The sequence below is a fragment of the Pantherophis guttatus genome, chromosome 8 (genome assembly GCF_059756535.1).
Source record: "Pantherophis guttatus breed Tessera chromosome 8, ASM5975653v1, whole genome shotgun sequence".
NCBI lineage: Eukaryota > Metazoa > Chordata > Lepidosauria > Squamata > Colubridae > Pantherophis > Pantherophis guttatus.
The window spans coordinates 64946058-65018146 of record NC_142070.1 but is presented as its reverse complement, the minus strand read 5'-3'; positions in this window follow the sequence as shown (position 1 = coordinate 65018146).

Sequence of the window (72089 nt, the reverse complement as noted above, 5' to 3'; positions counted from 1 at the left end):
TCTAAAGCTCACAAATTGAGCTATTGCATTAGACATTCTTTGTGCACACATGGTGTCCTTTATTTGGTTTTCCATGTTAAGAAGGATTAAAAAGCATCTTCTACCTTATTCTCCCGCTCATTGATACTTATCTTTCCATTATGCACGCTTTTTGCTTTTTGGTGATATCTACCACTTCAGTCTTGGCATAATTTATGACTAACTTTTCATTGGTACAATATGCTGTAATACTTGCTGATTCCACCTTAGGTGCACCTGGGATATAAAGATAGGATGGCTGAATAGTCAGCATACAAAGGATAGCTGTACAATTATTCACTAACACAAGAATATGGAAGTCTTTTGTTATTGTTAAAGTTTATGTAAAAATTAATTTAAAATTCATTAATTGATGACAAACATATATCTCTGTCTGACTTTTGTTTGGTCTGCTATGGCACCAGAGAAGTAATTAGAAGAAATACACCTGGCCTATATGTAAGCATGTTATTGTCGCACAATGATTAATCATTGTAATTTACACCATTTTTATTATAGAAGATACTAATGTTGTTCATAGTCAGGCCAGTAGTATAGAATAAACATAGCTTTCAAATCAATGAGGAGGGTGGCATAAAACCATCTTTTTTATTGAAAAGGTTTTCAAATACAAATTTTTCCCCCTTTTTCCCCCCCCTCCCCACCCTCCCTAACCCCCCCTCCCCACCCTTCCCCCCCTGTGACTTCTTCGTAACAAAAAAAACCCCTAATTCATAACAGATTACTTACTCCCTCCTCAAAATACTGACCTTTACTTACTAAAAGTATTATAAATCCCCCTTTATCCATACATTTCAGAAAAGAAGAAGAGAAAAAAACAAAAAAAAAAACAAACACATTATACTATAACTATTATAAAATAACTTCTAATTTAGCATAATAGTGTTTTATATCTATACATTATTGCAACAATTCAAAACCACCTTCCACTTTAAAACTATACGATAAGTCCTACTTTAATAACATTTCAAAGCGGGCTCCCCATAAAATCTAATTTAACATTTATTCCACTCTATCCATTACCTCCACTCCCCTAAATGTATCACTTAAAAATCCCTTTTCTTAAACTAATCAGTCTGTAGCTAGCTTATTCACCCACTGTCTTACAAATTTACCATACACAACAGTTCTTGATATCTTTAATTCACTGCCCACACTACTTAAAAATATATATATATATATATTCCATTATATCTAAATAAAAAAAGAAAAGACAATAACTTTAAATTTATAGTCCATATAATATCTTCTTGAAGTCTTTCCACTGGATTGTTAAAACCAACATCCATAATAGGGTAACATAGCTTGCTGATGCAACAGTTTATTCAAGATCTCCAATCATATCTGCCCCCATCAGTAGTAAACATCTTCTTATATATATAAAAGTAAAAACAACCACCCGAGTGACATTATAATTATATTCCATATAATAATAATTGTGGGTTTCATCAGGATTATTAATTTCCATCATCGTATTGGGTAACAACCCGATCTTCTGCATGTCCCAATGTGGTTCTCTTGCCTTATAATTCAAGATAATTGTAATATATTTATCAACACAAAAAGAAGTTTCAAAGTAGATAATTCAAAACCATCAATTTGAGGCTCTTTCCATGTCCCAAAATTACGGCAATGCAGAGATCTGCCACTATCCTCAGGATGATATTGACCAATATGTCGCCTCCTCTATGTTTTCACATAATCATTCATATTTTAAAATCACTGGCTTCACTGTTGCTTGGGTTAGAAATTTCTATTTTTGTACAACCTATTTCTTTTTTTGTTTTCTTTTTGTGGGTTTGACTTCCATCCTAATTTTTTGTGTCTCGCGTTTCTTTTTTATCCCTTGTATATCCTCTAATTGGTTTCCATGCTTGTCCTTGCCTTGATAAGTCATCACATTAAAATCAGATGGCACTTCTCTCAAATTTGTAGATAATCCAGCTGGGGTATCCGATAAATCCAAAGGCAATTTATCTGGTACAGTCTCTGTCTTTAGTTCCAGCTCCTTGTGCTTATCCTGTATTATATCTGAAGACGTTAAATTCATTTTCAACCTATTTTGATAAAATTCTTCCGCTCTTTCAACAGTATTTAGCTGGTATCTTTCTCCTTGATATCTCAATATAATACCAACTGGGACGTCCCACCGGAATTGAATATTTCTCCTTTTTAACTCAGACACCAGAAAGCCAAATTTCTTCCTTTCCATTAATATCTTAGGTGGGAGTTCCTTGTAAATCCAAATCTTTCTTCCATACAATTGCAAATTAGAATTGAAGGAATTTTGCACAATTTTATTCCTAATTTCTTTATCTGAAAAATAGATTACCACATCTCTAGGCAATTGCCTTTGCTTGGCAGTCCAGGAGTTTATTCGATAAGCTCTGTCAATCCTACAAAACACTTCCTCAGGTTGAATCTTTAAAATCCCAGCTAGAAATTCAGAAGATATTTTCCTTAAGTCATCTCTGTTATTTTCCTGCAAACCTCTAAGTCTTATTGCATATTCTGTGAAATTATATTGTATCTTTAGAACCTCTTTTTCAATCCTCTGTTGCAGATTTTCTACATTACCAGACTTTTGGTCAGCATCCATTTTAAATTTTTCTTCTGAACTATAATCCTGAATATTTAACAAATCATTTTCAATTTTTTGAATTCTATTGTCCAATTTATCTTGAATTTCATCCATTTTTGACTCTAGTAAATTAGTATTTGTATCCAACCGAATCATGAATTCTGACACTTTTAAAATTTTTTGCTGCAAAAAGTCAAACTTGGATTTCACCAATTCCTTAGTTTCCTGCTTAAATTTTTCAAGTTGCTGATTCACAATCTCATCCCTTCTTTCAATCTCCTCTAAGAGAAATTCTATTATATTAAAATCAGGTTTCTGGGACTGAAGAGTTAAAACTTGTTCCTTTAAATTCTTAGTGGGGGAATCCCCCCCACCTATTTGTTTGTCTGACTTCACAAGCCTCAGTGCCATGTTTCCGCCTAAGCAGGCTTTGTTAGAAGAAAAAAAAAAAAAAAAGACTTCCAGAAGACAAAAGACTTCCAGCCAGCAACAATCAGGCCTCCAGGGGAAAAAGAGAAAAACAAAAACAGGAGCGGAGTTTTGTCTACAAATGTAGCCAGTGGTATTTATTCCGCTACATTGTAATAATAAAAAACGGAAGAACTTTCCCTCACAAACTCTTCTCCAGCCGCGGCAGACGCCATTTTAAAAAAAAACTTTTTTCCTCTTTCTCTTCCTCTATTCTCTTAAGTAATTTTTAAAAGATAAGTAAAATACTTGCGCTTCAGTATTACAGGTCCAGCTCACATTTTCTTTGAGTAATCTGTCAAATTCGCAGGCTTGCTTTTGACGCCTGGCTCTGCATTAGCAGAGGTCTCCCAAAGCCCGGAGCAGCGGCATCTCATCCGCTCCATCCCAAAAGTAAAAGAAAAACTTTTGGGACTCTGCAGAGAGTTCTACCCACCCCTGCCGGCTCTATCTCCGTTTCCTCATGGGAACGGAGTTTTTTCGAGCCGCCGTTCCGTTGTGAAGGCGGCTCTGACAGGCAGTGGAAGCTGACGATCCCAAAGGAACGTCTGGCGGCGGCCAGCAGCAAACAGGAAGTCATTCACCATCTTGAAGATAGCTTGACAGTTTGTTGGATTTTACAGATCTAAAGAGTCCTGATCAGTGGTGAAATCTAAAATTTGTTACTACCAGTTCTGTGGGCGTGGCTTGGTGGGAGGAAATGTGACTGGGTGGGCGTGGCCAATTTTTAAAAAAACTTTTAAAACCATTTTTTCTACAACCTCTTCGGCGAAGAGGTTGTAAAAAAATGCTTTCAAAAGGCTCTGACAATCCCAGCGGAGTTGCCTGATGATTGCGCGGCTCAGCTGGGCATGGGGGGGAACAGGAATTTTTGCTACCAGTTCTCTGAATCACCCACCTCTATCACTACCAGATCAGGTGATCCGGTCCGAACCAGGAGCATTTTACACCTGGTCCTGATGGCACAGTGTTTAGAATGCAGTATTGCAGGCTAACTCCACCCACAGTCTGTAGTTCAATCCTGATGGGCTCAAGATTGATTCACCTTTTATCCTTTTGAAGTTGGTAAAATGAAGACCCAAATTATTGACAACAATATGGTGACACTGTAAACTGCCCAGTGAAGCACTATGGAGTGGTACATAAGTTTAAGTGCTATTGCTATTCAATAGTTGTAATGGAATGTGGGAACGACTTTGGGCGACAAAGCTGCCTAAAACACAATAAGAGAAGAAATCATGAATTAACAGTCAGAGGAAGAAACTTAGGAAGGATCTGCTCTAATTGATCAGGTGGTTAAAAGTGGTGGCAGGAAGCTTGTACATTCAAATTTACATGATAATGTTAATGTAGCCTTACAATAAAATAGAATTAGTTTACCTAGTTGTGTTTCATGTCTGATTTACCTGAGAGAGCTGACATCAGTCTTTCAAATTTAGCATTCTTCAGTTGCTTAGTGAGCTTAAGTTTTTTTTTTAGAAATACACACACGAAACTATTACCACACATGAGGTAAATATTTAGCCCTAGAGAGCCAAGTGCTTGGATGACACGAAGTCACCATAATAGAAATTGAAAGTGGGCCAACCATGTCTCCCCTATAATTAGCTTCCCTGCTTCAGAAGGTTCTTTAGTTCTAAGACAATATTCCATGAACAAGGTCAAGTGTTATTTCGGAAGGTTTTATTGGCTTCAATTAATTTCACCTTTACACCTGCACAGTTACAACTGAATCAGGACTTAGATTTAAATTTGGTTCTACTATCCCTATTTGACATTTCACTTTCTATATATTCTTGGTTACTTGTTGATAGGAGTGCATTAGTGTTAGAGGTTAGTTCTGTTTTACTAGATCCTAACTCAGTGATGGCTAACCTTTTCTGTACCAAGTGCCCAGAGCACGTGTATGTGTGCACAAATGTGGTGTGTGTGCCCGAACCCAAAGTGCAATGTGCTTGTCCCCCCCGCATGTGCCCCATGCCCCGTGCATGTGTGTGGCCCCTGCATACGCGCATGGGCCCACCACACATGCCCCCCACGCATGCACAAGCATCCCCCCTGCACACACCCTGTCCCCCGGACATGCGTGGCAGAGACCCAAAGATCAGCTGACTGGTGGGAGGCATGCACGCATGCGTGGTGGGGCTGAAGTGGGGCAACGGCTCGCATGCCCACAGAGAGGGCACTGCATGCCACCTCTGGCACGTGTGCCATAGGTTCGCCATCACGGTCCTAACTCTTCAAAAAGAACAAGGAAACATTAGCTTTTAAACTTCTTAAACCATGAAGCATAAATTGCGGTCCGGGTAAGACAGACTACTCTAGACTTCTATTTATCTACCCCATGACCCACTTTTGATCCCTACTATTAGTAGAGGGATGTCAAGAATGTAGACCAAATTAGTCAATGATGGGAAACATTTTACAAGTTAGATCAATAGGAGCTGCAAGAATAGAAGCAGTCAGAATTTCCACACTTCACAAATTATCAGAGCAAGTTATCCAAAGACAAGTGCATGACTTAAGTTTCTAATCAGAATGTCAAGAATGAAGATCAGCTATCAGACCTGGGCACAACAGATCAATCTCTGCATGCTTCAGATGGATTACCTAACGCTTTTTTCCTCAGTTTTAAGGGATGGCAACAGTGATTAAAATTGATTGAATGACCACCAAGCTTTTAACAGGTGAATCCCTGATTTCCTGAAACATAGCAGGATGATGTTCTAAAAAGAACTACCGGTCTTTCATATCCCACCTCAGCAGCCTTCAGCCTTTAGTGAAGTTCCAGAGTTGTATTTTACAATGTAATAACTCTCTGAAGTACCTGGGAATAACACTGGACAGATCACTAACCTTCCGACAACACCTGGAAAAAACAGCTGCAAAATTGAAAAGCCTCAATAATTTACTGAACAGACTGGTTGGAACAACCTGGGGTACTGATGTTAAAACCCTATGAATTACAATCTTGGCTTGGTTTACTACATAGCTTAATATGTACCAAGTAATATGTACCAAGAGCCTTGGTACTACAGTGGTTTAAAGCACCCTGTTATTAACACAGCTGCCTGCAATTTACTGCTGGTTCGAATCTCTCCAAGGCTCAAGGTTGACTCAGCCTTCCATCCTTTCTAAGGTAGGTTAAATGAGGACCCAGTTTGTGGGGGCAATAAGATGACTTTGTATAAATATACAAAAGTATGAAGGCTATTGCTTAACGCACTGTAAGCCGCCCTGAGTCTCCGGAGAAGGGCGGCATATAAATCAAATTTAAAAAAAAAAAATATTGTGCCAGTGTGTGCCCACATCCAAAGGGTTGATATACAACTCTGCCAGACAATGTGTATCATCTGTGCAATGTGTATCATTGCATCCCACTCCTGTGCACTGGTTACCAGTACTTAACAATATCATACTGCCCCAGTTAAAAGACAACAAACTTTTGTTTGGCTATGGTCAAGGTGTGAAGTTTCCGAAAGGTGCCATAATTAAATCATGAACCTCGAGCCAAGTTTCAAAAGAAATCCAGTCATTTATTAGGAGCACCATTCTGGCAATTACTCAAATGGAATCAGCTCTAACCCCCCACGTGATTTGCAGGCCCCTATGATCCTGTTCCTCCCTTCCTCCCTGGGCATGTCATAAATCACGTTCTCTAATGGACCACGTTGGCAGGCTGAAAAACCCCACCCCTCCTGCTGACCCCAGTAACCTAGGATACAATCTTTGAAAAGGCATGTGTGGAATGTATTTTTCGTTGGGGCAGCCAAGCAGCTTCATCAGTTCTCTCCCTCCTGCTTATGGCAACTTGAAAGCTGGTCTGGAAAGCTTTGCAAGTTGACACAAGGATGCTGAACAACAAAGCCGTCCTGTACCAGGAGACACCAGGGTTGAAGAAAAAGAACTGGAAAAAAATCATGAAATGTCATAACCTGGCCATCGAAACTACACGGCTATGGATGAAACATGTAACAGTGATACCCATTGTCATCAGGGTATTTGGTATCATGTCCAAGAACTTTACAAAACACATCAAGAAATTGCAGCTTCCTGCAATAACACCAGTGGAACTGCAAAAAACTATTCGGAACATCATATATTTTAAGAAGATACTTGGTTGATACCTATGACGCTGGCAGCAACCCGTATCAACCATTAGCACCAGTCAATGGTATTTGTGATGCATTTTTGAATGTTCAGTTGACTGAGTTTCATGTTTAATGAATAAAGTAAATAATAATAATAATAATAATAATAATAATAATAATAATAATAATAATAATAATAATAATAATAATTTAATTTAATTTAATTTAATTTAATTTAATTTAATTTAATTTAATTTAATTTAATTTAATTTAATTTAATTTAATTTGATTTGATTTAATTTATCGCATTTCTATGCCGCCCGACTCCCAAGGGACTCTGGGCGGCTTACAGCAAAAATAATGCGAACAATGAACATAGAAAAAATATTAAAAACATTTTAAAAACATTAAAAGCCTATGCACATCATTTATGGCCGGATCTCGCAAGATTGCAACATGAGATCAACGGCCCCAAGCCTGCCAGAAAAGCCAGGTCTTCACCGCTTTCCGGAAGCCAATAGGGTGGGGGTAGTCCGGATCTCAGGAGGTAACTTGTTCCAGAGAGCTGGGGCAGCCACAGAGAAGGCCCTCCTCCGCGGGCCCACCAGCCGGCATTGTTTAGCTGACGGGACCCAGTGGAGACCAACTCTGTGGGATCTTACCGGTCACTGGGAGCTATGCGGTAGAAGGCGGTATTGAAGACAGCTTGGCCCTGAGCCATGTAGGGCTTTAAAGGTAATAACCAACACCTTGAATTGTGCCCGGAGACCAATAGGGAGCCAGAGCCAATTCGCGGAGAATTGGTGTAATGTGGGTGTATCTAGGTGCACCCATGACAGCTCGCGCAGCTGCATTCTGGACCAACTGTAGTCTCCAAACACTCTTCAGGGGTAGCCCCATGTAGAGCGCATTGCAATAATCTAACCATGAGGTGACAAGGGCATGAGTGACTGTGAGGAGAGCCTCCTGATCCAAGTAGGGTCGCAATTGGTGTAAATGTCTTTAGTAAGGTAAGAGACCTGGAAGTATGAATAGTTAAAATTTGATATTTATAGTTCATGAGCATTGCCAGCTATCCCTATTAACATGGGTAGCAGGACTCAACATCTTTGCATCTTAATTCTTCCAGCCTTAGCTATTAACCTGGACTTAGGATATTGAAACATTTTACAAATCATTGTTTATTTCCCATCTTATCTGTTATTAAAGCTATTCAATACCACATGGGGTATATTCAAGGATTATAGTTGGGCTTGGTTTAAGATATGATACTTAAATATAATCTAGCTGTGTGCCAAAGAAGCCAACACAGTCCTAACTTGCATTAAGAGAGGGATAGGATCAAGATCACTTGAAGTATTAGTACTTCTTTATAAAACCTTAGTAAGGCCACACTTAGAATACTGCATCCAATTTTGGTCATCATATTATAAAAAGGTGTAGAGCAGAGATGAAATGCTACCGGTTCGCTCAAGTTCAGGCGAACCAGTAGCGATAAAAACTACTGGTTCACTTGAACCAGTAGTTTAAAAAAAGGCTATCAGTTTGGTCAAACTGTTAGTTAAAAAAGCTACGATCTGACGATCACCTGTGCCACACAGTTTAGCTTTGCTAGAAAGTAGGATTTCCTGCTTTCTAGCGAAGCTAAACCACGCGGCACAGCTGATTTCCCCCCCTCGCTGTTCTACTTACCTTCCCAAGCCTCCTTTTGGTGTGTACTGCACATGCGTGCCCAAAATGGGCCACGTGGGGACTCCTGGGAGGGGAGGGGTGGGGTGGCCAGCCAGGACTGGGGGTTCTCCAAACTGCACAGAATCTTAGCTAGAGGTTCTCCCAAATCCCTGTGAACCTCCAGCAGCCCACCCCTGTCTGTGGTTGCTAAGAGTCAACACTAATTTGACAATACATAATCAGCCAATCAAATCTTGAAGAAATTGGGAATTTTCCCACTATCCTTCCTTATAAAAAAGGCCATATTGATATTATTAGTTTCCTCTAGTTCCTCTAGTTTTAAGTAACTGCATTTTGAAATAATATAATTTTGTCTGAAAGTTATTGCAATTTTCCATTCTTTGAAGTTGATAATTACATCGCACAGAATGAAAACTGAAATAATGGTGAATATCACTGTATTAGAGTGGCTATATCTTTTTACCATATCATTAATTGCATGACACCATAAAATTGCATACCTTTCACCCTTCACTGAGTAGTTTGAGGAAAAGTCATTATATTTTCATATTGCAGTGGTATCAAGGTTAAGACTATTTTAAAGTTAAAAAGAAAGTTGTTCAAAAACATAGTAAAAGGGAATTGAACAATATTATCCTTGTCTAGTTTAAATGAAAATATGTATGCCTAAATGAATAATGGCTCAAAATCCCTAATCAAAATTCAAATTTCTTTCATTACATTTTGTATCATATTATTCAGTAAAAAAATGGAGATTAACCCAGGCATCTCATTGATTTGGTGCCCTATCAAGACTTTTATGGGATTTTATATTGATACTTTACAACATCAAAGTACAATTATCGATTCATCTAATTCAGTAACAAGGCAGAATAAAAGTTTAGTAAGCTGTAGAAAATATCTACTTTTGCCTCCAAAGCTTGATGGTTTCTCTCTTTTATTCTGAGATGTATGTTTCAGCAATAGTTCAGAAATATTTAAACTATATATTTTAGTGCAGACATTCTATACTTTCCTGGTAGCAAAAGATTAACTTTTAGCTCAGGAGAGAAAACATTTAAAAAATGCATACACAAATCACTTCACAAGTTCTGGCATAAAACACACTGGGATTGGAACATTAAAAATGCATAGAAACACTCAAGCTCACTCACAGATATAAAGACGAAGCTGGCTCCAGACATTTGCTGCCTGAGATAAGAAAACGCTTTCCCTTCAAGTTCTTCATTAGATGGAGGTGGGCTAGTTATTCCTTCTCAGTCTTCCTGGGTTGTCATAAAAAATAAAACCAGTTATAAAGGGAAGACTTTCAGTTCCATGAGAAAGAACACGTTATTATTTGAATAAAATAAAGTATTTACAAATTAGACAGACGTGCTTATGAAAACTGAGTTATATTACACTATATTATTAGCAATTTAAAATCAGTCTCATAAAATACCTAGCTGTGTTCTTCATGGCTGATTCATCCTGTGCTCGCTTGAAGCTAAATAGTGACTGGAAACAACACTAACACTGAAGAATAGCATCTCCAACCCATGCTATATTTTTTTACAGGCTTCCTTGTTTGTCATTTGCTTTGTCAACTTTTGCACCTGGGCACAAACAATGACATGTAACAAGAATCTGGGTTATAAAGTACTCAGACCTGGAGCTGCTGGAAGGACACGACTTCACTGCTTTTCCACAGATCTGTAAGGTTGGGGGTGTCCTTCCACCCATCCGCTGGTCCGGCAGCATCACCCCAGTCAACATCTCCTGGAGTGGTGCAACTCCCATGGCTTCGCCCCACAGAGTAAGAGCCGGCTCCTCTTACTCTGGAGATAGAAATTCTGGAAGGAATGCAATTCCACAGGAGAAGTGCAGCCACAGGGGAGGCCTTCTCCAGAAACCCACATTATTTTCTATTCACGCAATCCTAGTAGATGATCATTTGAATATGAGCCAGCAATGTGCAGCCACCACCAAAAAATGCTAATACAATCCTGGGTTGTATAAACATAGAATCAAGATCATGTGAAGTATTAGTGCCGCTTTACAAAAACCTCGTAAGACCACACCTGGAATACCGCAACCAATTTTGGTCATCATACTACAAAAAAGTTGTTGAGACTTTGGAAAAAGTTCAGAGAAGAGCCACTAAGATGATCAAAGACCTGGAGACTAAACCACATGCAAAATGGCTGCAGGTTTGGGGTCTGGCTAGTCTAAAGAAAAGAAGACTTAGGGGTGACATCATAGCAGTAGTTCAGTATTTTAGGGGCTGCCACAAAGAAGAGGGAGTCAAATTATTTTCCAAAGCACCTGAGGGCAGGACAAGAAACAATGGTTGGAAACTGATCAAAGAGAGAAGCAACTTGGAATTAAGGAGAAACTTCCAAACAGTAAGGACAATTAACCAGTGCAACAGCTTGCCTTCAGAAAACATGGGTGCTCCCATCACGGGAGGTTTTTATGAAGACACTGGACAGTCACTTGTCTGAGATTATATAGGTTCTCCTGCTTGAGCCGGGGCTAGACTAGAAGACTTCCATGGTTGCTTCCAGCTTCTATTCTATTCTATTCTATTCTATTCTATTCTATTCTATTCTATTCTATTCTATTCTATTCTATTCTATTCTATTCTATTCAGTGGTGGGATTCAAGTAATTTAACAACCAGTTCTCTGCCCTAATGATTTCTTCCAACAACCAGTTTTCCAAACTGCTCAGGAAGTTAACAACCGGTTCTCCCGAAGTGGTGCGAACTGGCTGAATCCCACCACTGATTCTATTCTATTGACTTATTAATTGCTCTCGGACTGAAAACCAAATATTGTGTTAAATGTGAACTACAAAGTTTATTTTGAAGAGAAGCAGTCTCTGTTCATTTTCCCTTATGGTCAGCACCATGAGAAACCGACAATTATGTCTGCAACTACTCCCACTTTCATCTTCTTTCCTTCTATTTATTTTTCATCCTGTAATATCTGATCATACAATTGTTATGGATGCTAAAAAGGCCTGCAATTCCGTGTTAAACTTCTTTGGATTCTTGAACCTACCTGCTGTGATGGAGGAAGTATTGCAGGTGGGTTTTGAAGCAAAAGGATCAATTCAGTGGTGGGTTGCTACCAGTTTGCCCCGGATTGGGCAAACTGGTAGCAGCAGTGGTGGGAAGCTCTGCCCATCCACCCAGAGTCTTTGTGCATGGCAGAAGCATCGCATGTGAGCGTGAGCACGAACGCATGTCCACAAGCGAACCGGTAGTGGCTGAAATTGCAACTCACTACTGGATCAGATGTATATTGAAGGTTTGATTTTTTTTTTCCTCCTTTCCTTTTCCACAACATAACAGATCTGACCACAGAGTTCCTAATGATTTCCTCCCACCCAACTCAGCACATATGAGTTTTTCACACTTGTACAGAAATACAATATCGAATATTCTGTTTAATAAGTAGATAGATTTTGGCTAGGTATAAAAAGAATACTTTTTATAAAATTGGAAGATTATAGAGTTTAATAACACTATTCTTTAAAAAAAATGTCAATTTTTAATTTAACATTGCTATTTTTTTCAGATGCTTCCTTTGACTATTACAGTATCTAGAGAGTTTGAGTAAAACAGATGCACCATGCATACTTATAGTATGTGGAACACTTTTCCTAAAGGAATATTGCTTTATTTTGGTATATTAATTATTTCTTGGTAATTGTTTCGTATAATGGAAAGGCCTGCAGCTGTAAAACATTTCTGAAACTGAAATGCCATCAGCAGCCACCATGGTCACATTTTGGCTACTATTTGCACATATTTCAAAGTCATTAATACATCTACAAGCTATTTCATGTTATGTAACATTAACTAATCTGAAGAAAAACAAGATGCTTAAATTATATCAGAATAAAAATCAAATCAAAAGTCATATACTTTTGGTTAACATTTTGTCATGTGGAATCTGTAGCAGTGCAATTGACTTATAAATTTAATAAATCCAATTAGAATTAGGGTACTATTAGGTATCTGAAGTAGTTTCAGTGTAGGAGTAGGGGACCTATGCCTTTTCAAATGCTGTTTGACTACAGTTCCCACTGTACTGTCATTAGCTATTGTTGCTTAAGTAGAGAGAGGTGGATGGGACTGCATGCATGCAGATTCTTCACCTATGTTTTTTTTAAAAAAGTTGTTATTCAATAGTGTCCAGATATGGATGCAACAGCTTTTTAGGTGATTGCATAACAGGAACTATAATTCTCTGCTGTAATGTTAGGATATTTTAAAGTCTGTATTCTGCACCATGAATAAACAAATTCACTAAGGGATATGCCAGCCTATAAGATTTGGGCCTTTTGAATTGTCACATTCTGTCAATTCAAATTGACTCACTTCATATTTTTGCAATAATGAAATCATTTTTTGCAAAAGTTTAGTTTAGTTTTGACTGTCTAAGTAAATAGGAAGATGACACTTTTTAATGTACTAAAGCTGATAATGCTAGAAACCAAACATTTATCCATGAAATGTCAGTATCTTCCATTATATTTATTATTTACTTACAATGCTCATATACTCCCCAGCTCATGATTTGGATAATTTACAATGGTAATAAAAAGAACTGAGATACCAGCAACTTGTAGTGCCTACTCAGTAATATGTCCACAATAAGTCAACAATAGCAATGACAACAATCACCAAACATTCAGTTCAAAAATAGTCTTCGTTGACTTGTGAAATATCAGCAGGAAACATATAAGGAATCGCATTGATGAAGCTGTTGTTTGTCATCAGAAAGTAATTAACAACATAGACCAGCTCTCAATAATGTAATCTATTTGTGTTGCATAAGGACATCTAAAATCTTCCCAAAGAAGAACTATCATTTTCTATTTATGAGCAATTTCACTATCTTAAAGACATTCTGCTTTCTAAAAGGGAATGGTCCTAGCTTAGCTTATTTTTCTTTCTGATACACTTTTTTTTAACCTGCCAGGAGTTATTTTCTGAATGGTGAGAACATTTAAACATACAACATATACCAAGAATTCCATAATCTTCCATGTACTGTAGTTCTCCAGACTTACTTAATCTCTAGATTCATAAACCAAGCTAGTTTTCATTCATTTAATAAATCCATCAGACTCAATTGCACCAAATGAGAGGGAGGGAGGAAATCTGGCTTAGTGATTGATAATAATTTTCAGTGCTTCCATTATGTTGTTGCTTGGGGAATATGACAGGAAGCTAGCTACAATTTCTGTCTTCTGAAGAAAGCACATGCATGAATCACAGTTGGTTGTCTTATTTATGTTGTGTTGTTGTGTTTATCTCTAGGAACCAGCACACCTTAAAACTTTCTTTCTTCATTTGTTTATTAGGCTCTACCTGGAAGACACATAATACAATTTTAGTAAAAACATAATATACTAATTGTACACTATATTTTTTATTTAAAAAATGGGTCTGAAGAAATAACATTTTTGTTAGCTTCTTTGTTTCTTCTTAGTGAGCTTTAGAAGGGACCCTAACATTACTCTGGTTGTAAGAAAAATCATTGTGCATACCTGTAGACACTTTATCATCTATTTAAAATTGTTCAATTTGAGAGGCTCTGCTCAAAATAAGACTGTGAATCTCATAACTGCCTTTTGTTAGTATAGATAATTTTTAAAAAATATATTATATTATAAAACTACAGAAACATCTTAAAGAGAGTGATAGTGGCTAACAATTGCAGGCATAATTGAACTGTATTCCCTTTAGTATACAGTTTCAAAGAACTTTAAATATCATGAACATAAGAAGTTACCTTAAATTAGAAAGAGGCATAAACACTGTGTACAGCATGCTTCATATTGAAAATCCCAGTTGCATTCAACAATTCCAGTGAAGTCTTAAAAATGTTTCTCTTTGAAAATATTCTATGGATATAGAATGCTAAGGCAGGTAGGCCAATGATCTAACTCAGTATAAGTCATTTATCTCTTCTCTAATTCTACTCTGCTTTGTAAAAATAATGTTGAAAGGCAAACCAAGTTCAATGCAACTATAATGGGTGGTTGAATCAGGGGGATCCTATTTTAATTTTCTATAATGCCAATCAAAAAAAGGACTAGGACCACTCTAGAAAATAAAATTTTTGCATCTCATACTGATTCAAAAAAGCACTGCTGCCTACTAGTTCTGCCCCAAAAATCTCATTCTCTAAGGTAGTGGTTCTCACCCTTTGGTGGCCCAGCTGGGGGGGAGAGGGGAACAGGGCCACATGAGCCGTGGGTAGGTGCACACGCACTTGTATGCATAGCTTGACTTACGTAAATTGAGCTGCATGTACCTGCCATTTATCGTGGCCCAGTTCCAAATAGACCACGGCCCAGTAGTGGGCCACAACCTTTTAAGGGATGAGACATATCACAGGACACTTTCTTAGTGGCATCTCTGATACAAAACCAGATACTGGTTATGGATGCGGACAAAGATGAAATTAAATCAAAGACTCGAATAAAAACCAAAGGCTTTTGAGAATAAATTTGAAGAATCAGAGATAATAAGTGTAAGTAATGCATAGATAAATAAATAAATAAACAGTGCTAGTAAATATGCAAGCATGCAAGGACTAGTAACTCCCAATACCCAGATTGTTCACCAATCCCCTTGATTGCCTTTGTTGGGAAAGTGGCATACTGGTGGCCTGTTCTCTTGCTGCAGTGACTGGGAAAAAGTCCTGGACGATTAGCAGGCTTACAAACTATGTTAGGTATACATTTTGAACATTTTATTTGTACTTTCATTCATTACTCATATTTTATATCATGTCTTTCTAATCTAATACATCAAGTAAATACAACTAACGAGGCCTACTAGCTGACAAAAAGTAGTCAAGTTAACAGAAAATTAAATAATGAATGAGTAAGCAACAGAATAAGGCTGCAATAACTTTGGCTTCCATAGCAATTGGGCTACTTGCCTTTCTTTTAGGTACCTTTATATACCACATTAAAATGCACACAGAGAGAAATCTTCGCTGAACTTAGTTGCCTGAAGTTTTGCAGGCTTCTTTACAAAGAGCTACTACATCTGCCATTTACATCAAGCAAAGAAGCATTTATTATTATTATTATTTTTGCTTGTGCTCAGTGGAGATGACAGGTTCAAAAGCAGCCTTGAATTGACTTTAGCCTTACTTCTTGGTAATCTTGGCCACTGAATCAATATAACCGTTCTTGCTGTTGTAAACCACCCAGAATCACTTAGGTAACACGGGCAGTGTAGAAATTTAATAAGTACATAGACTGAATTTATGCTTACAGAGGCATTGATGATCATTGTTCTTGAGATAATGCTGAAAATAATGATAATGTTGTAAGGTTGCTGAGCACATTGTAAGCTGCCCTGAGTCTTCGGAGAAGGGCGGCATATAAATCAAATTAAAAAAAAAAAAAAAAAAGGTAACAACAATAACAACAACAGCCTACAGTAAGTCATAAATTTCCCAAGCAAAGGCCTGCTTGAAGGTCTAGGTCTTTATAAACTTTGTGAAGGACAACAGGGAACTTCCCAAGAAGCACGCAATCATTACAAAGAATTTTAACCCACACGGATTATACTTCAAACTTTAGAATGTTATCTTCTAAGGCTTTCATGTACATGTTGCAGATTATCACAGGAAATGGTTTACAATTTTCTAGAATACTAAAGATCAATTGCCCAGGTTTTCAGCAGTATTCTCTTAGCACCACCTTCAAACCACATGCAAGGACCAGAATCACCAGAAAACCTTGTTCTCAAGGCCCAACCTTGCCAGATAGCTAGAAAGGAAACTGTGATTATAACAGTAATAGCCACTAAGAGGTCTAAAAAACACTCTGTTCAGATGTTTCTCTATGCATGGACAATCTATAATCTCCCAAGAGAAAAGTGGGATGACTTACTGTCTGCTTTTTTATGCATGTATTCTACTCCACCCCCCCTCTGCTATCCGTAGTGGCATTTTGAAACCCAAACATTTTCAGTGGGGAATGCTTTATAGTCCAGAGGATCCTTTCTGCCCATTATGATCTTGATATTCTGGGCTATATTTCACATGGATATCCTAACCATAAATGACTCAACCCTGGTTATAATATACTGGAGGACGGAGATTGCAAGTTACAGCATTGAGCCGTGGTGGCGCAGTGGTTAGAATGCAGTACTGCAGGCTACTTCTGCTGATCACCGGCTGCCAGCACTTTGGCAGATCGAATCTCACCAGCCTCAAGGTTGACTCAGCCTTCCATCCTTCTGAGGTTGGTAAAATGAGGTCCCAGATTGTGGGGGGCAATATGCTGATTCTGTAAACCACTTAGAGAGGACTGTAAAGCACTATGAAGTGGCATATAAGTCTAAGTGCTATTGCTATTGCTATAATCAAAAGCTTCCAAGACTTGTTTCCAAAACTTAGGTCTATTAAATCCAGGATCAGATTACTAATCTTTTTCTCTTCAAGGAATCACCATAATTAAATGCATAAAACTAAGGAAGACTCATGGCCTTGGGGACTTTCAATTTCATTGGGTTAGCCTTTTAGCGGTATATAAGTCTAAGTGCTATTGCTATTGAAGACCTGAATGCTTGGTGGCAACAAGCCACCAAGCTATACCCTTCTCTTCAAACCTGAAATTACATATTTGATGTGAAATGATGCCTCAATTAGATATCTAAGAATCAAGCCTGTTTTAGGATAGAAATTAAACATGCTGAGTTTCTACCAATTTGCGTTTTCCAGCATTTGACATGAAGGATTTCTTTTTAAAAATAATCACATGCAAGAAAGATGTTCATAGTTTCTTTTTAAAAGAAAATGGAGAGATTCCTTTTTCTTACTGTCAAACTGTCATCCTGCACTGCTGGTGATTAAAACAACAGATCATGGCTCATAAAAGTATGATAATATGTTCTACTATTAAAAGTTGTTAACACAGTTGAAATATGCTGTAATATACTATTTCCCCTCACTTTTCTGGGTGGATTAGCTGAATTTAGCATAATACTGACGAGTATAGACTATATAACTGTCATATCTCCAAAACAGTGATATTTGTTGAGCACTTAGCACAGGAAAATTCTACTGAGTTTAATTGAGACTTTGTTGAATTGTTGAAATAATTTACTCTAAAATTAGGAGCAATACATATTAAATATACTCTGTGTGTGTGTGTGTGTGTGTGTGTGTGTGTGTGTGTGTGTATTCAAATATGTGGGAAAAGGGAATATTTAAAATGAACTTCCATGGCATGGCTCCCGAGATGTTTTGAAAGGACTAGTAAATACATTTGGAATTTTGAGCTCAACAAAATGGGAAAATAGTCAACAATATACCCTTTTCTTAGCAGAAGGCAGATTGGTGAGCTTTCTCTTCCCTAATCCCCTTTCTCTTCTAAGACCCTTTCTACCACCTTTGCATAACTTTTTCCTGGGTTGTTGCCACCCACAACATTATTTTCTAAGACAAATTATGGAATTTACAGTTTAAAGGTAAAGCCTGTTTTAAATCAAGCTCAGTTCCTAATGATTTCATGAATCTTCCTTGTAGTTTACTTGGAAACAATGTGGAAATGGATTGTAACTGGATCATTCTGGATTGTTTTGCTCCTTTCTGCTCTGCTGTAGTTTGTAAGTGAACAAGTATACTTTGTGATGATGAGGTAAAAGGTAAAGGTAAAGGTTCCCCTCACACATATGTGCTAGTTGTTCCCAACTCTAGGGGGTGGTGCTCATTTCCGTTTCAAAGCCGAAGAGCCAGCGCTGTCCGAAGACATTTCTGTTGTCATGTGGCCAGCATGACTAAACGCCAAAGGCGCACTGAATGCTGTTACCTTCCCACCAAAGGTGGTCCCTATTTTTCCACTTCCATTTTTTTACGTGCTTTCGAACGGCTAGGTTGGCAGAAGCTGGGACAAGTAATGGGAGCTCACCCCATTATGCGGCACTAGAGATTCAAACCTCTGAAGTGCCAACCTTTCGATCGACAAGCTCAGCGTCTTACCCACTGAGCCACTGATGATGATGAGGAGGAGGAGGAGGAGGAGGAGGAGGAGAAGAAACTAAATCTCTTCAGCTGTCTGAAGAGTCCTGGGCTACCTACTGCTACCTGCCCTGAAAGCTCTTTGGAACAGTAGAGTTTTTATAGCATTTGAAAGCAGAGTGAGGATTTTCTGCCCTATTCTCATCTTCATAATAAAACAAATATAGTGGGTCACAACAAAACAAAACCTCTTAAAAGCAGCTGGAGGAGGAGTCAAAGGTAAATAACTTGAAATTCACCAAGCTAACAAACAACAAAGATATTAGATTTTGCTACTATAAAATCCCCAAAAGAGATTATGATGATCCAATCAGTCAAACAGATTTTTCTCTTAGACTGTTAAATTTATACCACAAAAGATAATTGCTGTGTTAAAAATAGATATTTATAAAGTGCTAAAATATTTCTACTTAGAATATGGATTTGATAATACATCCTCAGTTAATGCATTAAAAAGAAATCTGAGTATGAACTGAATACAAAAGCAAACAGAAAGTCTGAGAGCAGTTTGACCCCCTTAACTGAGATGCTTAGTGCTGTCATTTATAACTAATGCTCTAGGATTCTCATTAGTTTAAAGCAAAAACAACAAACTTAGCCCATCTCTTTGAGAAAGAAAAAATTGAGTACAACTCATCCCCGTATTCTTGAGAAATAACACTAGAAATAAAGTGATAATAGAAGCTGTGCTGTAATGTGCACCCCATTAAAACTGTTTTTTTCCCTTTTGATACAAACTCTTGAAACATTTTCTTTCCTGTTGGAAGAAAAAGGTTTCTAGTTAGTTTATCACTGAGTTGCAGGCACAAGAAAGTGAGAATCCAAGGTTATTATCACTATAATGATGTAAACTGAGATAATTTATCCTCATTTGAACGGAAGAAATTGTACTGCAGAAATAATTACAAAAAATGCACTTTCACCATTACATTTTCGGTGACATTATGTAAGAATCTCTCATTTTAGTGTTTATTATTTTTGGCTAGAAGATTTTTCTGTTAAATTGTGTGTTCTTAAAGGACTATTGTTTATAGCATGATATAATCTTATTTTTCTTTATAATGCATATAGCCTTATCTCTTTCTCAGTACAAAACGTCAAAGATGACCTTGGAGAAGGTTTCAGCAAAACATGAACTTGCTCTGGATAAACAAGATAGCTTGAGAAACATCAAGTATGTTTCTCACCTTTGGTTATCTTTAAGAGGAAGGGACAGGTTTTAACTCCCAAGTTTTAAGATTTGTGATAGTCAATCAATGGAATAGAGTTCCACCATTTTTTGTGGAATCTATGTCTTGATCTGACCTATCTCAAATGAGTGACATAAGTATTGAAAACCTGATGGTGTTTCTCCTTTCCTCCCTCTTACAGTATATAAAAAAATATTCATGGCGGGGCAACTTTTTATGCTAGTTTGTTTTCCCAGGCTGAATTTGTATTTTGCTAGTGGTCTTTGCATATCTTCTCCAAGACCATCCATGTAGGTCTCCACATTCTCTCACTGAAATGTCATTTTCAATTTTAGATTTGGCAATGAGTTCCTTACAATGTGTGAAATGAAATGTCTTGAATAAGAGTTCATAGTTTCAGTGACAGCATAAAGAGATAATGCAAATTAAAAATATAAGAAAGGTTATACAGGTAGTCCTAGACTAATGACCACAATTGAGCCCAACATTTCTGTTGCCCCATTTTACAACCTTTTTTGCCATAGTTGTCATAGTAAGTGAATCACTGTGTTGTTAAATTAGTCAAATTTAAGCAAATTTGGCTTCCCCATTGACTTTGCTTATCAGAAAGTCACAAAAGGGAATCACGTGACACTGGGACACTGCAACTGTCATAAATACGAGTCAATTGCCAAGTGTCTGAATTTTGATTACATGACCATGGGGATACTACAACAATCCTACATGCACACAACCCAGAGCCATTCCATAATACCCAATCACTTCATCGTAGTTCATTATCATATATGTTGACTATCCCAGGATGTATTTTTTCACTATGCTAATTATAAACTTTGTCCATCTCTGGATCCTTGTCCATATGCCCTTAGCCACTGCTTAAGCTAAATATGTCACTTTCCTTAAATCCAGTTACAGGTTTATTTTCCTTAGCTGAGGGTCAAAGCCACATCCTGTCATCTACTCTATCTAGAAGACACTTGTGGTTAGCTCCATGAAGTGCTTGTAGTTCAACCTCTCTAGTTTTTGCTGGCAGGTGTTAAAGCAATGTAACCTTTAATAGGCAAAAGCACAGCTAATAATTCTGGTTAAAGTTAATTCATGGTTTAGAAAAGCCTCTAATTATTTATTAATAAGCTAATAAAAACTAGGCAAAATTCCACTCATCCTACAAAATAAATGAAAAGAAGAAAAGCAGTCATCTGGAATATTTTTATTTTAAACCTTCATATAGGCTGAAGAAAATTCAGAAATAGTCTAGCTGCATGTTGGACTATTAAACAACAAGAGACTCATTTGAATGTTACAAAATTCCACAATGTGTTGTTTAACTTCAGAAGCCTGAAATATAGTGTTCCAATAGCAAAGACTGGGAACATTTACTAATGCAGGACCCTGTAAAAGAAGCAAAGAACATTTTAGTTACTTTATATATTTGTATATAACAGCCATTAAGGAGTCTTTGAATAATTTCAAAGTTGCTGAATTTCAACTCCCAGCTGGTAAAGATGATATACTTCTTTTTAACTATGTAATTTTAGGGACAAATTTCCAATCCAGCAAATATATTATTATTATCCTCTTTTATTCAATAATAATAATAATAATAATAATAATAATAATAATAATAATAACAACAACAACAACAACAACAACAACAACAACAACAACAACAAATGATTAAGGAAGTAAATAAAGGAGGCCTTTTAAAGACAACTAAAACAAAAGCAGAATATAAGAAAGAAGTAATTGAGCAGTGAGCTGAAAATTGGAAAAGTAAAGCTCTGCATGGCCAATACTTGAAAAGTATTGAAGGCAAAGCTGACCAGAAACTAACTTGGAACTGGTTAAGATAAGGAGTACTGAAAAAAGAAACAGAAAGGTTTATTTTGGCAGCTCAAGAACAAGCCATAGCCACAAACTGCATGAAGGCAAAAATTCAACATGTTACCACCAACAGCAAATGCCGCCTCTGCAATGAGAAAGATGAGACAGTCAACCACCTGATCAGTGGATACAGCAAAATTTCACAAACTGACTACCTACAACGCCATGACCGTGTTGCTAAGATCATTCACTGGAAATTGTGCCAGAAGTTTGGATTTGAGTACAGCAAAAACTACTGGGAACATCAGGTTGAGAAAGTTTTAGAGAATGAGAAACTCAAGATCTTGTGGGACTTCAGGATTCAGACTGACAAGCACTTGGCACACAACACACCTGACATAACAATAATTGAAAAGAAAAAAGTATGGTTCATTGACATTGCAATACCTGATGATGCACGGATTGAAGATAAGCAGCAAGAAAAAATCACAAAGTACCAGGACTTGCAAATTGAAGTTGAGCGACTGTGGAAAAAGAAATCGTGTGTTGTCCCGATTGTAATTGGAGCCCTTGGAGCAATACCCAAAGGGCTACCCCGCTATTTAGAAATTCTAAATTTGCCGGACTTGAACATTTTGACTCTACAAAAAACCACCTTACTCGGAACAGCTTACATCCTCCGATGTTCCTAGGTCCTTGGTTAGGACTCGAGCTGCTGAGCTATTAACCAGCCTCAAAGGCTGTGAATCTCACTAAAGATTAACTCATCATCATCATCATCATCATCATCATCATCATCATCATCATCATCATCATTTACTTTATTCATTAAACATGAAAGTCAGTCAACTGAACATTCAAAAATGCATCACAAATACCATTGACTGGTGCTAATGGTTGATAGGGTTGCTGCCAGCATCCTGGGTAACAACCAAGTATCTTCTTAAAATATACAATGTTCCAAGTAGTGCAGTTTTTTGCAGTTCCACTGGTTTTATTGCAGGAATCTGCAATTTGTCGCTATATCTTATAAAATTCTTGGACATGGTACCAAGTGTTTAGTGGCCCGATGACAATGAAGTATCACTGTTACATGTTTCATCCATAGTCGTGTAGTTTCAATGGCCAGGTCGCAATATTTCATGTTTTTTTCCAGTTCTTTTTCTATGACTCTGGCATCTCTTGGTACCGCAATGTCAATAAATTGTATGTTTTGGTTTTCGACAGCTGTGATATCTGGCATGTTGTGTTCCAAGTGACGATCTGTCTGTATTCGAAAGTCCCACAAGATCTTCACCTTCTCATTTTATATAACTTTTTCCACTTTATGTTCCCATGACGTTTTGGATACAGGTAAGTCGTATTTTTTACATAATGACCAGTGTCTAGCTTTGTAATCAGTTTGTGTGATTTTGCTGCATTCACATATTAAATGTGAAACAGTTTCAACTTTGTTGTTGGAAAGTCGGCAGTTTGGATTATTAGTGGATTTTTGTATCTTTGCTTTCATGGGATTAGTTTGTAGTTCTTGTTCTTGAGCAGCGAGTATTAAACTTTTGGTTTCTTTCTTGATGGTTCCCATTTTAAGCCATGCTCATGTAAAGGAGTCATCACATTTTCTTCAATATTTTTCAAGTGCTGTCCATGCAAAGCTTTGATTTTCCATCTGTCATCCAGCTGTTTTTCCTTATATTCAGCCTTTGTTTCTGTTGTTTTATAATGTTCTCTGTTTTCACAGCCTGGAGCAATTTTTCTGTACTTTGGTTCACATAATCATTTAAACTTCATTTTTCTTCTACAGTTTGATGGATTTGCAAAAGTCCTCTGCCCACTATTTTTCTTGGCAGGTACAACCTGCCGATGTCACTTTGTGGATGTAAAGGGTGGTACATATTTAAAAGTTTGCGCGTTTTTCAGTCCAGGTTTTCCAGTTCAGCCAAAGTCCAGTTGATGATTCCAGCTGAGTAGCGTATCACTGGAACTGCCCATGTATTAATGCCTCTAATTATGTTTCTAGCATTCAGCTTTGATTTTTATATTTTGTGGACCCTCCTGATGTATTCCTTTTGCGTTGACTCTTTGACTTTTCCCTTCAAGATGTTATCTGCTTCCAAAATGCCTAGGTATTTGTAACCAATACCTAGGCAAGTATTGAAAGTGACAGTGAGTTCCCCTGGAAAATTTCTAGTCTGATGTTGACTTCACCAATGTTCTCCCCATTTGCTGTTAGAACTGTTTCCCATTTTTGCATATTTGCTTTCAAAAATGTACAAATATTTTTGCTGATTCCAAAGTTTTCCAGACAGGTGTTAATCCAGCTGTGGGGTAATGAGTCAAATGCCTTCGTGTAATCAATCCATCCCATATTTAAATTCATTTTTCTTTGTTTTGCATTTTTTAGTACCATTTTGTCAATGAGCAGCTGATCTTTTGTTCCTCTTGATTTTTTATAATTTTCATTCTACTGGATACAAACTGTTTTCCATCAGATGATTGAATACTGAATTTGCCAGTATTCTTGTAAAAAGTTTGAATACACAGCTTGGCTCTGTGCCCTTTTCTGGATCTTTCATAATCAAGTATGTTCAACCAGCTGTTAACCATTCTTCGCTTGTTGCTTGTTGTTGTTGTTGTTGTTGTTGTTGTTGTTGTTGTTGTTATTATTATTATTATTATTACTTTATTCATTAAACATGAAACTAAGTCAACTGAACTGCAGTTCTGCAGTTTTTGCAATTATTGCAGGAAGCTGCAATTTCTTGATGTACTTTGTAAAATTCTTGGACATGATGCCAAGTGCCCCGATGACAATGGGTATCTCTGTCACAGGTGTCATCCATAATTGCGTAGTTTCGATGGCCAGGTCGCTATATTTCATGATTCTTTCCTGTTCTTTTTCTTGCAAGTCCAGGAACATCCACACCCATGGCAGATTTCTTCTTTCTGGTATAAGATGAAACACTATGCCAACTTTCTTCTCTCTAAGGAATTCTCTGGAAGGGAAAAACCTGTTTTCCCCCTAAAACAATTCTGGGCAGAATTCCTATATATATTTTTTAATCTGGCAACACCTATTCCTGAAAGCTACTAGGAGTTGTAATTTAGCAATATTTTAAAGTTCACCTCTAATTTAAGGCCCAACAACTTTTTTTTGGTGCTTTATAGTTTTTACTGCTATTTCCACTAGTATTAGAATTGTTGTAGAAGAAGCCAAGTAATGTTCCTATTTACTGAAGAATGGACATACAGATGAAACACTAATATGTCATCATGTAATATAATTCCCAGGACATTTCAAATGGGAAAATTGTTTGGAAAGGAAGGATAATCCCAGATATTCCCTTTCCTTGTTACCAGTTTGCTTTTGGGTCCAATTCAAGATGCTGGGTTTGACTTTTAAAGCCCTTCATAGCATGGAGGCAGGTTATTTGAGGGTCCACATGTTCCTGATTACATCTGCCCATGAGATCTAGAAGTAGTATGTTGCAGGTCCTGTCTGTTAAGGAACTACGCATGGTGGGATCCAGAAGATGACCCTTTTCTCCTGTGGCCTGCCTTACGGAAGACTATCCAGATCCACCATCATTCCCAAGGTGAGGTGGTATGCATCCTTGTTAATTTTCCTTGTTTATCAAAACTTGATTATTGTCATCCTTGGGGTCCCAAGAAACTGTGAGTTGGCTCGATTGCAGAGGTGGTATTCAGCAGGTTCTGACCAGTTCAGGAGAACCGGTAGCGGAAATTTTGAGTAGTTTAGAGAACTGGTAAATACCACCTCTGCCTCCTGAGTCCCAGTTGATCAGGAGGAAATGGGGATTTTGCAGTAACCTTCCCCTGGAATGGGGTGGGAATGGAGATTTTACAGTATCCTTCCCCTGCAATGCCCACCAAGCTACGCCCACCAAGCAATGCCACACCCACCAAGCCATGGCCACAGAACCGGTAGTAAAAAAATTTGAATCTCACCACTGCTTGATTGCTATTAACATCTATTGTACTCTCCTCACCTTTTAATCATAAATTTTATAAATATTTTTACTTGTTAGTTTTTTGTATATCAGAATCTCACATTTTGTGAGATAGGTGGTTATATAAATATGATGGACAAAGAAACAAACTTGTGTTTACTATAGTTATCTACTGACGCTATAATGCAAAATCACTCCCAGACACAACGTATGATTTGTTGTATAGAAAAAAAATACAGCTGTTTCTTCTAGCCACTGCTGGTCAAGAATCTGGAAAGAATTCCAGAAGCCATTTTCTGCATGACTCCTCCAGCTCACTGAAGCTGTGGCTTATATTTGAACTGCACAAAAGAAGCTGCACAGTTAAACTAACAACTCTCATTCAATATATGGTATGCATGAGAAAGTAAAAATAATAAAATTTCCTGAACTTGAACATATCTTCTGAAGGGAATAATATCAATTGTGGTATTAGCCTTGTAGCAATACCATTTTTCCGAAGGAAGAAATATAGAAAGAAATATATAGCACTAATTTAATGTAAGAATAATCCATATTCCTTTAGATGAAGTCTACAAAGCTATGTACACAAACAAAGGAGATGATTGTCTTAAAGAATAATTGTTCATATTACAATTCAGCATATGCAGAAGCCAACATTACTGTTTTTCTATCATCTTCAGACCCTCTGAATACTTCAGTGATGATATTTGAATCATATATTTTCTTGCTTTTTTGGACATTAGATCTCTGGCAATAGTGCAAAGGGATCAGGCACAGAGGAAAATTGCACGCATGGAGGCATTTCAGTTTAGCTCTGATTGGATGAACCATTTGTTGCTGCTATTTTTAAACAAACGTTTTCTAATGTCTAGGTATGAACCAAGACTGTATTTTTAAAATATTACAGTTGGCTGGATTCTTTAATAATCAGCTTGATAAGATCATACAGATTTTGACTTAAATAATTGGCTTTTAAATAAAATTTTATTTTATTTAAAGCAGAAGGGGATAACAATTTTATGAAGTAATGGCCTATTATTAGGAATGCTTTAATAAATACTATTTTCTCAGCTGCATAACATGTATCCTCCTTTTATGGAATTAAAAATGCCTTCAAATTCTTTCTGGAACTAACATGGAAAATTTAATTAAAGCTTGTAGGAGCCCAAAAATCAAAATTTACTTTCTTGTAGATATATGTCACTCAATTTTAAAAAAAAATAGTTGTCAGGAACAATAAATGATCGAAAGAGGCATTTAAGTGTTTACAAAGTTGGGCTTTCTGAAAACATGAGACAATTTAGTTATATCTACAACTTTTAGCATATGGAGGTAGAAACCAGGGGTGAAATTGAGCAGGTTTTGACAGGTTCTAGAGAACCGGTAGCGAAATTTTGAGTAGTTCCGAGAACCAGCAAATACCACCTCTGGCTGGCTCTAGGAGTGGGGAGGGGGGAATGGAGATTTTGCAGTATCTTTCCCCTGGAGTGGGGTGGGAATGGAGATTTTATTATTTATTTATTTATTTATTAATGGAACTTGTATGCCGCCCTATCTCCAATGGACTCAGGGCGGCTCACAACAATTAAAACAAAGCAAACAAACCATTAAAACAAAAATCCAAGTTAAAATTAACAAAAATTCAATAAAATCCAGTTAAAATTCTATTAAAACCCCCATCAGTCCAGGGTGGCTAGGTAAAATAGCCACATTTTCAGACCACGGCGGAAAGAGCGAAGGTCGGGGACCACCCGGAGCTCCAGAGGGAGTTGATTCCAAAGGGTGGGTGAGCCCACAGAGAAAGCTCTCTCCCTGGGGGTAGACAGCTGACACTGTCTGGCCGATGGCACCCTGAATAGGCCCTCCCTGTGGGAACGCACAGGGCGATGAGAAGCTGTTGCTGGCTGCAGATGGTCTGCCAAATATCCCGGGCCTAAGCCATGAAGGGCTTTATAGGTAATCACCAGCACCTTGAATCTCACCCGTAGGGCAACCGGCAACCAATGCAAGTCATGCAGGAGGGGTGTAACGTGGGAGTGTTGGGACACTCCCATCACTACCCGCACAGCCACATTCTGCACCAGCTGAAGCCTCCGAGTGGTCTTCGAGGGCAGCCCCATGCATTGCAGAGTCAATACGGGAGGTGACAAGTGCATGAGTGACTGTGCGTAGGGCATCACGGTCCAAGTAGGGGTGCAACTGGCGCACCAGGTGAACCTGGGCAAATGCCCCCCCTGGTCACAGTCATTATATGATCTTCCAGATTTAATCATGAATCCAGGAAGACGCCTAAGTTGTGCGCCCTATCTACAGGGGGCAACACTTCACCCCCTATAACTCCCTATAACCAAAGATGGAATATCTTGTTCAAGCCGAGATGCCAGTACCCACAGCCACTCGGTCTTGGCAGTATTTTGCAGTATCTTTCCCCTGCCACGCCCACCAAGCCACGCCCACCAAGCCACACCCACCAAGCCACACTACACCCACCAAGCCACGCCTATAGAAGTGGTAGTAAAAAAAATTGGATTTCACCCCTGGTAGAAACCTAAAACTACTACAGTGAGGATTTAAATCAGAGACTCAAGCAAGCACTTAAATCAACTTTAAAAACTGAAGATGATGTGGACGGCAAAAGAAATCACCTCCTTTACATTTGGAGAGTACATTTTGGAAGCCATTGATTTGCCATTATTTTTCCTCCCCTAAATAAACTATTACCCTGTTTTCCCCCACAATAAGACATCTCCTGATAATAAGCTCAATCAGGCTTTTGAGTGCATGGCAATAAGACCAAGCGCTTATTTCAGGGTTCAAAAAAATATAAGACAGGGTCTTATTTTCAGGAAAACATAATATCAGAATTATTAAAAGGGCTAAGATGCCTAGAGTGCCACTGGAGGAAAATGAGTGATGAATCCAACAGGACATGACTTATAGTTGCTTTAAGGCCCACTATCACTTATTAAAGGTGATAAGAATGGTGAAACACCATTATTTTTCTGCGATTATTGTGACTGCAGAAAGAGCTTAGGTCTAGAGGCTCTGTTCAAGATCACCCAGTCCTTTCTGGAAGGGTAGGGATTGGGTGATCAGCTTTAGGGCTATGCAGAACAATTTGTGGAATATCAGATGGACACGTCATTCAAATTTGTTCTCAGTTGGAATCCATGCATGGTGCAGGTCCATTAGAGCTTCCTAGGGAAAGGCTTGCCTGGTTAACTGGAAACTGTTCAATCCTGTTGGACCTGAGAAAGTGTACAGAATCCTCAGTGTAACTACCTGTCAATTAGATCCCTGTCCCTCCTGGCTGATGAAAGTCTCCACCATTTGCCACCACAAGGTGAGGTTCCATCAGTATGCTGATGAAAGTTAATTTTACATCCCCATCCCCAATAACCCAAGTGATGCTGTCACTGTCCTCTCATGGTGCCTGGAGGCTATTGAAGTCTAGATGATGGACAACATGTTTGGTTGAACCTTGGTAAGAGTGGTTTTGGGTACATGAAGTTTTGGGATCTGGGACTATAATATCTTTAGTTCTGGATGGGATTGCACTGCACCAGGCAGACCCAGTGTGCAACATGGGAGTTTTCCTGGGCTTGCAATTCTTGCTCTAAAAGGAGGCTTTGTGTGTGTGTGTAACTTCATCTTATGCCCTTGTGTCCTTTCCTGGATTGAAAGTCCCTGCACCCAATCACTCAAGTCTTGGTCATCTCTTACTTGGACTACTGCAATGCATTCTACATGGGGCTACCCTTGAAGGGTATTTGGAAGCTACAGTTGGAGCAGAACACAGTCACAAGGACAGTTCCTGAGGCCCCTAGGATGCCCTGTTTCACAGTGCTGTATTGTGAACAACACTGATTTCTCATTTGTTCAAGGTCCAATTCAAGGTGTTGTTTATCATCTTTCAGGCCCCTCATGGTATGGGTCCAGGTTACCTGACAGGATGTCTCACCACAATGCATGCTCCACCTACAGCCTGGAGAGGAGACTTTTCTGCCATGGCTGCTGCCCTTTGAAACATTATGCTCCCCAAAGTAAGATCCATACTCTCCCTTTTGATCTTCCTAAAGGGCCTGAAGACCTGGCTCTGCCAACTGGGTGGGAGCCCCAGTGGGGGTGCATCATTCTGGAGGTAGTTAATGGACTAAGCTACAAAACCCCACCTCTCCCCGTGTGTATCTTGCTTCTTTCCTCCTTTTCTTTGTCAATTTTAACTAATCTGTTACTATTTATAATTGTAATGTTAAATTTTGTATAGGTTTTTAATGATTGCAAGATACCTAGAGTCACCTCAGGCAAGATGGGGAGTGTTAGATCAGGCGCAGGAGAAAGAAGATGTGACCAGCGAGTTCCATTCAATACTTTATTAAGAATAAGAACAGACTGCTGCTGCGCTGCCGGAGCTCTCCTTTTAAGCACTCCGGCAGCCGCACCGCCCAGCAGACAGCGGTTTGAATTTTCCCACCGGTGGATTAGCCAATCCCCGGTGGATGTCCTTATAAGGACATAACACTCCTCCCCTCCTAGTTAGCAAAATGTCAATCACAGTCAATGAAAGTCATGTAATTGCGCAGGTACGTGGGAGGCCTCGATGATCTGTTTGACCTGCGCAGTCTCACTTGTTCGTCGGCGCTGACTGGGACGGACGGGGCTCCTGTGTCTCCCGGTTCCCTCCCCGGAACCGGACTCAGTTCGGCTGTCGAGTGTGTGGGGTCCACCCCAACGCCTCCGGCCGAACCACAGACCACGGACTGCTGGTTCTGTTGGTCTTCCTCCTGGCCTGTGCATCGGTCGTCTTGCTGCGGTCGCTCGGCGCAGCCCGGGGAAGAGCGTCTGAGTCTCGGTACGTGTCTGGTTGTCACTTGCTCCTCCCCGGTCCCCTTGGTTCCGTGGTTCTGTTGTGGTTCTGGTTCCTGTTGGGGGGGTGCCTCGGATCAGTGCCCTCAGGTCCCGGACCTCGGTGGTTGGTGTTGTTGTTGTTGCTTGCCTTGTCCGACCTCTCTGGGCTGGTGTAGGCCTCCCAGGTCGGGGGGTGGAGGCCTTCCCGGCCGGGCTGGCATTGACCTACTCCGCCGGGGTGGTGGTGGTGGTCGGCCTCGTCAGGTTGTCGTTGTTGGTCGACCTCGCCGGGCGGGTGCAGGCCTCCCCAGTCTGGGTGGCGGAGGCCTCCCCAGCCGGGCTGGCATTGACCTACTCCGCCGGGGTGGTGGTGGTCGCCCTTGTCGGGTTGTCGTTGGTCGACCTCGCCGGGCTGGTGCAGGCCTCCCTGGTCTGGGTGGCGGAGGCCTCCCCGGGCGGGCTGGTGTTGGCCTACCTCATCGGGGTGGCGGTGGTCGTTCCTGTCATGCTGTTGTTGTTGGGTTGCCCTCCTGGATGGGTGGAGGTCCCCCTCGCCGGGAAGTGGTGTGCCATCCTCACCCGCGTGCTGCGGCGTGCCCTCGCCGAATGATCCCCGGTCTATTGCTGCCCTTGGTTGGCAATCCTCCGTGCTCCGGGCCCGCCTGCTGTCCCTGCCGGGTGGCTGGGGTTCGCTCTGGTTGGGAAGTCTCCAGTCTACTTCCCTGGAACAACGCTGCCCTGGCTGGTCGGGTCGTGGTCTCTCTCCCTCGCAGGGGTGTTGTCGGCCAGCCTCGGTGGTGTCTGGTAGGCCGACCTTGGCTGGGTGTTGTTGGCCCCCCTCAGTGGGGTCTACCTCGCCGGTCTACTTCGATGGGGTGCTGCAGGCCTACCTCGTCGGGGTGTTGTAGGTCTACCTCAACGGGGTGTTGTAGGTCTACCTCGACGGGGTGTTGCAGGCCTACCTCGTCGGGGTGTTGCAAGACTGCCTCGCCGGGTTGGTTTTGTCCTACTTCCCTCCACCTTTTCCGGAGCTGGTCGATGTGACGTCTACAGACCTGTCCATCTTCCAGCTCCACTCTATAGGACTTCGGGCCGGTTGTGCTTTCTATCTTCCCCTTCAGCCACTTCGGAGAGCCGTTGAAGTTCAATGCAAAAACCGCATCTCCTATGCTGAAGGCGCAAAGCGGGCGGCTGGCAGTTGCGGTCACTTCTGGGCTGTATTGTGGGTGCAGCCGGTCCAAGGGTGAACTTAGCCTTCTGCCCATTAACAGTTCAGCTGGGCTCTTGTGGGTGGTGGCATGCGGCGTGATGTATTGGGTGAGGAGGAAGGAGTCAATTCTTTCCTGCCAGTCGCCCATGCCCATCTTGGTGAGTGCTTCCTTGAGTCTCACCATCCGTTCAGCCTGTCCATTCCCAGCTGGCCTGTACGGTGCTGACAGGGCATGGCGGATGCCCCTTCCGGCTAGGAATTCCTCCATCGTCTTGGACGTTAACTGGGGCCCGTTGTCGGAAACTAGGACATCCGGAAGCCCGTGTGTTGCAAATAGGCGCTGGAGTGCCCTGATGGTGGCTTCGGACGTGGTAGATGTTACGGGGACGACCTCCAGCCACTTGGAATAGGCGTCTACTACTATCAGGAGGTGTTGCCCCTGAATCGGGCCCGCGAAGTCAATATGTACCCATGCCCAGGGGCTGCTGGGTGTCTCCCACTCCGAGGTTGGGGCTTGCGGGGGGCGGGGCGTACCTCTTGGCATGGGTCACATCTGGCGACCCACTCCTCTATGTCTTTGTCCATGGAGGGCCACCAGACGTAACTCCGTGCCAGTCCTTTCATCCGTACGATGCCAGGGTGCCCGCTGTGGAGGGTTTCCAGCGTCTTCCGTTGCAGGGCGCTGGGGATCAGCACTCTTTCTCCCCATAGCAGACAGCCTCTCATTGTGGACAGCTCCTGCTGCTTCCTTGTGAACGGGCTGAACTTCTCGGTGGGTTTCTCTGTTGGCCAGCCCCGCAGGACCCAGGACATTACTTGCTTGAGTATGGGGTCCTTCTGGGTGTGGGCTGCCACATCTGTGGATGTGACTGGGCAGTTACTGTCGGTGTCAATGTGGAACAGGCTCATCGTGGGCGCGGGGTCTTCTACTGGCTCCCTGGATGGGCATCTGCTCAGAGCGTCTGCGTTTCCGATTGACTTCCCTGGTTTGTGGATTAGTCTGTAGGAGTAGCCCGCTAAGAAGATTGCCCAGCATGTCATCCTGGGGGACATGAATGTCTGGGTGGGTTTGTCCCCTGCTAGCAGTCCTAGTAGTGGCTTGTGATCAGTCACTATGGTGAAAGTCCTGCCATAAAGGTATTCGTGGAAGCGTTTGGTGCCTGCCACGATGGCCAAAGCCTCTTTGTCCAGCTGACTGTAGTTCCTTTCTGCGCTGGACATGGTCTTTGAGAAGTATGCAATGGGAGCTTCCGAGCCGTTGGGTAGTTCATGGCTAAGCACTGCTCCGACCCCGCAGGGTGATGCGTCGCAGGTCAGGCGGAGGGGAAGTGTCTCATGGTACTGCATGAGCACACTGTCCGAGGAAAGTAGCTTCTTAATTGCTCGGAATGCCGCTTCTTCCTCTTCCTCCCATCTCCAGGAAAACGCTTTCCCCAGCAGGCGATGGAGTGGCTCCACGGTTGTGGCTTTCTGTTTTAGGAAAACACTATAAAAATTGAGTAATCCTAAGAAAGCCTGAAGCTCCGCTTTGTTTTTGGGGCTGGGAGCCTCATGTATGGCCTTAACTTTGTTTTTGGTGGGGTGAATGCCTGTGCCATCTATGAGATAGCCCAGGAACTCGACTTCCCAGACTCCGATGATGCACTTATCTCTCCGGACCCGCAGACCCTTCTCCTTGAACCGCTGCAGGACTTGCCTTAGCCGTTCAATCAGTTGAGCCTTTGAGTCCCCTGAGATTAAGACGTCATCAAAGTACGGCACCACCCCTGGAATGCCTTGGAGAAGGCGTTCCATCATGGATTGGAAAATTCCTGGGGCTGCGCTGACCCCAAATTGGAGGCGGTTACATTTAAATGCGCCTCTATGTGTGACAATTGTTTGCGCCTCCGCTGTTGCCTCATCAACTGGCAATTGCTGGTAAGCCTGGGCCAGGTCCAGTTTGGCAAAAATTGACCCACTTCCGAGGGAATGCCACAGATGTTGCACCACTGGAACTGGGTATGAGCTCTGCTGTAAAGCCTTGTTAATTGAGCATTTGTAATCAGCGCAGATGCGCACAGACCCATCATGCTTCATGGGGGTCACAATGGGGGTCTCCCATGTCGCATGATCGATCGGTTCCAGAACGCCTTGGGCGATCAGCTTATCCAGCTGAGCATCTACGTTCGGCCTCAAGGCAAACGGAACCCTGCGGGGCTTCAGCCTGATTGGGGTAATTGATTTATCTAAATTGAATGAAATTGGCTTCCCCACAAATTTGCCCAGCTTACCATCGAAGACTTCCTTGAACTCTTCGATGATGTCGAGTTCGTCCTTCCGGATCTAGTGAATCCCTCCAATCGTGAGCCCTAGTGGCTGGAACCACTCCACCCCTAGCAGATTCGGGCGGCTGTGCTCTACAACTGTGATGGGCAGGCTGCCCTGGAACTGGTTGTAGGAGACTTGAATGCGGGTTCTCCCTAGGACTCCGATGGGGTTTCCCCCAAAATCGACGAGCTTCGAATGCAGCGGCTTCAGTTCTCGCTTGCTGATGCTGGGCTTCAGGTGCTTCAGCTGGTGCCAGTCCATAATGGAGTAGATCGAGCCCGAGTCTACCTCCATTGAGCATGGCAATCCTTCCACGTGGAATTTGGTGGCATTGTCTGAGTTGGTGTGAGCGATGGTCGTCTGATGGACCGCTCCGCTCCTGGAAAATTCTTCGTCTCCACGTCTAGATTGGCCAGAGGACCGTTTGGATGACCTCTGGTAATCTTTCTGATTTTCACTAATCCGGTGCCTGGGTGGGTCGGGGGCTGGGTCCGCGACTCAGCAGGCCTCAGCGATGTGCCCCCTCTTCAGGCAGCATCTGCAGGTGGCATCTCTCCAACGGCACGATGCCCGGGCATGGTCCCCTCTGCAACTTCCGCAACGCTCTCCCCGGTCGCCATGTTGTGCGGTTTCCCGCCTCGGTGGTCTGGACACTTTGTAGACAGCCATCTCTTCTTCAGATTCTGAAGCCGCTGTGGAGTCGTCTGTTGAGCTTTGGGGTTTTTTTGGGATTTTGTGTACCCCCTTCGCTCTCATCATCGCGGCAGCCGCTTTTTCAGACATCTCTGCCGCTGTGGCTTCCTCCACGACATCCTTGAGCAGCAACTTTTTCCTGCTCAAGAATTTCTTTTGTACGGCTCTGTCCCTCATGCCGAAGACGATTCGATTGCTGATGGCGTTGTCAACGTTGTCAAATTCGCAATTTGCTGCGATTTGACGAAGTGCGGCCACAAAGTCTTTGATGGATTCCCCTTCCTTCTGGTCTCTTTGATGGAAGTTGAATCTGTTGGCGACTGGTGTCCCCGTGGGGGCATAGTGCTCCTGTAGGACTTGTTGTAGGTCAGCCCAGGGCATCTCTTCTATGTCCCTCGGAGCCACGAGTTCGACGGCCATCTCCAGGACTTCGGAGCCGCAGTGAGCCAGGAACAGGGCTCTTCTGCGGTCATCGTCGAGGTCTCTGAAATTGTTGCCCCTCAGGAACTGCCGGAATCTTATCATATAAGATTTCCACTTCTCCTTCCCCGGTTGGAAAGGCGCGATGGCGAGCATTGCGGATTCGGGTGCTGCCATGCTGCCGGTGGCCTTGGTGCTGTGACTTCAGCTCTAGTTGGTTGCTGGTGTCTCAGGAGGGTCTTCGCCTTGGTTCTTGATCCTTCGTCGCCAGTGTTAGATCAGGCGCAGGAGAAAGAAGACGTGACCAGCGAGTTCCATTCAATACTTTATTAAGAATAAGAACAGACTGCTGCTGTGCTGCCGGAGTTTCCTTTTAAGCACTCCGGCAGCCGCACCGCCCAGCAGACAGCGGTTTGAATTTTCCCGCCGGTGGATTAGCCAATCCCCGGCGGATGTCCTTATAAGGACATAACAGGAAGCATATAAGTTGAATGAATGAATGAATGAATGAATGAATGAATGAATGAATGAACAAATGAATATACAAGTATTATTTGATTAAGTGAAGCTTTGCTGAATTTTCTATTACAATTCTCAGTTCTATCCTCACTATTGTCCTCTTATATTGACTTTAATTTTTCCAGATAGTTCAATATTTACGTATATATCTTAAACAAAATCAACCAAATTGTTTGTATAAATTAACTTCTGCACTTACTGTAGATCCTTAGCCAGATTTGTGGGCAAGTAAATCACTATGATTTGTAGGATTTCTGCAACATTTGGGAACAATTGTGTTGAAACATATTTGCTCAGTAAGCCTGCATAGTGCAATACAAACAATTATGCCAACAGTTCTCTTTTTTACCACAATGTAACCCATATGTTGAAGATTTATGGATTTATATGTAAGGAAATTATACTTTCATAATAGAAAGAAATAAACATAAAAACAGATGGAATAATAAGTGTACTCTGAAGTTATTAGGACTAATGAGACAGCTATATTATTAACAGTTGTAAAAGCTACTCTCATCCTCTCATGTTCAGCTACACCGTATTGTCCCTCCTACACACTGTTGAGAGAGAAGCACTGCATGCAACTCATTAATTTAATCAGCCAACATGAATATGTCTGTAATATAGCCTATAAAATAAAGTTAATTAACAATCAAGGGAATCAATATGGAGCCTATTTATAGAAGTGCCAAAAATTCAAGTTCAGATCTGCACTAATTAGTTCTGTGAAATACAATATTTTTTCCCCAATCATCAAAAATATTTGAATTCCAAAGTGAATGAATGGTTCAATAAACAATATTATATCTCAATATACCTTACATTATATTGCCTACTGCTTACCCCTGGAGTCAACCTCTACTTTATCTGTGTTCTCTATTCAGAAGCATTTTATTTTATTTTCCTCTACAATAAATCCTTCTAGATAATTGCTGGCAGTAATTCTCTATCTTATATTGCAACGTTTTGCTCAGTTTCCTTTTGGAACAAAACTAAAAAGTTTGTACTTCTCTTAACTTGTCCTCCATAGTCTTCTTTACATTCCTAATAGTTGGGCATTCTGACTCAATATTTGAGACATGGACATAGCAAAAGATTAGTGAAGAGTTTCTTGGCTTTTTAATATTGTAATATTTATGATAGGGAGTTTTTTTTCCCCCCAAAAATACACTGACTCTTCTGCCTTTTATGCCACATATTATAATGAAAATTTACATAAATGCAATTTTATATTGTAGTAAGTGACCAACTTAACTTTCACTAAAATTAATATCTGCTTAATTTTCCAACCTGGAATTTCCCCTGGTGGGGAAATGAATTACGGATTTTTTCATTGGATTCATTGGCTAACGTTTACAGAAGATGCTGTGTAAAAGTAGCTGCTAAGTAATTCAATCTTTACTTAATTAAAGGTGCTGGCCAAATGCAGATTCTTTAAATGGAATTTGTAAAGTTACAGCGCCAGTTGGCCTAAATTTGTTATATCATTGCGAGCATCTATGAGGTACAGTATGTTTTAGGTAGGATGAAGTACCACACAATTTTACACAACTTATAAATTATTCTGCTACGTATTTCTTGGTTTTCGTGGCAGATTGTGGACTCCACAATGCCTTACTTTGGTCCCCCTTATCTCATCTTTAATTTTAAATAATTTGCTGGAAGTTGCAAGTAGCTCCTGTTTCTTGGAAACAACCTTGGTAGACAGAAAATAAGCTACTTTTGTACTCTTTTTGCTGCTCTTTATCTCTTGTGTCTCCTGTGGTATTTTAACAATTAAACGTTCTTTGTAAAGGAAGATTTTTGAATGCTTGCTGCAAGAGATCATACAATTCTTTCTATATAATTAAATGAAAATACAAAAACTTTTGGAATTCACAGAACTGGGAAGAAAGATATGCGTCCAACTCCAAATATCTTCTGCAATCAATAGACTGCCTACAAGGCACAGGTGTACATCACATAAACAACCAAAATTGCAGTGTGATGGATGTGATTATTATTTACTTCAAACAGCACTTTTTTTCCTGACTACTCTAATTAGGTACTATCCAGCTGCTTAACATTTGCTGCTGAGATATGCTTAAAAGAACTTTTCATTCCTAAATAAAATTTCAAGTGACAAGACAGACTATTATGATGGCACAGACATGAGAAGCATCCATTGAGAAATATCAAAAAGAAAACCTAAAGTTAGCTACCCAGAAGAGGATAATTAAGAATTATCAATAAATAGAATATACAAAAATATTTTATTATGAGATTTTAGATAACTAAGAATGCATAGATTGGTATAACAGTAATTCAATTACTATACTTTTTGTAGAACATAAATTTTCTTTGACATATCAATGAATGGATTTAAATATATCCAGTAATCAATTTTTTAAAAAAATTTGATTTATATGCCACCCTTCTCCCGGAGACTCAGGGCGGTTTACAATGTCCTAAGCAATAGTCTTCATCCTTTTGTATATTTATACAAAGTCAGCTTATTCCCCCCACAACTGGGTCCTCAATTTACCTACCTTAGAAAGGATGGAAGGCTGAGTCAACCTTGAGCCTGGTGAGATTCGAACCTGCAGTAATTGCAGGCAGCTGGTCTTAATAACAGGGTGCTTTAGACCACTATACTACCAAGGCTCTTTAGGGACAAGCTGTATTTGTAGAAAGCATATGAGATGGCTAAGGCTTTTGGTTTGTTTCTTCTCTCAGAACTAATATGACTACAAGCAAAACAAGATTACTTGTTTTGGCTGATGTTTCCTTAAGATGCTACCTGGAAAGACCATATGATTTTGAGAAGTCTCATGGTCAAATAATCATTCTAGAATGTGCTGCAAAGGGAGAGCAAGCTGTCTGAAATTTCTTATTCTGATTGAAGAAAGTCTTTCTTTTTGAGTGGATATAGCAGGGGTGAAATGCTCCCGGTTCGGACCGGATCACCTGATCCGGTAGCGATGGCGGCGGGTTGTTCGGAGAACTGGTAGCAAAAATCCCTGCCCCCCCATGCCCAGCTGAACTGTGCAATCATCAGAAGCTTTTTTAAAAAAAAAATTAAAAGCATTTTTTCTACAACCTCTTCAGCCGAAAAAATGCTTTTAAAAGTAAAAAAAAAAAGCTTCTGACGATCCCAGCTGAGTTGCCTGATTGGAAAGACTTTTAAAAACATTTTTTTAACAACCTCTTTGTCTGAAGTGGTTGTAGAATTTTTTTTTTTTTTTTTTTTAAATCCTCTGCCGATCAGGCCACTCAGTTGGGATCATCAGAGGCTTTTAAAAGCATTTTTTTACAACCTCTTCAGCAGAAGAGTTTGTAGAAAAAATGGTTTTAAAAGGTAAAAAAAAAAAAGTTGGCCACGCCCACCCAGTCACATTACCCCCCCCCACCAAGCCACGCCCACAGAACCAGTAGTAACAAATTTCACCACTGGGATATAGTATATAGCAGTGATGGCTAACCTTTTTGCCATTGTGTGCCAGGAAGGGGGCGGGGGAGATTCGTGTACGTGTCCACATCCATAATGCTATGCGCCCCACCCTGTGCATGCATGTGCGATCCCCCTCCCCCCCACTCCTGACATGCAATGGCCTGGTAGGCCCATTTTTCTCTCTCACCTGAGATCATCTAGGGAGGGCAAAAATAGCCTTCTCCACCCCCTTGGAGACCTCCACCCCCTTGGACGCCCTCTGGAGGTCCGAAATGGCCCATTTCCCAACCGGCCATCCCCAGCCACCAGAGCCTCTCTAGGAGTCTCTGGAGGCTGGGAACAGCAAAAAATGTCACTTCCTGTCCAACCAGAAATTGGGAAACTTGTTTCGGGCCTTCAGAGGGCCTCCGAGGAGGTGGGGAAGGCTGCTTTCGGCCTTCCCAGATGCATAGAGAGGATCTGGAGCCTGGTGAAAAAGAAAAACAGGCCTTTCCCACCCCCCACCAGGCCCTCTGGAGGCAGGAAACAGTCTTTTTCCCTACTTCTGGTGGCCCCAGAAGGCCTGAAAATCAGCTGGCCGGCACATGGATGCACGCCAGAGCTGAGCTGGCGTGCCCACTGATATGGCTATGCCTGCCACCTATGGCACACATGCCATAGGTTCGCCATCACGGATATATAGTATTCATTCCTGGTTTTTAATGTGTCTTCTTGCTCATTCTAGTTCAAATTTATAATGGATCCTGACCTTGCTTGTATCTTTCTTTGGTCTGCAAAATGTATCACTATTAGTTGAATTGCATCAGCAAGCAAATAAATGCAAATTATTGTCTATATACTAAAATTTATGGTGAACTTTCCTTTTCAGCTAGTCATTGTATAGTCCTCTGCTCAATTCTGTAAGGCCCAATTACAGGATACTTAAGGACATATGTTGAAAAACATATATTCATTCTTCAGTCACCTTTCAATTGAAAACTGCCTGCAAACATACAGGTGAAACTCGAAAAATTAGAATATTGTGCAAAAGTTCATTTATTTCAGTAATGCAACTTAAAAGGTGAAACTAATATATGAGATAGACTCATTACATGCAAAGCGAGATAGTTCAAGCCTTGATTTGTCATACTTTTGATGATTATGGCTTACAGCTCATGAAAACCCCAAATTCACAATCTCAGAAAATTAGAATATTGTGAAAAGGTTCCATATTCTAGGCTCAAAGTGTCCCTCTCTAATCAGCTAAGTAAGCCATAACACCTGCAAAGGGTTCCTGAGCCTTTAAATAGTCTCTCAATCTGGTTCAGTAGGAATCAGAATCATGGGAAAGTCTGCTGACCTGACAGTTGTGCAGAAAACCATCATTGACACCCTCCATAAGGAGGGAAAGCCTCAAAAGGTAATTGCAAAAGAAGTTGGATGTTCCCAAAGTGCTGTATCAAAGCACATTAATAGAAAGTTATGTGGAAGGGAAAAGTGTGGAAGAAAAAGGTGCACAAGCAGCAGGGATGACCGCAGCCTGGAGAGGCTTGTCAGGAAAACGCCGTTCAAAAGTGTTGGGGACTTTCACAAGGAATGGACTGAGGCTGGAGTCAGAGCATCAAGAGCCATCACACACAGACGGATCCTGGACATGGGCTTCAAATGTCGTATTCCTCTTATCAAGCCGCTCCTAAACAACAAACAACATCAGAAGCATCTTACCTGGGCTAAAGAAAAAAAGAACTGGTCTGTTGCTCAGTGGTCCAAAGTCCTCTTTTCTATGAGAGCAACTTTTGCATCTCATTTGAAAACCAAGGACCCAGAGTCCGGAGGAAGAATGGAGAGCCACACTGCAAGATGCTTGAAGTCCAGTGTGAAATTTCCACAGTCTGTGTCGATTTGGGGAGCCATGTCATCTGCTGGTGGTCCACTGTGCTTCATTAAGTCCAGGGTCAATGCAGCCATCTACCAGAAGATTTTGGAGCACTTCATGCTTCCTTCCGCAGACAAGCTTTATGGGGATGCTGACTTCATTTTCCAGCAGGACTTGGCACCTGCCCACACTGCCAAAAGTACCAAAACCTGGTTCAATGACCATGGGATTACTGTGCTTGATTGGCCAGCAAACTCGCCTGACCTGAACCTGTTAGATCCGGCGCAGGGAAAAGAAGACTGGACCAGCTCGATACATTAAGCAACTTTTATTCATTACAAAGTAACGAGTCAAGACCGCTGGCGCGCTGCCGGAGCTCTCCTTATATTCGCTCCCGGCAGACGCACCGCCCCTTGACAGGGATTCAAATCTCCCGCCCGATGGCTGGCAGCCAATCCGGGCGGATGTCCTTATAAGGACATAACACTCCTCCCCCCTTAGTCCGAAATGTCAATCTCATTCACAAACGTTACGTAGTCGTGCAGGTACGCCGGACGCCTCGGCACCCTAGCTGACCTGCGCAGTCTCACTTCTCCTCCGTCTCCGGCCTGGAAGGACGGGGCTCTTTCGTCTCCTGGTTCCCTCTCCAGAACCGGGCTCGGTTCGGCTGTCGAGTGAGCGGGGCCACCCCCAGCGCCTCCGGCCGGACCGCAGACCTTGGATCGCTGGTCCTGGTGGTCTTCCTCCTGTCCTGTGGATCTCTCGCCTCGCCTCGGCTGCTCGGTTCCGACCCGGGAAGAGCGTCTGAGTCTCGGTAATTCCATTGCTTGCTCCTCCCTGGTCTCCCGGGCGCTGTGGTTCGGTCTCGGTCCGGCTTGCTGCCGCTCGGGTGGCGGTTCCGCTCGGTTCGGGTGGTGCTGGCTCTCGTTGTTGTTGTTGTGCCGTCCGACCTCGCAGGGGTGGCGTTGGTCCCCTCGGTTGGGCTGGCGTTGGTCTACCTTGTCTGGCTGGCGGTGGTCGACCTGGTCGGGGTGTTGTTGCGGCGCTACCTCCGCGGGGCGGCGGAGGTCTCCCCTGCCGGGGTGGTGCAGGTCTCCCTGGCCGGGTTGTTGTCGGCTTCCCCTTTCCCCTAGTCCCTGGTCTACCGTTGGTTGGTGCCTGGGGCCATCCTGGTCTGGGTGTCGTTTCTTGGCTGTCTCTTGTGATGGGCGGGGGTCCCCCACGTCGGTGAGTTGTGTGCCACCCTCGCCCGTGGGTCGTGGGTTGCCCATCTTGGCTGGGTCCCGGTCTACTCGCCTTGAACTGCAGTCTCCCTGGCTGGGCTGGCATGGGCTGCTGTAACTGGTGGGGTGCGTTGCTCCTCCTCTGGGCAGGTCCCGGTCTACCTGCGGGCTGGGTTGGTGGTCCCTGGCCTTGCTGTGTCCGGTGCCCACCTGGCTGGGTTGGTGTTGCCATCTTCCGTGCGGTTGGCCCCGGTCTACCTCGCTGGGCTGCCGGCGTGACAGCATCTGGTAGTGGGCTGGGCCGACCTTGACGGGGTGGTGCTGCTCTGCCTCGCAGGGGTGTGGTAGGCCTACCTCGTCGGGGTGTCGTAGGCCTACCTCGCCGGGTTGTTGTAGGCCTGCCCGGTCTGGGTGTGGTAGGCCTACCTCGCCGGGGTGTTGGAGGTCTACCTCATCGGGGTGTTGTAGGCCTCCCTTGTCAGGCTGGTTTTCATGCGCTCCCCCCCACCTTTTTCGGAGTTGGTCGATGTGACGTCTTGCGAACTGTCCATCTTCCAACTCGACGATGTAGGATTTGGGGCCGGTTGTGCTGGCAATCTTCCCCTTCAGCCACTTAGGAGAGCCGCTGAAATTCAGCGCGAAAATTGAATCTCCGTTGCTGAATGCGCGAAGCGGGCGGCTGGCGGTTGCGGTCACTTCCGGGCTGTATTGGGGGTGCAGCCGGTCCAAGGGTGACCTCAACCTTCTGCCCATCAACAGTTCGGCCGGGCTCTTGTGGGTGGTGGCGTGTGGCGTGATGTGCTGGGTGAGGAGGAAATTGTCTATGCGCTCTTGCCAGTCCCCCGGGCCCATCTTGGTGAGGGCCTCTTTGGTCAGTCGGACCATGCGTTCCGCTTGTCCGTTTCCGGCCGGCCTGTAAGGGGCGGACAGGGCGTGGCGGATGCCCAGTCCCGCCAGGAAGGACTCCATGGCCAAGGATGTGAGCTGGGGGCCGTTGTCTGAGACCAGCACATCCGGTAGACCATGAGTGGCGAAGAGACGGCGCAGGGCTCGGATCGTCGCGTCCGTTGTGGTAGATGCCATGGGCACCACCTCGAGCCATTTGGAGAAGGCATCTACCACGATGAGGAGGTGTCGCCCCTGCATCGGACCCGCGAAGTCAATGTGGACCCTCGACCAGGGGTTGCTGGGGGTCTCCCACTTCGCGACCTCGGATTGCGGCGGCGCTGGGCGAACTTCTTGGCACGGGTCACATCTGGAGACCCATTGTTCAATGTCTTTGTCCATGGAGGGCCACCAGACATAACTCCGTGCCAGTGCCTTCATGCGGACGATGCCCGGGTGCCCCTTGTGCAGGGTCTCCAACGTTCGCCGTTGCAGAGTGCTTGGAATCAGCACCCTGTCTCCCCATAGCAGACAGCCCTTCATGGTGGACAGCTCCTCCTGTTTCCTGGCGAACGGGCTGAACCTTTCCTCTGGCTTTCCCGATGGCCACCCTCTGAGGATCCAGGATTTCACTTTGCGGAGTGTGGGGTCCTTTTGGGTGTGGACGGCCACATCTGCGGATGACACCGGGCAGCTGGCGTCGTCATCAATGTGCAGTAGGTGGAGCATGGGGGCTGGGTCTTCGACCGGCTTCTTCGACGGGCATCTGCTGAGGGCGTCAGCGTTTCCTATGGCTGTGCCTGGCTGGTGCACGAGCCTATAGGAGTAGCCAGCTAGGAAGATTGCCCATCTCGTCATTCTTGGGGACATGAAGGTCGGGGTTGGTTGGTCGCCTGCGAGGAGTCCCAGGAGAGGCTTGTGGTCTGTGACTATGGTGAAGCTTCTTCCGTAGAGATATTCGTGGAAGCGCTTCACTCCAGCCACGATGGCCAGGGCTTCTTTGTCCAGCTGGCTATAGTTCCGTTCTGCGCCGGACATAGTCTTTGAGAAGTACGCGATTGGGGCTTCCGAGCCATTGGGCAGTTCGTGGCTGAGGACTGACCCCACCCCGTAAGGCGACGCGTCGCAGGTCAGTCTGATGGGGAGCGTCTCGCTGTACTGAATGAGGACGCTTTTGGACGTCAATAGTCCTTTTATGGCCCGGAATGCCGCTTCCTCTTCCTGGCCCCACTTCCAGGAAGCCGATTTTCCCAGCAGGCGGTGGAGTGGCTCAGCAACTGTGGCTTTCTGTTTTAAGAAAATGGTGTAAAAGTTGAGCAACCCAAGGAAAGCCTGAAGCTCCGTTTTGTTTTTTGGGCTTGGAGCTTCATGGATTGCTTCCACTTTTGATTTGGTGGGGTGGATGCCTGTGCTATCAATGAGGAAACCCAGGAACTCGACTTCCTGTACTCCTATGATGCACTTGTCCCGCCTGACCCTCAAACCCTTGGACTTGAACCGCTGCAGGACAAGCCTGAGCCTTTCAAGGAGTTGGGTTCTTGAGTCACCGGAGATGAGCACATCATGGAAGTAAGGCACCACCCCTGGAACGCCTTGGAGAAGGCGTTCCACCATGGATTGGAAGATGCCAGGGGCAGCGCTGACTCCAAATTGGAGGCGGTTGCATTTAAATGCCCCCCTGTGCGTGACAATTGTTTGAGCCTCCGCCGTTTTGTCATCCACTGGCAGTTGCTGGTAAGCCTGGGCCAGGTCCAGTTTCGCGAAAATTGATCCAGATCCCAGGGAATGCAGCAGATGTTGCACCACTGGGACTGGGTATGCGCTCTGTGCCAACGCCTTGTTGATGGTACAACGGTAGTCAGCACAGATGCGCACAGACCCATCATGCTTCAGTGGGGTCACAATGGGGGTCTCCCATGAGGCATGATCGATCGGTTCCAGGACGCCCTGGGCGATCAGCTTATCCAGCTGCTCGTCTACTTTGGGCCGCAGGGCAAATGGAACTCGGCGGGGCTTGAGCCTGATTGGGGTGATTCCCTTGTCCAGATTAAAGGAGATTGGCCTCCCCACAAATTTCCCCAGCTTACCATCGAAGACTTCTTTGAACTCTTCGATGATGGAGTCGAGTTCGTCCCTGCGGATCTCGTGGATGGCCTGAAGTGAAAGTCCCAGCGGCTTGAACCACTCCACACCCAACAGGTTCGGTCGGCTGTGCTGCACAATGGTGATGGGTAGCTTTCCGTTGAAGTCGTTGTACTTCACCCGGATTGTGGCTCTGCCTAGGATTTCAATGGGATTCCCGTTGAAGTCCACAAGTCTCGCCTTCGGGTTTTTCAGCTGGGTCCTTTTGTATGCCGGGTTCAGTTGCTGTAGGTGCTGCCAGTCCATGATGGAGTAGGCGGATCCGGAGTCTACCTCCATCTTGCATGGTGACCCCTCTGCTAGCAGCGTCACGTGGAACTTGGTGGTTCCCTCGTCGCTTGTGTGAGCAATGGTGGTGGTCTGGTGCACCGTTCTGTTGCGGGGATATTCCTCCTCCCCGCGCCGGGACTGGTTTGAGGACCGTTTGGATGTCCTCTGGTTATCCTTGTGATTTTCCCTGAATCGTGGTCTGGGTGGTTCCGGGGCTGGATCTGTGGCTCTGCAGGCCTCTGCGATGTGGCCCCTCTTCAGGCATCGGCGGCAGGTCGCGTCCCTCCATCTGCAGTTTGCCCTGGGGTGGTCGCCTCTGCAGCTGCCGCATCGCTCTCCCCGGTCGCCATGCTGTGGGTTTTCCCGCCTGGGGGGGCGGGACACCTTGTGGACGGCCATTTCCTCATCAGACTCGGATTGCGTGGTTGCCTCGTCTGATGAGGTCGGGCCCGACTTGTGGATCTTATGGATCCCCCTTGCTTTTACCATCGCGGCGGCTGCTTGCTCAGACGTTTCAGCCGCCGTAGCCTCGTCGAGGACATCTTTGAGCGGAATCTTCTTCCGGCTGAGGAACTTCTTCTGCAGCCCCACATCTCGCATTCCAAACACAATGCGGTCCCGGATGGCATTGTCCACATTGTCGAACTCGCAGTTGGCAGCGATTTGGCGAAGCGCTGCCACGAATTCCTTGATGGATTCACCTTCCCGCTGGTTTCTTTGCTGGAAGGTGAATCTGTTTGCGATGGGGGTGCCTGTAGGTGCATAGTGCTCCTGTAGGACTTCCTGCAGGTCATTCCAGGACATCTCCTCGATGTCCCTGGGTGCCACGAGGTCAATCGCCATCTCCAGAACGTCCGATCCGCAATGAGCCAGGAAGAGGGCTCTTTTTCTCTCCTCATCGAGGTTCTGGTATCCATTGCCTTGCAGGAACTGCCGGAATCGGACCATGTATGACCTCCACTTCTCCCGGGATGGGTCGAACGGGTTCAGCGCGGTCATCGGGGCTTGCGGGGTGGCCATTCTGGAAGATCGCTGTGGTGTGGTGATTTTGTTCGGTGGGTGATCGTGCCGAGAGTCTTGTGAAGGTTCTTCTCTCTAGTCCTTCGTCGCCAGTGTTAGATCCGGCGCAGGGAAAAGAAGACTGGACCAGCTCGATACATTAAGCAATTTTTATTCATTACAAAGTAACGAGTCAAGACCGCTGGCGCGCTGCCGGAGCTCTCCTTATATTCGCTCCCGGCAGACGCACCGCCCCTTGACAGGGATTCAAATCTCCCGCCCGATGGCTGGCAGCCAATCCGGGCGGATGTCCTTATAAGGACATAACAGAACCCATAGAGAATCTATGGGGCATTGCCAAGAGAAAGATGAGAGACATGAGACTGAACGATGCAGAAGAGCTGAAGGCCGCTATTGAAGCATCCTGGTCTTCTATAACACCTCAGCAGTGCCACAGGCTGATAGCATCCATGCCACGCCGCATTGAGGCAGTAATTGATGCAAAAAGAGCCCAAACCAAGTACTGAGTACATATGCATACTTATACTTTTCAGAGGTCCGATATTGTTCTATGTACAATCCTTGTTTTATTGATTTCATGTAATATTCTAATTTTCTGAGATTGTGAATTTGGGGTTTTCATGAGCTGTAAGCCATAATCATCAAAAGTATGACAAATCAAGGCTTGAACTATCTTGCTTTGCATGTAATGAGTCTATCTCATATATTAGTTTCACATTTTAAGTTGCATTACTGAAATAAATGAACTTTTGCACAATATTCTAATTTTTTGAATTTCACCTGTATATTTCAGAGCAGGTTTGCTTAACACCTTTAGAATCAGTACCTACAATTATTTTTCAGGAATGCAAGGTGACTTTTAAATATAATTATATCCATATTTAATTAGTCTGGATCAAATACAGTACAATATGGAGCATTAAAATTTACAGGACAAAGAGTTGAGGGTGGGAGAATCAGTTTATTTGGGGCCCAGGCTGTTTTTGCATATTGATATCAACATCTGATTTGTTCCTGCTTTAAATTATGGAATATAAATATAGATATAGTTATAGATATAGATACACACATCTGGCAATGATGGTTCAGGTTAGATTCAGTCAGTGAATGAAACATGTATTTCAGTCACAGACAAGTATAACTGCTTAGCTAATATTTGAATGTACAAAAACTAAATTCTTTTACATCCCTAACAAGAGAAAAGTAAGATATAATAAAAGCAGAATTTTAGTTTATTTATTTAAAACATTTAAATGGCTGAATATAATAGCTGAATTGAATGGAACTTGGTTCCTTGCCTTTAACAATACATAAGCCTGCATTAGAAATGTAGTGAAGAATAATAAAGCATGTGAGTGCAAGGAACTAAAGCAACTGCTATAAATCTAATTTAATTTTCTATCTTACGAGCATTGTAATGATTTTCTTTTAAACCCTTTGGCAAAATGAAAAGAACGGTTCCCCCACCAGAATGCAAACCCGCAAAGGTAACTGCATTTGTTGAATCTCTGTTGAAAGAAACAGCTCAAATCCACTATTTTTTCCTTCTTGAAAGATTTTGCAGCCCATTATTTTGATGTTAGGTGTGAACTTCAGTTTTCCTATCAAAGCCAAATAAAGGTGTGTGTTCTGTTTTGATTCCAGTTTTGAAAGATAAAAATATTTATTCATAGAGCACAACGGCCAGTGTTCTTTATTCTGTAAAGTACAAATACAACAGAAAATATATCAGACTGTCTTGGAAATGAAATAACAAGGCCAGAAGATATATTTGAAGACAGAAAGTCAGTATAAGTTTTAACAATTGCCACATACATACAAGATATCAAAGTACTAATGAAAGCCAGGTGATATTTTAAACTATTTTATACCAAGATTTTCATAAGGTTACAGCTAGATACATACAGTTAGACTTATTCAGACAGATTCTTGTTTTAAACTTTATGCGCCCATCAGGCTGGAAATCCAAACTATAACAAGAGCCCGTGCTTCTCAGTTGGATTAGGTTCGGGGAGAGAAGAAATAAGGCTGGCCACAATGCAAGTGGAAAATTTCTCAATCCTTTCCTGACTGCTAGGTATGCAGGAACAGAGGGGGGGTGGGGAGAGAGAGAGGGAGGGAGGGAAGGAAGGGGGGAGGGAGGGAGGGAGAAGGAGAGGGAGAGGAAGAGGGAGAGACAAAAAAAACAGAAACAGAGAGACAGAAGGCAAGACGAAACAAACATGCCCCACATAATATCTACACCACCCAAACTTTGGATTGCCTTTTCCATCCAAACTTTGCCTGTTGTCTCTCCCCAAAGGCAACAGGCAAATTTAGAATATCATGTGACAGAAGATATGTAGTTCCTTTAATAGTGTTTTTTTAAATTAATAAATGCATAAATGATATGTAGTTCCTTTAATAGTGTTTTTTTAATTAATAAATGCATAAATGTTTTTTTTGCATGTTACACTTTGAGCGGCACATCAGGTAAAATAATGATTTGTTCCAGAGAGTCCAGAGATATTTCACAAGAGTACTCCACTCCTCTGCTCAGAACAGAATACCTTATGCCACCGGACTTGAAATTTTGTGCTTAGACAACTTAGAACTACAAAGCCTTCGGTCTGACCTAAGCATAGTACATAAAATTATTTGCTACAACATCCTACCTGTTAATGACTCCTTCAGCTTCAACCGCAATAATACACGACCAAACAATAGATACAAAATTAAGGTAAACCGCTCCAAACTTGATTGCAGGAAATATGACATCAGCAATAGAGTGGTCAATGCCTGGAATGCTCTACCTGACTCTGTGGTTTCTTCCCCAACCCCCCCAAAACTTTAACCTTAGACTGTTACTGTTGACTTTACCCCATTCCTAAGAGGTCTGTAAGGGGGGTGCATAAGCACACCTTTTATTCGTAACTATCTCATATATTCATAATCATGTTTATACATTTCATGTATTCACAATCACATTTATACTTTTATATGTAATCTTATATATGCTGGACAAAATAAAAAAGAATAATTTCAGAAATTTCAAATAAAGTAACTCTGGGCTCCAAGTGTACATTGGTCTTAGGGAACATTGCTTTCTGATCAGTCATCATTATCATTTTATTCAGCTTACTGTCCAGCATTGATTTCTAATGTCAACTTCTTTATGAGGGGGTTGTAGGAGATGACCAGGCTGAACCTGAAGAACAGGTCAAACGTGTCATAAATCACGAGTCCTGTAAGGGATTTAAGTACAGCCCTCCTTGAATTCCTCTTAATTGCTGCTCATTTCCTTTGAACGTTAATAGTTCAGATTTCGTAGAGAGTTTAAGCTTGCAATAATTCTTACTGCTCTTTTGACCTGCTTAAATCTCCTGAATTCCCTGGCTTGACAAGGGTGAGGGGAAAAAATAACTATTTATCTCTTTTTAAGATATAGAAAATAATTGGACTTGATGATGATTCTGCAACTCAGCATTCTGAATAAATCATGGGTATTTGTTATGATATTAAACATAAATATTTAGGACCATTTCAGCAGCCAATTATATGAACCCATTCCCTACTGGTATGCAAAGCACCTGTTTATCTATTGTTTTGGTGTTGTTGGTAATGGCCAAAAGAATTTTTTTTATTGCTGTTGGAACTGGAAACTAAGCACAATCTCTTCTCACATGAATTTTCTCAGCATTCTCTCAATAATCTCTTTGGTTCATGCATTATCTTATTTGAAAAATGCAGATATGCAGAGATATGAATTTGCTGATGTTAGGAATTTGTACAATCATTTAAAAATGCTTGCTATAGCCATAGGTGTTGCCAAGGCAATTGGGATACTTCAGACCCAAGAGAACAGAAATTATGGAAAAGGGTGATATTGTAACTTCTCCCTACAATATTTTTTAAAAACATATATTTTGGAGTGTGGATATATAGGTTCCTTAGTATCAAAGAATGCTTTGCCTTAAGTCAAATATGTGGCATAATAGTTTGAATTTTAATCATTTAATTAACTGTTTGGGGGGGGGGGGGAAGATAAAGGAATTCAAGACACATTTTGTCTATTCTTAATTGACTTGTTCAAAATCCACAGTTCCTTTCCCATTCTAATCCCAAAGATACTTTTTCCAAAAGACAATGAATTTACTTTTTTTTTTCTTCCTCTGAAGAAACTTCTTGGATGAGAAACAAAACATTTTCAGAGAAAACCCCCAAAAAAGTCCAGCTGCCTTTCAGAAAAAGCATCTTTGAGACAACCATGAACTGGATGATTGAAAATCTCCCTAGACATTTTTTTATTCTAACTTTTCTTGTCTAGTGAAAGCAAGCATTTTTGCTTATACATGGATCTGGTAATAGTGGACTACTAAATTGTTTAGGTTTCCCTTCCCTTGTTCTAGGTAGAAAACAGACAGGAGAGGCAAGAATGAAAAATCAACAAGGGAGAGTCTAAGTTGAAACTAATCAGAGCTTTTTCCTCCCCCCACTATTCAATTCACTCTCCTATTTCAGACCCCTTTCTGGAATGTGCTGCCTCTCCCAGGGAAACTGAGGTGCCATTGCCTATACCCCCGTCCCCCAATCCTCACGCTGCAGATTCCATCACAAAAAAAGCCATTTTGAGCAGTACTGGCTAAATAAAAGAACCTAGTAATAACACTATTAAACTGCTAATGGTTAAAACATTTCATATTGATGGCTGTATTTGCAAGCTAAATATGAGATATTTTTTTTTCTTTTTTAAAAAGGCCGGATAATGTTCTCTTGTGAAATAGTTCTATTTTTGAAATAGATGTCAGCTGCTTGCAGAAGTGCACATATTCTATCCATTAGCAAGAGAATAGTTGCAAATGAAAGCATGGATAAACAAGCTCTTTAGTTGTTACAGCATGAACAATGGTGAGTAAAGATGGAAGTGGTACGTCACTGTCTTGTAGAAGGCTACATGTTGCTTAATACTGGATAAGAACTACTGTGATATAGGTCAGTGGTGGGATTCAAAAATTTTTACTACCGGTTCTGTGGGCGTGGCTTGGTGGACATAGCATAGCTTGGTGGGTGTGGCAGGAGAAGGATACTGTAAAGTCTCCATTCCCTCCCCACTCCAGGGGAAGGTTACTGCAAAATCCCCACTTACTCCCGATCAGCTGGGATGGGCGGAGCCAGTCAGAGGTGGTATTTACTGGTTCTCTGAACTACTCAAAATTTCCGCTACCGGTTCTCCAGAACTGGTCAGAACCTGCTGAATACCACCTCTGATATAGGTGCCTCAATATTAATAATATGCCAGTGCATTTGACTAAAAATAATTTCAAAAGACGAGGATATTTCAACAATGCATTCAAAATCCTATGAGGCTACATATTATTAAGCTGCCAAACATCACTGTGCAACCCTTATCTCTCAAAACTGACCTTGAGATGAACTGAAGAAGTAACGCCCATGAGTTCAATGCAGCTGGTGCATGGGACAATACAATGCATATCAGATAATTGTTGTCAAGTCATGGAGACCAGCTCATTGTTGACCCACCAGAATGATTTGAAGAGAAGAGGGGCTGCTCATTATTGTTCATATGTTCAGGTCTACATTAAAATATATCACACTGTCATAGCTGTTACAGATGTGCAATACTATGAATTTGATTCCCCCCTCCCAAAGTTCTTTGAGGCACAAGGAAATTATAACCATCCACAAATCTCTAACTTAATGAACCTTAAAGCAAATTCACTTTTCCTCCAGATTAAATAAATACTGTTGCTCAATTCTAGACAAGGATACATCTGGAATCAGATATTTGAAAAAGAATGCATTATTTATGCCCCTGTTCCTTCTAAAGACCCCCTCCCCCTTTTTAATAATTAAATGTAAGAGCAAATGTGACTTTCTTTTAAAAAGGAATACAAACTTACATTGCTTTTTTTTTTGCTGAGTTCTAGTTTTCCTTTTGTTTCTAGTCTTGTTTTGTTTTATTCTACTAAAATGAGTTGCATGAGTTGCATTACCTATACAAAAGTGTTTTTTTTATTTGCATCAATTAAAATTTCATTTTATCATGCAGTGCAGTAGCCAATTTAAAACGTGATTACTTCAAGCAATTGCTTCTGGATAGTTGCTAATTAATAAATGATACTTTTTTGGGGGAAAGAGTGTTAAGTGTTATATTAAGCTGCTGATAAATGGGACCAACTAACAACAGAGTGCAATTACTGTAGTGCATTTAGGACAATATGTTCAGACTGAATTTATACTGGAATTATCACTGAAAGCAAGTAAAACTGCAGGATTTGCACTTCAATAGTAGTTAATTGTACCTAAAGTAAGGGTAGAAAATAATTTCAATTATTCCACAGGAAATGTGAGGAAAATATTTAGTTTATTATATCTGGACTTGCTATTCATGAGTGGCAGATGACATTACAAACTACGTTATACACTGATTAGTAGACATGCTAATTGTTATCTCATTAGCTTGCCAAGTTCCAGTCAAAAGGATAGACACAGAAGGTTGTTGCTTCTAATAAGGCTTTACTCTTAAATGGAGAAGTGCAACATCCATGTTGTATTAAATACTTTATGTCATTGTAGATGTTTTATTTTAATATTTCAGTAGAACCAAAAGAAAGAACCAATATATTCAATACTCTATGTGCAAAATTTGTTTTTTAAATAAATTTCAACTTGTTCCATAAACTCTATCATGGTCAACATGAAAATTGCTTTTTCATAGCTCTGTTAGATAAATGATGGACTGCTATATTCATCGTATCTACTGTACTTAAAAAAATATGTTTATGTTTCCATTCTGGAAGAAATATACACAAGGATTGCATGTCCTGACCGGGACCCGAGTTTTCATATGTTCAGTATCCCCCCAGGTATAATTCATACTTCTGGAACTTTGAGAGTACATATCCACCACTGCAATGAACAGACAATAATGAAGACTGGATATACTACAGCACATCTAGGTTCTATCATACCTCAAGACTTAAAAAGGACACCTAATATCAAAAATATCATCAAAAAAGAACACCAAAGACTGTTCTTTCTGCACCAACTCAGGAGCTCAAACTGCCCAAGGATCTGCTGATACAGTTCTACAGAGGAATTATTGAGTCTGTCATCTGCACCTCTATAACCGTCTAGTTTGGTTCTGCAACCCAACAAGACAGACACAGACTTCAGAGGATAATTAGAACTGCAGAAAAAACAATTGCTACCAACCTGCCTTCCATTGAGGACCTGTGTACTGCATGAATCAAAAAGAGGGCTGTGAAAATATTTACAGACCCCTCGCATCCTAGACATAAATTGTTTCAACTCCTACCTCAAAACAACGCTATAGAGCACTGCACACCAGAACAACTAGACACCAGAACAGTTTTTTCCCGAACACCATCACTCTGCTAAACAAATAATTTCCTCAACACTGTCAAACTATTCACTAAGTCTGCATTACTATTACCATTAATCTTGTAATCATTCCTATCACCCATCTCTACCCACTTATGACTGTATGACTGTAACTTCTTGCTGTATCCTTATGATTTATATTGATTGTTTCCTAGTGTGATTTGATCGCTTATTTGTACCCCATGGCTATCATTAAGTGTTGTACCTTATGATTCTTGACAGGTGTATCTTTTCTTTTTATGTACACTGAGAGCATATGCACCAAAGACAAATTCCTTGTGTGTCCAATCACACTTGGCCAATAACAAATTCTATCTATCTATCTATCTATCTATCTATCTATCTATCTATCTATCCATCCATCTATCCATCTATCCATCTATTACAGTAAAATTAGGTAGCTGTCTCTGATAAGTGACACTAGGTATTAAGAAAGGACGAAATAACTCTTAATAAACTCTTATATAATTCTAAATATTATTGTGAACTAATAGTAATATTATTGTGCACATATAGCATACAAAAGAATCAGAGAGGATTTCGTGCCTCAAACACAAAATGACATACTGTAAGAATTCATTTTTATAATCTACTTTACACATCATTGGCTGGCTATATTATACCAAATTTATATTTCGCTGATATAAATTTGGTATAACATGGTTTGTCGTGAATGCAACTGTTTGAGGGTTCCTGGATTGGAGCTGAAAGGCGAAAGGGATGCAGTATGTTCCCTCCCACATGCTGGGGGTAGACCAGGTGTCCCGATAGAAAAACACTTTACATATATATTATATTATATTATATTATATTATATTATATTATATTATATTATATTATATTATATTATATATATATATATATATATATATATATATATATATATATATATATATATATATATATATATATATATATTTGTTTATGTAAGTTTTCACGGGTATGTATGTGTGTATAGTTAATAGTTTGGGTTTCTTCCCGTGTAATTGTGGATATATCCCTAAAAGAGTAGAAGCGACGTTTCGGCAGAATCCCATCTGCCATCATCAGGCTCATGTCAGCAGTCATTTTGCACTAACTGACGTTGGTATTTCAAATCTGGTGCTGGTATTCTGGGATGGCTCCACCTTTTCATTCTGATTGGTTGGGAGTCCCAGTATGTGTTTATTGGCTTGGCTTCGGGTGTATGGTCGGTTTTTCTCCACTAGGTGGCAGGGCTTCATCTTTGTGGCTGGTTTGAATATGATTTGGTTGGGATTTTTTTGTGTAATGTTTGGTTTATGTTTTATATATGGTGTTAAGATTCGTCTATCTATGAGAGCAGGTTTCCAAATAGTAGGCAGACGTGAAGTGTCGTCCTGTTTATTCATGCAATATGGTCTCCTTTCTATTTCAATTGCTTCTCTGATTATCCTGCCATTGAGATGTTCTATTTTTGCAACTGTTTTTGTTTTATTAAAATTAATGTTGTGTCCTGTTGTATTTATATGTTGAACTAATGATGATGTGTGTTCTTGCTTTTGTATTGAGTTTTTGTGTTCCTCGATGCGCACACTCATTCTTCTGTTGGTCTGTCCAATGTATGTTGATGGGCAGGAAGCACACGGGATTTCATATATGCCTTGATCTTCTAATTCTATTTTGTCTTTGGGGTTTCTCAGAATGGACGATATCTTTCTATCTGTGCAAAATATGGTTTTGATGTTGTGTTCATGTAGTACTTTGCTAATTTTATTTGTTGTTCCCCTTATATAGGGCAAGATGGCTTTCCCATTGTTTTGTTCCTCTTGTTTTTTATTCTGTCTTGGTGTTGTATGTTTGATCATATTGATGACTTTATTTCTACAGAACCCATTTGATGTCAGTACATTAGTTAGTGTATATAATTCTGTTTGTAAATGTGCTTCATCAGCCAGATGTTTAGTTCTTGTGGTTAATGTTTTGGCAACAGAGTTTATTTGTGCTGGATGGTGGTGTGATTTGGCGTTGAGATAGCGGTTCGTATGTGTCTTCTTTTGATAGATGGTATGTCCTAAGGTGCCATCAGATTTTTTATAAATTAATACATCGAGGAAAGGTAACTGGTTTTCTGATTCTATCTCCATGGTGAACTTTATTTTGGGATGGAGGCTGCTCAAATATACTAAGAAGTTTTCTAATTTATCTCTTCCATGTGGCCAGATCACAAAGGTGTCATCAACGTAAAATTATGGCTCAGATACGTTGATGACACCTTTGTGATCTAGAAAGGAGACCATATTGCATGAATAAACGGGACGACACTTCACGTCTGCCTACTATTTGGAAATTTGCTCTCATAGATAGACGAATCTTAACACCATATATAAAACATAAACCAAACATTACACAAAAAAATCCCAACCAAATCATATTCAAACCAGCCACAAAGATGAAGCCCTGCCACCTAGTGGAGAAAAACCGACCATACACCCGAAGCCAAGCCAATAAACACATACTGGGACTCCCAGCCAATCAGAATGAAAAGGTGGAGCCATCCCAGAATACCAGCACCAGATTTGAAATACCAACGTCAGTTAGTGCAAAATGACTGCTGACATGAGCCTGATGATGGCAGATGGGATTCTGCCGAAACGTCGCTTCTACCCTTTTAGGGATATATCCACAATTACACGGGAAGAAACCCAAAATATTAACTATACACACACACACACACACACACACACACACACACATATATAAAGTGTTTTTCTATCGAGACATATATATAAATTTTTGAAGTCTGGTGGAAGACCACTGGATAAATCTCTCCTTCCTCTCTACACATATTACTGATGTGCAAAATAAATATACCATTGTCTAACATTGCAGACTGTGACTAATTCTTCAATATTCCAGATAGGTATTTTTCCAAATTATATCAGGAGATTGTGGGGAATGAATTTAACAGACTCTAGTTATAAGGCACATGGTTAATTCCTGTTCTAACCAAATGAAAACCTAGACTGTGCTAAAATGTTGTATTTATTTTCAGATTATTGGAGGCAATATGCTGACTCTGTAAATTGCTTAGAGAGGGCTGTAAAGCACTATGAAGCAGTACATAAGTCTAAGTGCTAAGTGCTATTGCTCTATAGCCAAAATCAGAAGCCTCACTTCATATATGCAGTTTCTTAGATACAGTCAATTGTTGTTACTGTTATTATTACAGTAAATATTTAACAATAAATATAATTCTATTTATCTATAGATACTAAATACTCATAAAACTATTACAGACTTTTAATCTAAGTAATTAATTTTAAGTCAAAACACTTAAACTCCAAAATAAAGCAACCAAAAAAAAAATAACAAAAGAAGTTAATGATTATCTGTTAAAGCATTCCTTCATCTTCCTTGAGAAATCTTAATTCCTAAATAGTTTTAAAATGTAGCTGGAATAAAAAGAAACACTATTATATTTGTCATTGTACATGGTGTGTTGCTTGTTTTTTATTCTCTGTGTAATCATTAAAACCTATATGGGCATGCTGTGAAAACCATTTTTACAGTGGCAACTCTAAAATGCTCAAGAAAGCAAAACAATTATCGTTCAGACAATGTAAATGAAAGTGTATTAACAGCTCACTAAGATATCCATCAAAGGCTCACTATTTATACACATGCATGTGGAAACTGAATCATATATTTCCATTTCTTGATTATGGCTGCAGAACTGAATTATGCTTAGATGCAGTAATTGTCTGCTCAAAAGAGATAGAAATAATAATTGCTTTGCTTGTCAATAGCATTAAGAGAGAAGCAAGAATTTCTGATCCTTAGACCAAATTGTAGAACTGTGTGATAGTTCTTGTGCCAATTTTACATTTTGACATTTAATAGCTTTACAAATGAAGGGGAATCTCTATGTCCCAGGATAATGTTGCAGATCCAATCTGGGTCAGTCATTGGGACTGGAGGTTTAGTCTTCCAAGTTTTCACACGCATGCTGGAGCCCATCTCAGGGAATTTTTTTCTAGTAGAGTGTGTGATTTGAGCTATTTTGTGTATGGTATTTAAATAGTGCCTGTGTGTGTGGTTTTTAATAATTGATTGGGGTGTTGGCTGGCTATTAAGTTGTTGACTGTCATTTCCTTGCTGGTGGCATTGCAGTAAACTGTGATTTTTGGCCACCTAATGAGAAGGAAGGACTCACTGGAGAAGAGCCTAATGCTGGGAAAGATTGAGGACAAAAGAAGAAGGGATGACAGAGAATGAGGTGGCTGGATAGAGTCACTGAAGCAGTAGGCGTGAGCTTAAATGGACTCCGGAGGTAGAGGACAGGAAGGCCTGGAGGAATGTTATCTATGGGATCATGTTGGGTTGGACATGACTTCGCAACTAACAACAACAACAATAAGGCTTCCATCTTCTTGTCTGTTGACAAACACATCTAAAAATGATAATTGTCAAGCTATTTCTTCCTACATTGTGAAATGTATGTCTGGAAAAATGTAGTTCAGTATGGTATAAATGTCTTTCAGTGCATTTCTTTTGATGATGACAAACATGTCATCCACATAACTGCATCAAAATTTAAGTGTGTATTTTTGAAATCTATGCAGGACTTAATAGTTTTACATTGAAATATGTTCATTAAGATCAAGAAGCCTTCATGTTAAGCAGGTGTGCAACAGCATAGAGTTCCAACCTTGCAGCATAATTCTGTACATATTTATTTAATTATTTGTTTAATTATTTCTGTGCTGCTTTTCTGGGTCTGTTGCTTTCTGTATTGCTTTTCTTCTACCAGAGTGGGTCAGAAACAGGGGTGGGTTTATCTTTACTACCGGTTCGCAACGGGATCACACTTCTGTGCATGCGCAGATCGACGATGATGACATCTGGGACGATGGGCAAGGCCTTCCACTGGTTTTACTACCGTTTTTTGCAAACTGGTCCGAACCGTAAGCAACCTACCACTGGTCAGAAACTAGTAGGTTTGCCCAATAAAGAACATCTCACGAGTAATTCAGAAACTTCAGACTGAAATATTTTACGACTCATACTACTAAAAAGCTACTAAGGCAATGGACAACTTCAAAGACCTGCTTCAAAACAATCCCAGCATTAAATCATCTATGAAGTATTACAATTACTTCATTACAAAATGAAAATCACTTTTAAGTGCAAACATAGGAGTTAGTGCTACCAATTCTGAAGAAGTAAAACAGCTGCAATAATTCTTTATGAAAAATTCTGCAATGTATCCAATACTGTAAAAGCATCACATTTTTAGGCTCAAAGAACAACAATGCTGTATTTTTTAAAATAACTCTGTACCTATGTAGCAGATCAGGATTTTTAAATTTATTTTTTCAGAGGTCATATACAATCAATTTCATCCAAATTTGTTTTCTTAAAAAAAAAATACTGTCTTAATTATTTTAATTCCTCCAAAATCTGCCACAACTTCAGAAGTAGTAATAACATCTGGACCAAATAGGAAATGCTTTAATAGAACACACTTGTGTGTGTTTGTATGTGTGCATTAAGGTTCTACACAAAGAAGGCATCCAGTAATGTCCTGGATTTCATTGGATCTAATAACCTGAAATAGAGTCCAAAAAAAAGGAAATTCTGAAATATCTTCTTTCAAGTAAATGCCAAAGCTAGGATAAATAGCCCAAAAGTGTGGAGAATTAAATAAATGTTTCCCAAAACCTAATTACAGCTTGTGTAATGAAAATCTTTAAGTATACCCTTATTCAATATTCTGTAAATTCATCTAAAATAACCTGAAGGAATTAATATAGAAATACCTCTCAAAATGTAAATCAAACTTGGAATTAAACACATTAATTTTATTTAACCTCAAATGCTCAAAGCAATTTTATATAATTTATGAAGCTCCTACTGTTTTGGAACATAAAGGAAAGTAAAAATGGATCAAACAACAATTTAAGATTCGGTCCACCAGGGAGTTGCAAGAGTTGACTAAATAATTTGTTTGGTGATAACCAGGGGTGGGCTGCTGGGGGTTCGCAGGGGTTCGGGAGAACCTTTACCTAAGATTCTGTGCAGTTCACAGAACCCCCAAATCCCACTCCTGGCTGGTCCTGCCCACCCCTGCTAGGAGTCCCCATGCGGCCTATTTTGGATGCAGGTAAGTGCAGGGCATGTGCTGAGGCTTGGAGAGGGTGAAAACTGGGCCTACCGGAAGAGGGCCTCCGGAGCCTGGGGAGACTGTTTTCACACTCCTGGAGGCTCGATAAAAGCCTCCAGAGCCTGGGGAGGGCAAAAACGTGCCCCCCCCATGCAGGAGGCTGACTAGGCCATGCCCACCATGTCCATGCCCATCTAGCAACCAGGCAGAGAACCCCTTGCTCCAATTTTTGAAACCCACCCCTGGTGATAACTGTATTACCAGACAGTTATTTGCTCAACAGTTTATAAACAAGTCTATATACCACTGTACACTGATCAGGAGGCAACAGTGAAAATGCTCTATGGTGACACAGATTGGTTCAGGACAGCGATATCACCATTTTTGTTCAATTTCTGTGTTGAAGTGATCATGCAGAAATTAGAGCTGGAATTAATTTGGGAGAGAAGATTGGAGGAAGAAACAAAAATAATTTGAGGTACACAAATGATATGACACTACTGGATGAAAATAAGGAAGACCTGGAAAAAAATGATCTGGAAAACCAAGGATGAAAGTGAAAAAGTAAGATTTACTCTTAATACCAGGAAAACAAAGATAATGACAACAGTTGCAGATGTTTAAAATCAACAACTGGAAACTGAATTAGTTTGAGAATTGATCTTTCTTGGATCAAAAACTGTTCACGTTGACAGTTCTATGCCTGAAATCAAATGTAGGATAACCCTTAGACCACACTACAATGGTTAACATGAATAAGATCTGGGAAAACAAACATATTGATATAAATACAAAAAAATCAGGCTAGTTAAAGCAACAGTCTTCCCTAGAATGATATATAGGTATGAGAATTGGCCATTATGAATGGCTCATCAAAGAAGAATTGACCCTTTTGGATTGTGCTGCTTGCCTAAATTATTGTGTATATTATGAACAGCCAGAGTAGCTGATTCAGAGACTGAATCATAAAAGAAGCCAAAATCTTAAGACTACATCTGATTTACTTTGGCCATGCCATGTGTGCAGATTCATTGGAGAAGTCAATGATGCTAGGAATGGTTAGCGAATCAAGAAAAAGAACTTGCTGGCTTGATACCATCAAAGCTGATACAAAGATGAACATCTGTCCACTGAAAGAAGTTGTGCTTGACAACTTTCAAAATAGTAAAAGTTCTAATATTCCAGATTTGCCTGGTCCCTTAATTCATTTAAAACTTAACTGGATCAAGATCTTATGCTTTTTGCCATTTATTTCCAATTCTTTAAATTTTTAAGTTTACACTTTTTTGTTTTGTTTTTGTTCAAGAATGAAGGTGAATTCCACAGGTGGCTTTTCAGACTTCTTCCAGACTTCTTCCAGCCTTGTGATATTTAAGTAAGCAATTTTCAAATATGTCCATTTTTAAGAATAGTGAATGGTAGATTTAACTGTTGCTACTTGTTGTGATTGACCTGATTTGAACTGTGAGTTATAGGTGACAAGTTGTGATCTGTTCTGTTTTAGAGGTCTCTCTTTTAATAGATCCTCATTTAGAATTGATTAACTTTATTCATTTATCTATAGATCTCATTCAATTGACAGTTCAATCTCATGGATGCTTAGTTTATTTCACCATGACATGTAAATGGGTCAGAACAAATGTAAATAAACTGCCTGACTATACAGGATAGATTTTTTAGTGTGTTAAAAGGTAAAAGGTAAAAGTTCCCCTCGCACATATGTGCTAGTCGTTCCCAACTCTAGGGGGTGGTGCTCATCTCAGTTTCAAAGCCGAAGAGCCAGCGCTGTCCGAAATGTCTCCGTGGTCATGTGGCCAGCATGACTAAATGCCAAAGGTGCACAGAACGCTATTACCTTCCCACCAAAGGTGGTCCCTATTTTTTTACTTGCATTTTTTATGTGCTTTCGAACTGCTAGGTTGGCAGAAGCTGGGACAAGTAACGGAAACTCACCTCGTTACACGGCACTAGGGATTTGAACATAATTATTTGCCTTGGCTTTTAGCTTTAGCTTTATTGGTTTCTTTCTTTCAGAACTGCTAACTATTTGATCAAGATTCTTATTTTAACTTTAAAAATTGTGTTGTAAATAACTTTCTTTGAACTGGGAAAAGTGTTTACAAAAAAGTTTTTCAATAAATAAATGATTAGATAGCTTTTTGTAATTTATAGATGGAACCCTCAAATAAAAAGAGGCATCAAAATAAATGCTATGTCCTCCTTCCTATTATTATTAACCTGCACCTCCTAGGACATAGGACTGGACTTAATGTTTAAAAGATTTGAGAAGATTTATTCATTCGGGCAGTATAATCAGGCCATCAAAGAAATGAGACTTTGGGCACAGCTGCCTTGAATACAGACCTTATTTAGGGGAATTGGAATGTGCTGAAGAGATAAACTAGCTGAATGATACACCGGAGATTGCAATTTCAGCTGCAATTTACTGCAGAGTTAAAGGTAAAGAATCCTCCTTTGACAGAGGAATGCAGATTAGGTGTATTGTAGAAAATCAATTTTACTTATTTGAACAACACGATTTACTTCTGATACACAAATATGTGTGTGTGTGCGTGCGTGCGTGCATATATACACACAAAACAGGAATATGATTTCTACTACAAACAATTTCATAACATATTCCTGCATATGAACAGCCAAGTATTCTTTTTTTTTTGTCAAAAAGTGGAATCAGTTATTCCAATTACATTTATATTAAATACTTATAATTTGGATTATATGCATATGTATGAATGCTTAAACAAAAATGTGGGAATTCCCACTTTTTGAAATAAATATTAGCATTTTAGTAGAGTTATTTGAAAGTATCTTATTCAAAACACTAAATTCAATTTCTCTGTCTTATATATAAAAAAACCAATATGATATGCTGGATGTAGATTTTCTGCATCACAAAAATTGCTATGATAAGCAGCCACTATCCAATGAATATCATTATCACATCCATAAGAGTGAAATCTAAATCACAGGAAATTTAACTGGGTCTTAGCATGCAGTGTTAAGGATAACTGTTTCTTATCCTAAATATATCCTAACTACTAAGAGAAAACCCACTACTTAAGAACTCACACAAGCAACAAGGAGTTCACTTCTATTGTTAGGTGACCTGTGTTAAGTACAATGAGTTAATCATAACTCCACATCGAAACATCCATGGTCATGTTGCTTTCTTGAGTGTAAGATGAGAAAATTCTAGTCCAAAAGAATTTACAGTCTCACATACAGATTAGAGGAAACAGCAGATTTAATTTAATTTAATTTAATTTAATTTAATTTAATTTAATTTAATTTAATTTAATTAATTCAATTTATATGCCGCCCCTCTCCGAAGACTCATGGCGGCTCACAATACATTTTAAAAAATCATTATAAAAAACATTTAAAAATTAAAAACATTAAAAACTCATTCACACCATTCATGGCCGGATCTCGCCAGATCACAAGAGCGAGATCAACAGCCCCAGGCCTGCCGGAAAAGCCAGGTCTTCACCGCTTTACGGAAGGCCGATAGGGTGGGGATGGTACCTCAGGAGGTAACTGGTTCCAGAGAACTGGAGCACCCACAGAGAAGGCCCTCCCCCGTGGGCCCGCCAGCCGGCATTGTTTAGCTGACGGGACCTGTAGGAGACCAACTCTGTGGGATCTTATCGGTCGCTGGGAGCTATGTGGCAGAAGGCGGTCTCGAAGATAACCTGGCCCTAAGCCATGTAGGGTTTTAAAGGTAATAACCAACACCTTGAATTGTGACCAGAGACCAATAGGGAGCCAATGCAGCTTGCGGAGAAGTGGTGTAATGTAATGCAACCTAGGTGCACCCACGACAGCTCGCGCAGCTGCATTCTGGACCAACTGTAGTCTCCGAACACTTTTCAAGGGTAGCCCCATGTAAAGCGCATTGCAATAATCTAACTGTGAGATGACAAGGGCATGAGTGACTGTGAGGAGAGCCTCCTGATCCAAGTAGGGTTGCAATTGGTGCACCAGGCGAATCTGTGCAAAGGTCCCCCTAGCCACTTCTTCAAAAGAAGACACATATGAACCGCTATCTCAATGCCAAATCACACCACCATCCAGCACAAATAAACTCTGTTGCCAAAACATTAACCACAAGAACTAAACGTCTGGCTGATGAAGCACATTTACAAACAGAATTATATACACTAACTAATGTACTGACATCAAATGGGTTCTGTAGAAATAAAGTCATCAATATGATCCAACATACAACACCAAGACAGAAGAAAAAACAACAAGAGGAACAAAACAATGGGAAAGCCATCTTGCCCTATATAAGAGGAACAACAGATAAAATTAGCAAAGTACTACATAGACACAACATCAAAACCATATTTTGCACAGATAGAAAGATATCGTCCATTCTGAGAAACCCTAAGGACAAAATAGAATTAGAAAACCAAGGCATATACGAAATCCCGTGTGCTTCCTGCCCATCAACATACATACTGTTGGACAGACCAACAGAAGAATGAGTGTGCGCATCGAGGAACACAAAAACTCAATACAAAAGCAAGAACACACATCATCATTAGTTCAACACATAAATGCAACAGGACATAATATTAATTTTAATAACACAAAAACAGTTGCAAAAATAGAACATCTCAATGGCAGGATAATCAGAGAAGCAATTGAAATAGAAAGGAGACCATATTGCATGAATAAACGGGATGACACTTCACATCTGCCTACTATTTGGAAACCTGCTCTCATAGATAGATGAATCTTAACATCAAATATAAAACATAGATCAAGTGTTAATCAAAAGACATGTATTGCCACAAGTCCCAGCCAAATCATATTCAAACCAGCCACAAAGATGAAGCCCTGCCACCTGGTGGAGAAAAACCGATCATACACCCAAAGCCAAGCCAATAAACACAAACTGGGACTCCCAACCAATCAGAATGAAAAGGTGGAGCCATCCCAGACTACCAGCACCAGATTTGAAATAGTAACGGCAGTTACTGCAAAAGACCCCTCACATAAGCCTGATGATGGCAGATGAGATTCTGTCGAAACGTCGCTTCTACCCTTTTAGGGATATGTTCACAATTACACGGGAAGAAACCCGAAATATTAACTGTACACACATATATACCCGTGAAAACTTACATAGACAAATATATATATGTATGTATGTATGTATGTGTGTGTGTATATATAGATAGATAGATAGATAGATAGATAGATAGATAGATATATGTATATATATATATGTATATATATATATATATATATATATGTTTGTAACTTGATGATGGCCTCAACATAAATCTACCCAGCCTTTATCAATTTAGGGGACCTGGTGGTAGATTGGCCTCTTTAATGGTAGAACGATTATATCTGGAGCGCTTCCTAAAAAAACTATGCATTTTAAATTAATCTTTGAAATAGATCTCTAGAGTTACTAGTTCTGAAAACCACATTTTCAGGTACATAAGAAGCTGCCTTTAAACCAGCCAATAGTTCATTTAGTTCAGTGTGGTTTTCAAAGCAATGGAATTGTTTCCAAGAGTATCATGTAAGATGCATTATCAATCTAAGTTGAAATAGCTAGCATGAGCTTTACCACTAATTTATTTTTCCCTAGAATCAATGTACCTTGACACCTTAAAAATCTGTGTGTGAAGTTATAAAATAGTACAGTATTTCAAATACCAGTGAAAAAGCTTGGACTGGAGCTAGCTACAATAAAACTGTATGCCATAAATCTACAGTTATTAGGTTATTACTAATGCACAATGAATGTAAATATATATGAGAATATGTAATTGAGGAAAACATTTGAAAAGTTTATATTTGTGTGTGAAGGAAAAAAAGAAAAGACCAGAAGAAAGAAAGGAAAATTCAAAAAATTGAAAAGAAGGACAAACTATTATTTTTTTCCCCAAGAAAAATGTATGTCATGTAGCTTAGATAGCAATAGCAATAGCACTTAGACTTATATACCACTATACAGTGCTTATAGCCCTCTCTAGGTGGTTTACAGAGTCAGCCTATTGCCCCCAACAATATGGGTCCTCATTTTACTCACCTTGGAAGGGTGGAAGGCTGAGTCAACCTTGAGCCTGGTGAAATTCGAACTGCCAAATTGCAGGCAACCGGCAGGCAGCAGAATTAGCCTGCAGTACTGCATTCTAACCTCTGGGCCACCATGGCTCATTAATAAATATATAATTATCATTATTTAAAGGGCTACTGTTTGAAAACCTGATTTGAAATTTAACACCTAAAAGAGAACAGAAAGTAAAGGCTAGTCGAGATGCATTTTTTAAAAAGGGCATGTTGATAGTATCTGCAACAGGAGCTAACATTTTGAAATGGGTTTTTGCAAAGAATGCTTAATGCACTAATTTTGCTTCTTATTTCCATGCCCCAGAATTACACCCGAAATAAAAATCAGGAACGTGTTATGGGAATTTCAAAAAAGATTGATTGCTGCCTACCCATTTTAACACCAGACCAAACTTGCAACAATTAATTAACATAACAAAGTTGAAGAGAAATATTCCTAAAATAAAAATTGTACTTTGTAGTTTTGTCTACAATTCCAATGTATACATCTGTTGTGATAAGCAAACACAACAAATAAACAGAATTAATTAGCTTTCAGTGATTAATGTTCTCCCAGTATTTAACTAAAGGATATGAAATATTACATGACTACAACTTCCACCCACTCTCAGTGCTGGTCATGGCCACAGGGGCTGCAATTTATTAGCCTGTAAAGCCACAGGTCCTTCATTTCCTAACTGAGAGTATTTTACATTTTTCTTTTGCTATGTGCTTTTATCATTTCTTTTTTACTTATTGAATTAGCTTTGTAATATGATTGTGCTCCTATTAACTTCATTAAGTATTAGATCAGGTCCTAAGAAATTACTTGATCTTTATATAATTGAGGTTAACAGTTGAAAAAGGCAAAAGCCCAGATGGCCAAAGCAATAAACCATTATGAATAATGTACTTCTAAATGTTTTGTTCAATTATTGTGACAAATGTAGCTTTCCCTTTCCATTAATTTATTCATGACAATCCATAATAAGCTTAGTCTGAGCATCTGCAGAATGTACTTATTTCAGCTATGGATTACTGTAGCAGAATTCACATATTGTGCTTTGACAATACACTCTCAAAAGAGGGACTACTACTAAAGAGCCTACTTTTAATGTTTCAAAAGCAGATTTCTGAAAAATGTTCTATGTGGTTGAAGGGAAACAATAACAAGGATATAATAAATAATACTAGAATATGATATACTGGTATACTAGATTCTGTAACCATTAGGTTCCTGTAATACATATATACCTTTGTATTTGTATCACATATATTATGCCTTTATATTTGTATCTCCTGTAACAAACATATTCTGTTATTAGGCCTCTGTAATGTATCTGGTATATGTCCCTGCCATTTGACCTGAACTCATATCAATCTATCTAAAAGCATGGTCCGTTATCTCAGTTGAAACTACAGCCATCAACAAAAGGATAATTTACACCTCAGCCCTAATTTATGTTTGATCTGGATAAACTCCTGCTTTCCAGAGCCAGGGGGCCAAAGTGGCCAATTGAGTAAACAAAGAAATGCTCAAGATGACTAATTGGGAAGTTTCTATTCCCCCTTGCAGGGCAACAAGGAATACACAAACCTAAATTAGGAGGCCAGAATTGGGTACTAAGGTGACGTCTCTGAGGGTATAAAATGACACCATACTTTCCCCAAGGTGTGGCTATTTCCTCGCATGCATTGTATCTGTATGTTCTGGATATAGTTTCACCCAGTATTTTGTTTTTGGCCATAAATAAAATCTGTTTCTTTGCAAGCCTCGTCTTGAGTCTCTCTCTTTGGCATTCTGGTGACTCAAGTGTATTTTGGGACCTTACGTGGTCTAGCTTTGAATACTGATTTGGATACAAAGAACACACTTATCTTCTTTTCAGCTATTCTGCCCTCCAGTTAACCCTCCCTCCAAAGAGAGATCTGCCTCTCCCCTCCTGTCCTTCCATAAGAGCTTGAAGTTCTGGCTCTGCCAGTTGGTTGGACCCAGTGGTGGGATTCAAGTAATTTAACAACCGGTTCTCTGCCCTAATGATTTCTTCCAACAACCAGTTTTCCAAACTGCTCAGAAAGTTAACAACCGGTTCTCCCGAAGTGATGCGAAATGGCTGAATTCCACCACTGGTTGGACCCAATGGGGGAGTACCTCACTGGAGGTGGCTGCTAGATTGATGGCAAACTCCACCTCGCCTTAATCCCTCATATCGCTGCATCATTGTTTTCTTTTTCATTGTTTTCTTATATTATTTCATTATTTTACTACTGTTGAGTTTACACTTCTTTTTGTTGTTGTTGTTGAAAGCGACCTAAAATAGCCCCATGACAAGATAGATGGGAAATAAATTTAACAAATAATAAATTTTATTTTTGAGTATCAGAAGAATATTCAAAATAATCTGGGGGAAAAAGCGGGGCGGGGGGAGGAAAAGGATCACTTGTTATACCTCAAAGAAAGTGCCTTTCAATCATGCATAGAACACTTTTAATTCAACTTGTTTTTGAAAGTCTCAGGTACAGAACACTGAGGTCAACTACAAAATTTGTGACTGTGTATGTTATACTAGTCTAGATTTTCTATTGTGTCTGGACTAAAATAAAAGCTTCCAGTTTTTATAAGAAGAGGTCATAATATGACTTGTTTTTCAATATGAACAAAGTCAATATTTTAGGAAAACAAAACCAAAGCTGTTTATTTTAACATAACCACAGTTGAAGTCTAGAGCTTCTATTCACACAAGCAATCATTCTAATAGTACAAGTCCTTCTGCTCACTTTATCTCACGCATAGCTTGGTGTCTCTTCCTATAGATGCTATATCTTCTTCAGCACAACTCTGTTCTATGCATTTTATCAAATGTTGGTTTTAAAAAATCCAGTGGCTATACGTCCAATATATTTTGGCAATCAGCTTTTTGGATATTGTATAATTTCAAGAATCAAGATAGTAAAATGTTGACAACGTCACAGTAAAAATCAAGCAAAGTACATACAAACAAAACATATATAGATAATGTATACTTTCTCCCACATGTCTGATGTATATTAATAACAAATAAGCCTCTTATATGGTCACATTTATTTATATCTCTGTGACACAATTACAGTTTAGTTCTTCTGTTCTTATCTAAGCCTCCTTAATTAAATTTAAAATAATCTACAACATTTTTTTTTCAATCATAATTTACTTGGGTGCACTAACTTTCACTCAACATGAAAATCTTTTTTATATATTTTAACAGAAGAGTACCATTGTTCCTTGAATCATCACTTATTATTCATGTGGCAGAAATATAATAGAAACTGTCTAGAATAAAAACCCATATTGTTGTCACAAGACAATATTGAAAAAACAGCTTTAAACCTGACTGCTGTCATGGTAAGCATAGGATAAAGCATACGTTCTTCAGGGCATACAGTTGCACAAAATCTCCCACCATGTCAATATCTGAAATGTTTATTAAGGTGGGCGGGTTTTTTGGGGAGGACTAAAGGCAAGATTAATGAAGAGTGGTGGTTGTGGAGAGGGATTCCGCCATTTTTAATTGTTCATCACTGATGAAATTAAAACAACTGTTTCCAAGATATGAGATCTGCCTTTAGTCGATTATTGCTGCTCTTATAAATATCATCAACAAAGCATGTATTTCATGGCAGCATTGTTACAGGGCCTTAAACAAGTAGGAAAGATTATGAATACACCTCAGAGCCTCCATGGTGGTAGCTACTGAAAACCTTGGCTGCAGATCTTTGAGTTCATCAGAAATTGTTACCCAACTGCAATTGTTAATGTGAAAGAATAATAAAATAAGTAGCATGTGACCTTAATATTCCATCTGATTAAATTTAATTATAAATGGAAGGCAATAAAATAATATTTTCTGCCATGGCTTTATCTATTATGTTTGGAGGATGACTTCCTGCATGCCATTTAAAGGCCTCTGACTGAAAAAGTTGTGCCTTCTTACCCTTCAGCTGTATGATCATCTTATTATACCAAAATATCGGCTTCTTGCCAACATTATTGTATTTCCTCTCCCACTGGTTGCAAGGAGACAGAGCTGATGGGACAAGAACCAGGAAGAAGTCATTTCTTTTCTCTCCTACTCTGGCCCCTTGCATGCTGGCAATAGCTGTCTACAGCAAAGTTCTCCTTCTGCCCCACATAGAATTGCTCTCTTAAGTGCCATTGAAAGAGCGATTATGATATCTTATAATAATATTAATGAGATTCTTGTTTGGAAACTGACTTGCAATCTTTGCACTTTTAATTGGCTAACAGGACAGAGTGTTACAGCACTAAGTCAATTTTCTTGTTATTTGACATCTTTAATGACAAGTTTATTTTAGAGTGTTAACCTCCTCATTTTGTTAGTTTTGGTGCTAATATGAATTGCTGATCTACATTGTACATCTCAGCCATTTTCGCACTGAACAAAAACACTTATACACCCACTCTTTTCTTATCAGAATCACATTTTTTTTGTCATTCCTTTATGCTTGTAATTTTTTATTTATGTAACTTCAGCCTCCTTTAACTTATTAATTTTGTAAATTAAAACTTAACATAGATTTATCTAAAATGGTTTATTTTATTAAAAATGTATTTAATAATCAAATAATAATCTCAATTGAAAGGTTTTTTTAAGGCTTAGTTTTATAACCAAAAGCCGGAAGAACATGGCTCTGACGTGTACTATTTTTGAATAAGATTACTTTGTACACTCAGAGTTCACAATATTTAGCTCCAGGATCATATATATCCATAAAAACCCTTTGTACTGATCTCTCTTCAGACTTTATGAGTTAATTGCAAATTACAAATGAAGGCAAATTATTGCAAATTATTTAGCAATTCAGAGTTGTGACGCTGATAAAAAAAGAAACTCTAAAATGGCCCTAGCAATTAAAAAATATAAATGCAAATCCCCCCCCTCTCTCTCATGATTGTTATGTTCCAAATGATGTATCAGGTGCATTAAAATATTACTCAGCACAGTTATGTTAAAACATTGGCTTAAAAAAAAGGTTTTTGAATTACTTCAACTCATTATTACTACATTCAGAAGGTAGAAAATAGAATGCTGTGCACCATTCTAAAAATAAATCAAGAAGATTATAATAATAAATAGAACACAAAATATTTGATATTTTTTTTTTATTTATTTATTTATTTATTTATTTATTTATTTATTTATTTATTTAATTGAATTTCTATACCGCCTTACTCCCGAAGGACTCAGGGCGGTGAACAGCCATGAAATAAAACACATACATATAAAAATTTAAAAACGAATAAAATGAATTAAATAAATTTGGCTGAATTAATACCCATTATATATATATATATATATATATATATATATATATATATATATATATATGCATATTCTTTCTAGCCAGGTTTTACCTAGAAAGAAGTTAGAAAGAATATGCACATAAAAGCCTACGAAAAAGAAAAAGACATACATACATACATACATACATACATACATACATACATATATATATATATATATGTGTGTGTGTGTGTGTTTTCTCAGGTTTTCGCGGGTGTTTGTATGTAGGTCTTTGGTTATTCGGGTCTTCTCCCACGTAAAATTGGAAGTGTCTTGGCGACGTTTCGACGAAGTCTCATTCGTCATCTTCAGGCTGGTGTTCTCGGCTTCGTGCTTCCAGGAGCAAGTGTACTATGTAGAGACTATCTCATTTTAATGATTTCAGTGAGCTTTTAGTTCCCTG